Below are 60401 nucleotides of genomic sequence, written 5' to 3'. Positions count from 1 at the left end.
AGTTCAGATTTATGAAATAGGTCTATTGCATGTCGTTGGAATGCAGTCATTCCAACGACTGCAACTTCTGGCTGAAGTCTCTGTATGAATACAATATGAATGAAATCTTTCAGGTTTGATCTTCTTGGACTCATGTTTTTAGATATTCTAAAGGAAGTTTGGAGGTTGGAGAATTTTTAACAACTTGTAAAGGAACATATAATACTGAATTAAGTGAAGAGACAAAAAGTCACACAACATGTAGAAACGGAAGCTGATGAGACAACTGATCCCAAATTTCCCCCGCTTGGATCTGAGCACATGGAGCTGCAGCACCATCTAGCGGACAAAACGAGTCAGTGCAGACTTGTAGTTTTCTTTTGCATCCTCGGCGTGCCTGCTATTGGCTGATGTTTCCAAAGTTTCTTCCCATGAACAGCACATTTTAATACAATTAAAGAAAACTGCATGCTGTGTTAAATGCAACCAATAAAGATTTAGAGTAAAACAAGTATTTTCTTACTTCAAATCAACTATGTCGACTGAAGAACTTTACACTTCTGATTATACAAAACCATAGACAATGGGATTAATTCGGTGGATAAGGAGCACAATACAGAAATAAAACATGGAATAAAATAATATAATGATAGAGCTCACTGACATATTGTACATCAGTATTACTAGTCAGGGTGATAATGTTCTTCCCTGTGCTTTGTATTAACTCAGAATACATTCACGGCTGGTTTGTTGTCGGTTGAATGGATGGAATGAAATGAAAAAGTGTGACAACAAGTTAGCAGCAGCACACTGTGGGTGTAGAGTACCAGCAGCAGAACAGAATGAGTAAGAAGTGAGCAGACAATTCAAATACATATAAATCTATAAACTAAAATCACTTTAGAGGAGCTGCAAACACGTCCTTGATCATTTTCTGTTGCCATAAAGAAGCTGCAAGCACAGGAAAACCTCCGGTACACACACACACACACACACACCAGATACTCATCTTGCACTCGGCGGTAGCTCGGCACAAACAGCTAAAACACGTAAAACCACAAACACATCTTCAGCAAAAAGACACAGGATATGCAAAACACACACACTCTCCCTCTGCATGCATTGCTCTGAGCATCCTGACAAACAGCGAGCTGCAGAGGTGATAATGACCGCAGTGTGACATATTATCCTCTGGAACAGATCATTTATTTCAATGCAAACTGTTTAAAATGTACATTTCTTTGCATTAAAAGCAGATACTTTGATGAATACAATGCAAAGGCTTTGGTATTGCTGTTCAATAGATACATATGAAAACACGATATGGTTCCTTGTATGTTTTCTGCATATAAACACATGAATAAATTACATTTATTCACATTGTGATTAGGTTAACTTGACTGTCCTTTCATGAGCCAAACCTGCAGTTTCCAAAAATAAAGCATCAAAGATTTCATAGTTTGTCAGGTGAAACAAAATGTGACCTGTCTCTGGTAATAAATTCTTCCTTTTAGTCACTAATTCACACAAATACAAAGAAAAAGAGACAACAAAGGGCTGCATACAAATGTACATAAAAGAGTTTGTGTAAAATCATTGAAAGGCTGCAGTGAAAATACGTGGCTCTTACAATAGAAACCTTTCAGATGACATTCTTCTACGCAGTCTGTAGGAAGGAGAATAACGGTTTATGTGAGATGCTGAATAAATAAACGAAAAGTAAAGTAAAGAAAACATCTAAAATGAAGAAAAATAAGAAAAGCAGGTGAACCCAGAACTCCAACACTCACATGGTGTCACACTCTTTGTGCTTTGGCAGCTTTCTTTATTATCTTCCTGGGCTGAGGAAGAGGAGGTGGCTGATCTTCATCGATGTTACCAGGTGGTCTGGGGGCCTGAGGGGGGGGGGGGGGGAAAGGGAGAAGGAGTAGAGCGTCAGAACGGACGCCACACTGACGTTTTCAGGCACGAGCTCCTCACTGGGGGCCTTCCTCCTACCTGTGCGGGTCTTCGGGGGCTGGGCTGAGGGTGGGCGCTGGGCTGGTCGGGGTTTCTGGGATGCTGCTGTCTGGAGCGCTGCTGGCGGGGGCCGGTGTGGCCGGCCGGCTGCTGGTGGGGATGATGGTGGTGATGGGGATGTTGGTCTTGAGGATCATTGTGCTGATGGTGTTTATGCTGGTCGTTGGTCCACGCCAACCGAAGCTCTCCTTCTTCTGTCGGGTGAGAAAATAAACACCGATGATGCACATTTATCTTCACTATTTAAACTAAGTTCTTCAATCAAAAGTCATTTAATGTATATTTGTATGTCTACACATAACATCAATAATGCATATTCATCACCACAAATACACGAGGCCATTTTTTTTAAACGTGAATTATGACAACAACATAATTCTAAATAAGAATAAATAAAACCTCACCCTTCAGTTGCATGCGTTTCCTCCGCTTGGTGTGGACGCAGCAAACAATAACGACGACAATCAGCAACAGAACAACGCCTGATGAGGATGAACAGACGTCACGCACAATTCATTTAAAAAAATAAAAAAAAAGGTACGGTGAGGAACTTTGAAGTGGTTATGAAACAGTCTCAGTTCCATCAAGCAGACGTACCTCCTCCGCCGCCCACAAAAATCCACGTGTCAAGTCCGAGTAGCGTATCGGGGAAAAAGGACGCTACTGAGGGAGAGGAGAGGTGAAGAAACACATTGAATAAGTATCCATTCTGCCTGTTTCACTGGTTGTGTTTGATGGATGACTGGGCTGAAAGCGACACATAACCTGCAACACATCCGGTCATTTATTATGTCGAATACTCACCTTTATTCACAATGCAGTTTTGTACAACAGGTTTACTGGTCATGACGCTGACGCTGTTGGAAACTCTGCAGCTGAAGGAATCTGTTTTCACCTGATCGGCCTGTCTTGTCAGAGTATCACCTTTCTCCTTTTCAAACTCCTTGTTGTTGTTCCGTAGCCACGCAAAGGTGTGATTGGTCTGCTGGGGGGGAAAAAGCGTCACCAACAGATGGATTGGAAGGTTTTCATGAGAATATGTAACGGAGTAGAACCTCGACAAACTCTGCGTCTCATGGTAATAAATCAGACATCTTTAAGGTGTGCTCATGCTCGGTTACAGAGGGGAGAGTAGGCCACAGACCATCTCTACAGGCTCTACAAACACTTCCTCAGCAACTTCTGTTCTCACCGTTGTGTGAACCTTGCAGGTGAACTGGGCCTCTGAGACGGACGTCTTTTTTCTGCATGTAGGGGTCACCACAGGCTTCGGGACAGGGTCTGAGTGGAGCAGATCGGGCTTAGAGGTGTGCTCATTGTGCATTGTAGAAACACAAGTATCATCGCTATGACGACTGATGCATCACAACACACTTGAAGACAACAATACAAAGTAAGTTACTGATATTTCATGTGCACTAATATTTAGTTGTGACCTACCCATTACACATAACATTTTGACTTTAAAAGTCCCCTTCTTCTGTCCATCTTTATTAAGAACTTCAGGGATGTAACTTCCAGCGTTGCTCTTGATCACATTTGTCAGCTTCAGGGATCCGTCTTCAGAAATGAGCTCCTTCTTCCCTTCGACAAATTTGCCATCTTTTCGATCCAAGATAACTTTGTCGTTGTGCTTCCATCTCAGTCTGTCTGACTTGTCTATTGCGAAGCCCATCGGCACCGTAAAGTTCGCGCCTGTTGCAGCGAAATAGTCGCACTTTTCCGCAGCATCTTTGGAACAGAAAGAAAGGAGAATAAACAGAGAATCACATGGTTGAATTGAGCAAGTTCATGACAACTGATACTGTGATATTAGTTCAGTTGTTCCCATAACCAACACAAGACTGTTCTTTTCAGATGAACCCACATCCTGAGTGCCACCGCCAACCGCCAATATCCCACCACCTCGTGCTTCTTTTGGTTGTTCGAGAACAAAAGAGGCAGCTCTGACATCCAGGCCACTTGGTAGGAGTTGAGATATTTTACCGGGTACACACTGGGTGTGATTCATCCTCTGGGGCACACGCATGTGTGTACAAAAGCTCATAGCAGTCCATAAAATAGTTGTCGAGATATCAATGTTTTTGTGTGGCCAGCTACGCCAACTACTTTTTACATCACAAAAAGGAACAAAACTTGTTTTCACGGAGGCTCTATGAGGAGAATACAGGAAGGAAACGGCACTAGAAACTCTCAAGTTTACCAAATACTTGATTTGATATTAGATTTAACCTTAACTGGGAGACGATTTAGTTCCATTTCATCCACCTCACCTCGACATATATGCCTGTGACAATTACAATAACAGCATATTTAATGTCAAAAATACAAAGTTGATGGACTTACAGTATGTCGAAACAACCGTTTGTCACGAGTGTGAATTGTCATTTCTTGACAATCAGCCGACGTTTCAAGTCAATTAGAATAAAGTTCTTCATGTATGTTAGATGCTGATTATTGCTCCTTTGGATTGACACTTATCTATTTGTTTTTCAGTCATGTATTGAGGACTAATTCCATATTTCACAGGTGTCAAAACAATTGGCCACATCACACTCGTGTGTGTGCGCACCCTCCACGCTGTGCGTACGGGAAATCTGACACCGAGCAAAGCATATGAAATGAAACTCTGCAGCGATCGCTTCGCCTCGTCACAAAGTCTGCAGAGTGCGCTGAAGATGGACGATGTGTGTGTGTGTGTGTGTGTGTGTTGTGTCCTGTTGCCCTAAAAAGTCCCGCACAGGAAAAGACGCCCCCATATGTGTCTCATTAGTGTCCTAACTTCATTTCTATGTGTTAAAGATGAAGCTCAGACGAGAGTTTGGCTGCAATTCTGAAGAATTTCTATTAAGGTCATACGACAGGAAATGAGTCACCATGTGATGAGGAAACATGTCAATATGTGCATATGACTATTTGGATCACGCATTTGAGTCACCAGTCAAGAATGTCTTCATTTCAGCGGCAGTTAAACTGGATTGTGTGATGATAATAACATCAGCTGAGGTGGGATTCTTTGAAACACTGTAAAACATGATGGACTCCTCTCATCCCGCAGCTACTTTGCTCTTTCCATCAAACTCAGAGGAGTCCAATGATGCAATTCACGACATCCCAAAAAGTTGGAGCGACTTCATATCTCAAAGGGCAAAATCCACCTTCAGACATTTCTCTTCTGCCTCCTCTGAAAGAGAACAGCCTGATGATTAGACATCACAAACTGCTGTAATGTAACACCACATTAAAGCCTTATCATCCCGGGATGATGGGGTTCTGCACCTCTTAGTCACTTTCTTGGACTCATTCCTCTCAGTTTTGAACCATCAGGGTCAGTATTTATCATCTGGAGATGAAAATATAAAAATGATTAAAATGATTTTAAAGTGTCATTGATCAACTACAGCTCATCCAGCAGCTCTTAATTACTGAACGTAACAACGTCGCTTTCCATCGTAACTCTCTCAAACGTGGCTGTTTTGTGCTTCATTCGAGTCATTCTGTTTTCTGAGACATATTCACGTTTATGTTGGAGTCACTTGTCTGTAATTGCGTGACTGCTGCGTCTGCAGATCACTTCTTTGCTTTGCGTCGCTTCCTGTTCATCCCCTGTAACCTCATGGCACACCGATGTTACCACAGCTGCTCGATGATTTATTTTTCTCTGACTTTTCACGTTGTAGATGTTACAGACCCTCAGCAGGAGTCCAACCCTGGACCCGGCCCATATCAGCGACTCTCGTGCCGCGGCGATAAACTTCTTAATTTACTGATTTAGAAAACAAGTCTTTAATATGGAACTAATATATTTCGTTTTCAAGCATTTCTGTTGATATAATCGTCAAATTTAAAGGATTAGTCCAGTGTTACCGGATGTTTCAGCCCATTTATTGTATATTTTGCATCAACGGAAATCAGTTTCTTATCATTTTTAATCTTTTACAATCTTGTGTTTAGTTGAACATATACTAAATGCTTTTTTATTGAAATGCGATGATAAAAAAAAAAGTAATTGTTAGAGTTTACATTACAACAGCTTTACAGTTTCAGCATTTTAGACAATACAGATCATTCAGCAACTCTCAACGTGATTTAAATACTGTACTGATGTAAATACAAATGTTTCAAATCAATATAAATGTTTGGTTTGGTAAAGAATTGGCATTCATACATTTTTGTTTGTTGAAAACATGTTAACAGATTCTGGTGAAAGATTAGAAAAGTTGGCCTGAGAGTTCAAACATGATTTATTTTCTTTGAAAAAAAGGTTTTGCTTTTAAAAATCTTGTGAAAATAAATGTTAAGAATCAGAACGGTTACAGGAAGTGCGCTTGAACTCTTATACGAAAGGAGATCTTGTGAAATGTTTCCTGCTTTAATATTCAAAGTCAGATTGAAATCCTTAAGATGTTCACATTATAGTGTGTGTGTGTGTGTGTGTGTGTGTGTGGTTTCATTGTGCCGTACCTGTGGAGGAGATGGCGGAGCAGCAGAGCAGGAGCAGAGAGATGGTGGAGACAGCAGCCATCTTCATCACCATCCTCATCGAACAGAAAAGAAAGAACAGCCGCTTTCCATTATCACGGTTATTTCCTGTCACAGCAGCTACATCACCTCCTTTTGTGTGTGTGTCGGCGTATGTGTGTGTGTGTGTGTGTTTATGGTTTCTAAAGGAAGTGATCCAAGGGGCCTGATCTACTTTCATTGTCTTCGAACAAAGTGAGCAAAATGTCATATTTAGAGAGCTTTACTACGTCAGAGACTAAAAATACAACCGTGCCCTCCAGTTAAAGATCATCACCTGATCTCGACACAAACACCAAACTATTACATTGTTAAGGTGCCAAAAAAAGCATAAATTGGCATCAGTTGGAAACCACTTCCTGCTTGTATTGTCAAAGTTTGGGGTTAGAAGTTAAAGTGAATGCATTTGTTTTCTCACCACTTTCCGTCCTTCCATTTCTTGTCGTTTCTGAAAGATTTAGGGGGAAAAAAAAGTTTGGTCATTCAGAATTAAAACTTCTTTGACGAGTCCATCTGACAAGTTAGGTCAGTGTTAATCTCAGGACACATTTTTGCTGTTTATTTTGGCTTGAAATAAAAGTTGCAGCATCATCATCAACGGCAACCCTCGGTGAATCGTCCCGAAATGAGCTTATACAAGTTTTAAATGCCTTTGAGTCGTTAACGACAAAACTGTTGCACATGCACAGAGCAATGTAACGCCAATCAATCTGTACTTACGGCTGAAAAAAAACCCAGATTTGTACTTGCGTTTTGGAAGTGAGAAAGGCCTGACTGGTGAAATAAAAGACGAACTGGGAAGTGATTTACTGCTGTAGCTTCAGTTCACACACGCAGAAACAAATAAACTCACTGAGGCTCCGATCGTTGCTCAGAGAAGAGTCATTCCTCAGGTCTCACTTCCTCCTGCAGCTTTATTCTTCTAATTATCGAATTATTTTGTGACACTCGAGATGTGCATATTGAACCAGATTAGAACCCTTCAGCCTTTATAACCGCAACATTTCCTCTGCTATTTAAAGGAACTGCCTTGAAAAAAAGGGGCTTTCTGTGCTATCAATGCTTAAAATAGTGTTTTATTGGCGCTGCCTAATTGATTTTTTTGCCTCTAAGGAGCATATCTATAAACACAACAGAGTTATTATCACCTCATGGTGGATGTGTTGGTGACAGTGTAGCGCAGCAGAGAAGGACCGGACTTGCAGAATGCAGAAGCATTTTGAGTCCAGACTCTAGTCTGACTCTCTGTCTGTGTTCCTGCTCTGCTGCACTTTTCTCAATTAAACAAACTCTTTTTGGCCACAGGGTGGCGCCACCATGCTACACCAGCATGTGGTTGACAATGACACAACTCAACCCCGTGGATGTAATGTTGCATGAAATGTCAGTTTAAATGACCAAAAACAATCGGCTTCCACATGAGTTGGGAATAAAGCAGAGGCATGAAGGTTTAGACGGAAGCAGCTTCTGGTTTCCTTTGGTCCGAGCTCAGTTTGTGGCATTGCTCCATCTGAAAAGGGGGACTCAGGTAGTCCTGAGTCCAGATCAGATGTTGTGGTGGAGTGAGTCAGGCGGTCTGCAGATGACCCTCTTCTGTTAAATGGGCCTTTATAAATAGAGTCGTTATTTTTCCACTGCTCTCATCCAACTCGCCTGTGTATCAAAGATGCCTCAGCTTCCAATCACAGTCCTCCGCGTTAACCTCGACGACCAATCGGACGACTTCCTCATCACATCAGAATGCCCTCGTTAACTTAAGCCGATCAGATATTTGAAGCAGACTTCGTCCAAACAAAGTGAGCTTTCAAATATAGTTACGATACAGTTTTTATCAAGTAAATAACTACGTTTAGGATGAGAGGAAAGAGACACTTTCACTGTCTGCTCTCTTCAGCCTTTCTGTCTTATAGGCTAACATTAAAGTACTAAAAAACTCTCCGTATAAATGAATTCAATCTGATTTCGTGGCTGTTGATGACCTTCTGCCTGCTGTACTCTCCTTTGTGAATCTGTGTATAGCCTCGATGTGACAACACAATACTGATGACACAATGGAAAGAACATTTAGTTATGCATTTAGTATCCACGACGTACCGCCTGTCAAGCCTCTCTGGAACAATGTCCCTGTCACTCACACGCTGTTGCAGATTATTGTTTGTCCAGGACGGTTATCTAAAGTCATTTGCATGATTACAAATGTCAAACTTTGAGGTTTTTCTTTACTTTTAGGAAGCTAGTAGTCAGAGTTTTCAGTGTTTGTTAAAGGACAACAAACATGGCCTCAACAGAATCCTGATGCAGTATTTTGTACGAAAATTGACACACAGTTTCTGTGATCTAGGCCCCGGTAGATTTGAGTTTCTATTTTCAGAGGAATGAAAAGTGTGTCCAAAAATCCATGTGCACTGGATTTATGTTATTTTTAGACTCCGAGTGTCCAGAGGCATTCCGTATCGGAGCGATTGTCGCCGGGTATCTCTGGGGAACGCTGTCGTTTGGAGGCGCTCGAGGTTTTATTTCGAGGAGGCCCGGCTGCATTTCGTTTTATGTGTCTTTATTGAAGGCGTATGAATACACATGCCTGGATTAGAGTTTACAACAGGAGCCCGCTGTGGTTACCTTCAGCTATTGTGGTCCATAAGTAGGAGGGGGGGGTTAGCAGTCAGGAGATTCAGCATCACGGGGAGGCAAGCTATTGTGGATTTGTTGCGGTTCATATTTGGCGGGTTGGGTGCGTTTGATTTATGTCAGCTGGACAGATGAGGCGTGCTGGCTTTGTGGATTATTTCAGGAGATGTTAAAGATGGATGCCTCAGTGCTCCATGTCTCGATATGAGATCAGAATGACTGGTTTAAAGGAGGTTCTGTGGGTGGACTTGGATCTGTGCTATTTTATATTGGGAGCACATGGCAGCAGACTTCCTTTCGGTTTTTTTGTGACTTTTGCTTTTGCTCCCTGAGGAGGAAACTCTTTATCACCTCCTGAGCAGCTTCCCAGCAGCATGTCATGCTCGAGGACACCTCGGCAGGCCGGGTGCAGAGAGTTATGGGATTAAGTCTGAATGAATGAATCAAATCATCCAGAACTCGTAGAATCTAAAACCGATTTCAGATCAATACTTTTGGCTGCAAAACAGGTTTTAGAGTCACCATGAGGACCCACATGTAAGGCCAACCCCATCATTGTGCAAAACCTCTTCATCACAACAAAAATAAGCTCTTCTTCATGCGAATACTTCACTATGAATGTCATTCGTAACACCTTTGTGTAACCACATAACTCACCCATAGAAACCATTAAAACCAGATTAAGGTGTCTGTGGGCTGTGTTTCAACAACATGTTCAGTGCATTAGTGTGTCCCAACTCTTAATTTTAACGAAGCTAAACCAGAGCTCGGTGTGTCATTTAGAGATTTTGAGGTATAAACTGTACATCATACTGTGTTTTTTTCTCATATTTAGCCCCCTGGGACTGGAAAGGCTCTACACAGCGTTTAATAAAACCAGTCCTACGCTGCCCTAAGGAACCTTTAACCCACCCGAGTCTCTAAATTAGATTTCTCTCAATTGAATCTTTGTGAAATTCTATTCGCAGACACTTTAACGCCGTTAGAGGGAGTTTCGGAGGAGGATTGTTTTTGGGGTTGTGCTTCAAAGAGCCCATACCAGATAAACCCTGCTCTTAGCCCGAGGCCTCTGGGGAGAAGCTAGTTCAGGGCTTCTCCACATAGCTGGCTATATCTGGAGAACAGAGAGAGAGAGAGAGAGGGAAAGGGAAGGAGAGAATGTGCGTGAAGCTGCCAACAGCAGCAGTGAGTCCTCCAGAGTAAACACAGCTGATGGGGTAAACCCCTCCTCACCCCTGAAGTGCCCTTTCTCTCCCTCGCTCTCTCTCTCATCGTCTATCCACGAGCTACAGGCAACATGCGACGATTGCATCAACAAAAACGACAAAGAGGGATTTAAAAGCATCATGAACGGCGGTGTCATCGGCTCTCATGCGGCCCAATTAGAATGTAACACCAGTTTCAGTTGGAGGATGAAAGGAGAGGAGGGTAGCGTAGGACCTTCGTCAGTGAATATATCCTCAACACTTCCGTCTGTCGAGTCACAGCCGACACGTAGAGCCAAACATTCCCAGTGTGTTGACAATATACAGCGGAGTAATGTGTGGCCAACTGTCTGGGACCCGAGGCGGCATTGTTTAGCTCCTTACGTGCACACTTTGTGCGTCCTCGGCGTGAAAATACACAGGCCCCTCGTTCACTTGAAGGAGGCCACTGCGTCGACGCGCCGTCACACTTTTGTTCGTCAACTTGGGTTTTCTGAATCAGATTTTTCTGCTCAAGCGGTACCTGAAGCAACTGAATCCCCAATTGTAACGTCTGTGGTTTGATTTTCACTGTTAGATTTGAACTTATCTTGAGTTTGGCCTGTGAGCAGTACAGTGATGGAGAATGATCCTCTGGTGTGTGAACATGAGAACGTGATCAGGGGCAAGTCGCAGGTTTGTTGGGGGGGTTTTCACGCTCGTGTTCTTTACCTCTTTGTTCAGGAGAGAACAAATCTCCCTCTCTTGTGACAGCAGACACGCTTCTCTCCGGTCCCGCCGTGGTTGTGTTGTTTCTCTCTCTCTCGCTCTCTCGCTCTCTCTCTCTCACCATGTAAGGCTGCAGAGCTGAACTGCTCCTGGGACAAAAGAAAAAAGAAAACATTGTGGAACATTTCTGTCAATAATTCAGCTGGAAATAAGAAGCGGTGTGTTTGTGTGGATAAAACTGGAACATTGAGACGCCTAAAAGTCCAGATATACTATACATGCTACCACGCTTGCAGGCAAAGATTACCAAAGATGACCGATCTTCTTGTTAATCAAGGCCAACGTTCGGTCTGTAACCACACTTAAAGAAGACGTTATGCTGCCGTAACATGAAACACGCCCACTGGCTCCACAGGGATCAGCTGAGAAAGAAGAACTTTTTAAAGGTACTGATACAGAACTCGTAAACACTGTAACGACCTCTGGAGGGATGAATCCTGAGGCAATGTCACAACAGCAGACTTTTTGTTTCTGGCAGTGTATTTTTAGCGTTGCACATGGAACATACTTCGGTAGATTTGACCTCTCGTCTCACCCCCCCCTGCTAATAACTCATAATATTATTCTTCATTGCCACTTGAAATGTTGATGAAGCGCTGGTCTGCTTTCTTGAACACCCTCGTGTGTCCTTTCCTTCCCAGAGGGCCGAATCATCTGTTTCCTCTTATCTTAATAAGAAACACAGTTGTCATGAAGGAGGGTGACGGACATATCTGCTCGTCGTCTATCTGTGTGTATCCGGCGGTGGAGAAGCAGCCTGCCCGGTACATGACACACAGCCTGTTTACACGCACGCTCTCCTTTTAAGGCAGATGCAAGGCTTTCTGGGCCGCGGCAGAAGAGCTTCTTTTTCCAGACTATTATTTTCATTTTTTAAGGGCTTGTCTCTTTTGATTCCTCCCAAGTGGAGGACGCTGTCCAGGACTTCACGCACAAACTCTGCCAAAGACCCAGACTTAGTTGTTTATGAAACCCAAAATATTGGTTACATTGGTGAATTAATACCTTTAGAAAACAAGGCTATTGTTTTATCCCCGCTTCAACGATAGCAGGGTCCCAAAGGATCAACCCCCAGACTCGTGGCCTGCCGGGTCAAGGCCAAGCTGTATATTTAGAGTCGCCATCAGCTGCTCGGTGCGTCCTTCAGCTGCCCGTCAGGATGGAGACAATGGGGGTCGTCCAGCCACCATGTTTGATCGGAGGCCAAACTGCGAGCTCGCTCTGGAATGCCAACGCGCTGAAGCCGACGTCCATCACGTCGAGGAGACAGGAAGTGCAGAGAGCGGGACGAGCATGCTGCCTGCTGAAAATGAACATTTTAAATGAACAATACGAGACCTTTTTTGAGTTGAGCAATGCTTAGTGAGTTCGTTTCTGCGAAGAAGGCTCTAATCCTACGGGCTTGATTGATGATCGATGCCAAAAAAGAATTTAATACAGACGTACGCTATCTGATATTATTTGTGACTGAAATGTCAACAGATTCAAATTTTTAATTGTGCTCAACTTGAGATAATTTCACATTATTTCAAGTGCATTTAGACCTTTTATCGGTCACGGGAACCTGGTTCAACAACGTTTAGATTTTAGGATTTGAAGTGAAGAGTGGCGCAGCACGTATAACCCAGACATGGTGTCCCCACTCTCCTCAAATCGTTTCTAGGATGTCCTGCCTCCTTCTCTCTCTCTCTCTGTCTGCCTCTCTCTCTCTCTCTCTCTCTCTGTCTGCCTCTCTCTCTCTCTGTCTGCCTCTCTCTCTCTCTCTCTCTCTCTCTGTATTTACAGCCTTGCAGAGCGCTGCATATCTCACATTTCTCTCTCAAACTCCAGCCTGTCCTCATCTGAAAGGTAAGATCCAGCATCCTCCACAGAAACGGCTGCTCTGCATTTTCATTTCATTTCAACAGTAGATGTGGAGATACCGATGACAACAACGCATTATAAAGAATTAAGTGTTGTTATGTCTAGTGGATTAAATGACCACGACACTGTTTCTCATGGATCCCTGAAGGCTTCCTGACGTTTCATTGTTAATCAGCTGAGTGACAGAGGAGAGACCTCATTGGTCTCACTGTGAGGGTAACAGTAGGCTGCTTTGTGTTACGATACGCAGGGAAACTGTATGAATCCTGTCTTCTTATAAAAAAGTCATTGTTCACATACAGAGGGAGGGGGGGGGGGACTGAACCTCACAGAGGGGTAAACACTCATCTCCACTTTGAACATTCCCATCCAAAGCACGGGATGTGATTTTAGAGATGTCGTAGTTTTAACTTTACAGTTTAACGAGCGGTATTAACCTCACAAAATCATAATCATAAAATCATTTATAATAATACTCCTCTCCTTAATCTTCTGTCCATGGGGACATAGTCGCAAAAAAAATATCTTATCATATTTGAAGTTGTGAGCAGATGCGTGACCATGCCTCACTTATGATAATAGGTCAGCATGTATCTGTCTCACCTACATTTTACTCCTTGATCATTTTCTAAGATGATGAGCCACAAGTTGCCAAAGATACTGCAGCTATTTTGTGAACAGAAAAGTGTTGATCTCGAGGAATTAGAGCAAGAGATGACAAAACAAAGAGAGGAGAGAGACGTTCTCGGTGGATTGTGGAGATGCCCGGGTGTATTTCCTGTCAACGTTGAACTTCTCTTTTGTGGAAATGAGGATTACTTGCACGGTAAAAGATCGACAAGCCCGTCTTCTGGCATGAAAGTGACTGACAGTCGGCACTCGGCACAGAATACTTTGGTTGCAAGAAAACAGGGATTTGATGGGGAATTTGGTGTAATAAGCACTTTAATCTCGAGAAGACAAACCTTCAGCAGCTGTCTTTCCTGAAGCTTCATTCCTATTAAAATGTACGTAATTATTATTTTTTCTTCCACCTGGACCACGAATGTGTCGGCTTTATATGTCAATTCAAACTAAGCGTCTAAATGCAGGTCATTTACGGTGACACTCTCGTACATGCACCGGAGGCTGTTTAAGTCTTCAGGGCTCCTGCTGTCAGACACTTCAGTCGGGTCAGAAGGTCTCAAAGCAGACTGACGCTCTTATGGAGGTATCTCATGGGGTATGAGGGTGTGTGTGTGTGTGTGTGTGTGTGTGTGTGTGTGTGTTAGGTGTTAACATGTCAAGTGATAAGTGGTGCCTCAGAGGAAGATTACGGGTGGAAGAAACAAAAGTGAAATGATAAAAATAGAAGTGATGATTTGTCGGGCTAACGTGACTCCTGTTATCTGTTACACTGAAAGTGCTTCTGATGTTACAGTGAAAGACGGAATAGCAATCCAAAATGGCCACTTTGTTTCAGGACAAACCTCAGCACACAGGACATATATCTACAACAACAGACGTCGCTCATAACAAGGCTCCATGACCTCGATATTGCTGTACAAGTTAGTCAGCAAATAACACTTTAATGCTTTAACTTTGATTGTTGATGTTCTAGTCGTGAATATTTTGTGTTTGGATTTTTATTCTTTCACCTTTTTCTTACTTTCTTGTGTTCCAGCAGCAGGGAGAAGACCAGAGAAGAGGCCTCTGTCTGTGTTGTGTCACCAGGACTGAACCGCTTCAGGCCAGGCTGCACAAAAACACCTGACCTGAGCTCGTCTCCAGGCCACCAGCTCCCTGAACCTCACCTTCCTCCAAAAAAACCAGCGCTGACCAGCTCCGTCCCGGCTCCACTCGGCCCCGAACAGGCCCCGGCAGCCTGACCCGGCAGCCTGACCCTCCCTCTCTCGTTTAACCAGCCGATCACAATCTAGCCGGCCCGCTGTCTCCATGGAGCGCGTTCAGCACATGACCAAGTCGGCCATCCGCCGAGCCTCCATGATCGAGGTGAACCCGCAGGCCAAGAGGAACCTGCAGGAGCTGTTCGTCAACTTCAGCCTCATCCTCATCTGCCTGCTGCTCATCTACATCATCGTCCTGCTGAGCAGCTGAGAGCAGCAGAGCCGGAGGGACTCGGGTTCGGCTGAGATCAGCCGAACCCTGTCTGACAGCTGAAAACAACAATGGTCAAACTCTCTCAAATTGTTTCCATCACAGCTGATCAGGGATCAGCTGTCTCTCTCTCTCTCTCTCTCTCTCTCTCTCTCTCTCTCTCTCTCTATGATCTAAAGTGACCCGCCTTCAACATGTTTGAACTTCACGTATATATCTGCTCTGATCGTCTCCCGCTTCACTAACAATAGGTGCAATGTGCAAAATACCGAGCTATATCAATGCATCGCTGCTGTTTCATTTACATTTGCCATGAGCACAGTTGCTTGCTGCGGCCCACCAGCAGGAAGATAAAGATGCGGAGAGCATCTTCAACCTTTAGGCAGCTTACCTGCAGGTGTCTCCGATGGGCTACATGCACATATAATGCACTATATGTATATGCAATATTTGATTTGGGCTTCAGAGATTAATGTACATAAGTATGCAAAGAGCTGACCTGGCAGTTTATCAGCAGTGAGGGACACTTTGCATGGTGTGATTTAACTTAATGACGTTTTCACTTCAAGCTGTTTTTGGTTAATTACAGCACGTGCCCACATTTTTTGACAAGTTACCACATTTACATGTAATTTATCTTCACTATATTAGCCATGGCTGAAAATGTAAAAAAATTTAACTGTGGTTTTGTTTGTGTCTGTTTGGAAGATTGTACCACCTGACTTTAAAACTATGGAACAAATAAATTGCATGTCAATGAAATGAAAGTGGTTCTCCTGCTGCAAGTGTGGAAACGAGTTGTATTATTTTGCAATGTGCATTTAGATATATAGAAAATACAGGTCCCTGAAAGCAGCTTCAGCTTTAAATGACCAGTTTATATTTACATTTTATGAAACTAAAAATATACGGTTTACGTTCTAGCTTCATGAATTAATATTGACTCACCAAGCTGCCTTGATTGGAGACGAGATGATACAAAAACTCCACAAAAGGCTCTCCAAAACATCTCCAGCGGGCTAAATGTCTTCTTCTTTTTGAAGTATTCTTCACGAATTCAATATTAAAATGACAGTTCATCCATAAAACACGGTGTTGCCTAAAAGTTTACAACAATACCACCGTGTTTCTAGAAAGTAGCAGTTCGTCAGTTAACAGAAATGGCACTCTTTTCTTTAAGTGGTGCGTGATTGGTTAATCTGTCGGTAAAAGGAGCGCCAATCAGAGCTCCCTGCCATGTTTTTCTATCCTACCTAGCAACTAGCCTTACCTTGGATTCTGATTGGTTATTTCTTTTCTTGCCTGTGCTCGAGTTTTGCAAAATATACCCATGAAATAAATCCTGAAATTAATAAATAAAGCAAAAATGATTACTATTATTATAAATAATTATATTATAAATAAGAGTATAAAATGTCAGGGAATTTTATTTTATTCTGCCACATCTATTTATTTCGGGGACTTTTATTTCATAATGCCCCTTTTAGAAAAATAATTTGGCATGATGAAATAAAAGTCCCTTAAAGTAAATAAATCTCTATTTATGTTTATATTTATTTATTAATGTCCTTATCTATTTATTTATTTTATTCACACGTATTTATATTTATACATAGATTTATTTATTTCACAGACACATGCATTCATTTTAAAGGCATGTTTATTTATTAATTTATTATTGGTCACAGTATGGAATGCCAAATCTTGACATTTTAGATTTTGTGGGAAATATTTTTGTTCTAATACATATAAAATACCAGGTAATACTCTGGTATTACAAATATAATTTAAAACAGCATTTAAATGATTTAACTAGCTTATAATATTATATAAAAGCTTGATATATTACACGTTGTCGCACAACTTTGCCTCAAAAATGTCCTCACACACACACACACACACACACACAAAACCCAAAAGGAGCACAAGAGAAGGCTTTATCTCACAATCATAATTTTACTGTTCCATAACATACAACAGAAATGATATAAATATAAATAAATATCCTTGTTGTTATAATTGGTATATATTTTTACTTCAAAAATGGCAAGACAGACATCATTAAATAATAAGTCATATCACTTTCACATAAAAAAACAAACAAACCGACAATTAATGTTTGAATAAGTTGCAGTTTCAGTGGTTCATTGATGGTCAGCTGATGCCAATGTTAAAAGACTGATTCCATAAGAAAAGTTACAACATTTCAAAAAGACTTTCGTGAACCTCGGGGTAACGCCTGTCAAAGGTCATGTGATAGCAATGCCTGCAGTTCTGCTAATGACCACATGAAATGGCTTCAACTAAAACAACAGATGGATTACAAATGCTTCAAATCAACCAATAGGCTCTGAGGAAATACATCAATTAAGAACCAAACAGTACAGACATGTGAATGGGAACAATTACGTAAAAAAACAGGTAAATAAATAAATATCTTTCATTTTTTTGCTGTTTCGTTACAGTGTTTCACATGTTTATTCCTTCGTAATACACAATCTCACCAGAAAGTCTATTTAGGAGCTGTGCTGGAGCTCTTATGAACACATCGGACAAAGATCACGTGATTAGAAAGCTCCAGAACAGCTACTAAAACGGACCTTGTGGTGATAGTTTTCTCAACTGCCGTTACAAAAAATCACGAATGAACCAACGTGGACGGGAAGTCCTTAAAGTGCGAAGAGGAAGTGGCACTGTGTTGACAGTGAATGTGTTTTACATTATTGCAAGCTGAGACTTTTAAAGTGACTTGAGTTTGCCAATCCATCAGAGTAAACACCTTGTCTGCAGTGGAGAGGCGTTGTTCAGTTGGATATGTTCGTCTAGTCTTCTGCTTGACTCATTGATCCTTTATCGGTTACAATCTATGGCTGTGACCATTTCTCTGTGCTGTGCGTTGATGCATCCATGGCGCTGTCCGTGGTGCTGAAGTAGCAGATGGATTTGTAACTGCCCTTCTGTCGGGTTTCCCTTTGGATCTATAATATTCTCTTAATTATCGGGTGTAAACGAACTAAATTCATCCCCCTCGTTAAAAATAATCACCAATATTCACAGTAAAGCATCGTCTATCAGACATGGAAGAATGTGCGTCTTGGTTTCGTTCTTAACGTAGAAGACAAGTATGTGAAATCATCAGCAGGGGAAATAAAACGAGTGGAAGTCAAATGTGATGTGAGAAAAATGCAAGAAGAAACTAAAGACTTCCGCATTGACTGATGCACATGTCGAAGCGTAAATGTCAATATATTACCATCGTTGTTTGGAGAAACATAATCTTCACAGTGTGCATGGAGGAATGAACCAACCGTGGTTCAGCGTCGGGACTACGATTCCCAGAGAGGACACCGTCGTCTGTATTTATTACAGGTCAATATTTACATCTCGACCACTTGAATATGCCGTGTCAGCGATGATGACATTCAGCGTAACTGGAGCTTCTTTGTCATTATGCTGCGTTCATGTCATGAAGGTGTCATAACTTTCCCATATGACACAAACATGTCTGCTTGAGTTCATGTCTCAAACCGGTTTCAGGAAGTGTTTTCATTGTTTCACTTGGACTGTTCATTTGGAGGAATATGATCTTCAGACAGTCGGACCAGAATGTGGCTCTGGGTAAGATATAAATACATATAAACATATATATGTTCGTGTTTTTGGAGAATGTATTCAATTCTTTGTGGTTGGATTGTTTCATTAAGTTGCATCTGACATATTGAGTGATTCACGAACTCAAACAATGAAAGAACAAACACTTCCTGAACCATAACCAGTTGAGTGATATGGAAGACGATCATCGATTGATGCCATCGTGACGCTTGATCCGTTTGTGTTGTTGTTGTTGTTGTTGTTGAACGCACCCCGGTGGCGTCAGAGTGAGAGGAAGACCTCGCGTCCCGCTCTTCGAGAAGTAATAAACACAGCCTCTTTCAGGCTGATGATGACCATGCAGTTTGGAAACTGTACATCGTTACCGAATGGACTTCACGGACCTTCAGGTCGTGAAAATTACGCTGTACGAGAACTGTGTAAACTTTCAAGTCAAGTAAAAAAAGAACGACAGACTGTACACCAAAAAAAACCGGAGATGTGCGGATTTCAAGTGAGTGACAGCAGCGTTATGGCGGTGGTTCTGTTTTCACATGCTCTATGGCCTGCCCCACAGGCAGAGACACACGGCAACAGACTTCAGTCACCGACACGAGCTCCGCGACCAAACACTCCTCTGCATTTAAAAAAAAATGGTTCTCCATGTCGCTGACAGAACTCTCTCTCTCTCTCTGCGTGTCTCTCGTCCACTGGCATCACAAACAGACCGTAGAAAAACAGTAGCTTGTTACATTATAAGTACTGTAATAATAAAAACACCAGGGGCGCTTGATTCACCTCCTCTTGATGTTTCCCCTCCTGGGCCTGTTGACGTGTCTGGGAATGCAAATCAAGCGCCCCTTTAGCTAGTTCAGAGGTTTGAAAAGGACTTTCAAACTGTATGTACACGGTCACCGCACTGGGACAGCAAGCTAAAGTTACTCTTTTTTTCCTTTTTTGCTGGTGTCGTCATTGTGGGATACTGTAGTTCATCGTACGGTAGAGGCCAAAAAAAAAACCAACCAGAATCAACAGCTGGGTCTGTCCTTTTCTTCCTCAAGGACATGAATGCGTGTATATATTTACTCATGGAGACAACATGAGCGACTGAAGGCGAGTATCAAGGCAGAAATCACTCTGTCCTCCTGGCTAAACATTCAAAGCACTTCCAGTCAGATTACAGCTTTGTAAGACACATGTTGCTGTATTAAAAAGCAAAAACTCATCTTATATGGAGCTGAAAACATTTCCTCCTCATATACAGTTACTTGTGTCACACTTTACTCTCTGCAACACTGTTGGCGACGCCTTTGTATGAGCTTAAGAAGCCGGAGAGGAGCAGGGAAATCATTGTTATTATGTTTCTTAAAGGATAATTCAAACCAATTACACTTTTCTATCAGTTATGAATAAACAGCTCAGCCAATTAACCACTTTATTTGTAGGTTTCCATTTTTCACTGCTCTCTCTACTGGAAATTTCATCAAATAATAATGGTAATAATTTCACTGTTCGACTTTGTTTTCTCTTCCAAATAAGTTCAACTAGCCTGGAGTTTGTTTTCAAGCCGTCTGATCGTTTGACTGCTTGTGTTTCTTTCCCGGTCAAACTTTCAACAATCACCTTCGTGAGAACACGAGAAAGATGATCAAAACTAGACAAATACTCCAACACCCAAGTTGTAATATATATATCGTAATTATCCTTTCATACTCTCTATTGTTCAGACTAATAACACAGCCTTCATCTTTACATCTTGAAGCTAATATTTCCTCTTACGTTTGGGGAAGAAATGAGTAAATCTAAGCAATTACTGGAGCCGCACATTGATTTCTTTCCACTTTCTGAATATGCGCTCTAATCTCTGTGTGGAAACCACACATTTAAACTTCAGAGTGGAATTCAAATGCGTCTCAGTACCTCCACACTTCTATTCTACATTTTTAAGTTAAACTTTTGGGTCTAAGGTTACCAAAATAAAAAAATGCACAGGTGATGAAGTCATTTAAACATGCATCTCTCGGCACATTACAGCTCATACAAATGTCCCGTTTTGCACAAATGCACGTGGTATAAAAGCGTTTATATTCTGCTACCATGCACACTTTCATGGTGACGCACCGACAAGCAGCGCTTCTCGTCACGCTCACCATGTATGGAAGCCCTAAGGTTGCAGTCACGCTGGAATCTCACTGCTGCACATGATGGATGGGAGCGCTGTGAATGGCAGTTATGTCGCCCAAATTACTCAAAATCGACAGTGTGATTGCAGTCCAACTTTAGCTCTCTGTCCCATTCCCTCATTCTGTTTGACAGATTTTTCTTTTTTGTTGTTGTTGCCGGTCAGAAAGTGAAGTACTGGGCGTACAGGTCCTCTTCTTTCACGACGTGTTCTTTGCTTTTCCCCGCCTCCGCCGCTCTCAGGTCGGATGGCGTCGTGGCGTTGGCCTCAGGAAGGCTGAGGGAGGAGGAACAGGCGTGTGGAAATGAGGCGAAGGACGAGACAGAGAGAAACTGAACATACAGATACGATTCACGTTTTAGCACGGTAGCTTGCTCATCCACCCTTTCTCTAAACCCGGATTACTTTCGGCTCTGCTTCCGAGATTGAAGACTTATGGAAAGATACGGAACAACTTTTCCTCCTCTCAATTCAAAATAACACAAAAAACATCGAAAAAACGAACAAACGAGTAAAGTATTCCTCCCTTTTCGTTACGTTTCGGTACAGTAGAAAACTATAAATGCCAGAGAAATGTACTTGATTTTAAAATATATTTATTCATTACAACTAACATCATGAAGTTATTCTTTGACTTTGACATTTGCAACTTGCACTTCTAAGTGCTTTAAAATCACTCATTCTCTCGCTGCGTCAGGGATTTGTCCTTTTTATATGAGAGTCTATTTCAAAGAAGACTGTCTACGACGTGTGTGCGTGTGTGTGATAGTTCAATGATACAAAAAGGGGGGAAATGAGATGATAAAGCATTGTGGATCAAAAAGAGATTATATCTTCATTATACGTCTCTGTTGACCCTGAGCTGATGGAGAAAGACTGCAGCGTTCTGGGGAGGGTGACTAAGGAGCGAGGTGAGCTACGCAGACAGTCGGGGCATCAAACATCTGGTGATTCCCGCCCTGACTCCCGGTGAAGTAAAGGTGAACGGAGGGCAGCAGTGGCAGCAAGACAGATTGGTTCTCACCTCCTAAAGCTCTGCAGGCCCTGATGCTGCACCAGGGCTTCCTGAGGATGAGGAGCATGAGGAAGAGCAAGGCTTGGCATGGGATGATGTGGAGGATGAGGAGAAGAAGGAAGAGGAGGAGGAAGAGGATGCTGAGGAGAAAGAGGAAGAGGGCTGAACAGCGGAGGGGCTTTCCCGAGTCTGGGGAGGGACCTCCACCTCCCGTCCCTCCTCTTCCTCTCCTTCATGACTCATGGTGGGAGGAGGCTGACGAATCAGAGAGCTGACTGGCTAGAGTACTGGTAAAGTAGCATCCTGTAACCCCGCATTATAAGCTAACGACACAGATAAACAGAGTGTCATCCAGTTCTTACACTTTGGGAAAGGCGAAAGAGAAAAGAGAAACTCGCTCTCACTACAGCTTCAACATGGAGGGAAATCCAAAGCTGGACACACCGGACCTGTGACCTATTTTTGTTGCCGAAGTCAGAAATGTTCGAATCCTGCACGTGGGATGCGAACGTTACCGGATGTCGTGAGCAACAACAGCATGAGGAGAAGGAAAGGACAGAAGGAGAGGACCGATGTTGTCATGAGGCTGAAATCAAGCATCATTGTTTCTGAGCGATAAAACAGAAGGTATGAAGACTGCGTGCACAGAGGTCAGTCTCTAAGACGAACCTGACGTGAGGCTGTGTGGAATGGGGTGATTTTGTGCTTTGGCGACGCATAGTGCTCAAAAAAAACAGGAGACATTTAAGGTAAGGATCAAATATATCGACAATAACGAATAAAATCAAGCACAAGGACGCTCTCTTCTTGCAGTGTGCAAGGTGCAACAACTAAACAGCCCTTGTCCCTCACTGCGGATCAATTTCAATACGAGGATAGATGTACAATGTCGATAAATAATCATGCCAGCGACCTTTATTACCTCGAATAATGATCAATATTATTTGGCAACTGTATACAGAAGGTGGATGACTGCCAAACTGCATGCAGTGGCTGCCTTGGTGCTCTTAGGCCCTGTGTGGGTGTACTTTTTGAATTTTTGTCATGTGGTGATTGATTAAGTTTCTAAGATCGCTCACCTTGATCAGAGGGTTGATCACACCGACGTTGGCACTGGAATTGAAGACCTTGCTGAAGCCCGTCTCTCTGTTGACCAACTCCAGCTGGTAGAACTTCTTGTCGTCCTGTGAAAAAGGCGACCCAAGATATTCACAAGACTTTAAAAAGGTACTTGTACTGAGTTCATTGATATGCAACAAACACAAAGTCAAAATCCGCGTCCACGAGAGATGAGAAGGAGTTTTACGCCCCGGACGCCACCGGGTCTACTCACCACCAGCTTCTTCACCAGAGCTTCTCTCTCGGTGACCATCTCTCTGAGCTCTGCGATAACATACAGGTCTTCTGGTCGGCTTTCCCTGTTTCGGAGCTTGTCCTCCGTCCCCTGCAGCCTGAACGCACAAACACCACGTACAGAAGCAGGTTCGATGACGTCACGGCGAGGAGAACGCAATGAGTTCTACCAGCAGAGACACAGAAACACAGTGGACGCCCCAAAAGGAGCAACACGACAGACTCAACGACTTACAGTATTTGTAGCGCAGTGATCTTGTCTTTGAGGACCTCCTGGGCCTTGCTGAAGTCAGCCAGCATGATCTGTGTTTCTCTGTGGTGGAGTATGCTCATCTCCCCCAGATCCCTCTCATGTCTCTTTGAAAGGTCTTGCTCATGGGCCCTACGGCAGAGACCGACAAAACTCACAAACTCAGCTTGGGTCAGATGGTGTTGAGTCACAGTTTGGTTCCGCCCCCTTTGATAACTTATCATTTGGAGGATTAAGCGAGTCTGTAAATGATTGTGAAATCGATGTCTGGCTGTTTTGTACCTTATCTGATGGTTAGCTTCACTGCGAACCCGCAGCACCTCTTTGCCCTTTATCTCCAGCTCTCTGGTCAGAGTGTCGATGGTCTCGTTCAGAGAGTGGATCTCATGGTCCAGGTCGGTGATGCGATTGCTTCGGGAGCACAGCTCCGCTTGCAGGTCTGAGAGACGAGCGAGGAGATCCTGCTCCTAGAAGAAACACATGAAATCCAGAGAGCCACGAAGATGTCAACCAGCTCACGTGCAGGACGAACAAAACAGAGAGGGAAAACAGACAGCTACCTGCTGGTGGCTGTGATCCATCGCGCTCTCTAGATCTCGTTTGACGCAAGTGTTGTCTTTATGGTGGAGCTGCTTTAGATGCTCTATGGACGCAGCATGGAGGTGGTTCAGCTCTGCACGAAGAGATGCTGCCGGACAGAGAGGAGAAACATCAAGCAACATCTCAGGATCATGGGAAGGAACCGTGACATCACTGTGAGAAGAGATATTAAAGAAACAACAGTGGATCTTGCAATGCAATCTGCTGTTTTAATCCCATTAAAGTTTCTCAATGAGTCTCTTACTAACAGAGGTTTGCGTCACGTCTTTGATCAAGGCTGGTTGTGCTTCCTTCTAGTTCTTTAAAGATCACTACGGGAATAAGCATCAACGCAGCAGGTAGACACATAATCACCGCAGGTAGAAACATCTTTGCTGAAGGCAGAAGAGTCGTCCGTGTTGTCTTTAAACTACAGCAATTTGGTTTGTGTGTATAATCATGTACCCAGCTTGGCTTTCCCCTCGTCCTCCAGCTCAAATCGCAGCGTCTGCAGCTCCTGGTCTGACTGCTGTCTCAGGATGTCAAAGGTCCTCCTGTGGGCCTCCTTCAGAGCATGGACCTCCTCCCTCTGCTCCTGCTTCAGACGCTCCTCCAGGGCCTGGCAGAGGGCAGGAAAGCATCGATATAACCGATCAAAAGTACATTTGTTTTCCTCATGTGGCGACATTTGTAATTATAATATTTGAGGAGGAAAGAAATCGTTGCATTTATGAAGACGCGTCGTCGGGAAATTTAACCCAGCAGACAAACAATAAGCACTGTAGCTGTGTCCCAATTCTGCACAAATTCTCATCAGTGAAAATGAATGAATGACAAGCAATTACAGTCAAAACAGTCCGTATTCAGACTTAATCCGCTTCTATTCTGAGCATTCTGCTGGACACTAGTGGTCCCACGATGCACTGGATAAAGGAAACATTACAGTAAATAGCTGACTTTGGTTCAGCTCCACTAAGGCAGTAATACAACTCAGAATTAAGCATCAAATCATTGGAACAATATTGTGTGTTGGAAAAATCAGCATGAAGAATGTAATCGTGAAACATTTGTTCCATTTGGAGGAGAAAGCTCATGAGTTAATAAACGATAGATGCTAAACCCACTAAGCAGCCTTAATGTGCCACATAATCAGTGGTGTGAGAAGTATTATCAATAAAGAAATGTGAAAAAGACTTGTTTCGTTTAGCGGTCGTGAAATCACACCAGCTGAACTGCCTCATTGCCATTAAGGTGCATTATGTGACCCATGACGCCGTTAACATTAAAAAAGGAACCTGACACGTCACCTCGGTGCCATAATCATTTTGTTCAATGAGGCAGTAAGAAATGTGTGCAATGTGATTAAATATCTGCGCTTCAACCATAAAGTCAACCATCAGCTATTACCACGACGACTGACTTTCAACGTCACTTCGCGAGGGAATGGGAGGAATTAAAGTAGATGAAGCTAATGAATGAAAGAATAATTCAATTAAAACTAATGATATTAGAAAAACTAGAACACCTTTCCCCCCCCCCCCCCCCCCCATATACTTAGACTGTTTGTGTTGGTAGTTTTGCAGACCATCACTCACAGACTCACAAGTAATACGGCCAAAGAATGCACACACACGCTTCACGTGTACCCGATCATACCCTGATCTGGTGCTGCCTGGCCTCCTCCATGGCGCTCAGGGCGCAGCAGTGAGCCTCCTGTAATCGATGCTCTCGCCTCTGATGTTCTCTCTGCATCTCTGCAAACAAACACGAGACAGACGACGCGTTTCATGAAAACCTCCACGGTCAGATTGCATGCTGCTGACCTCGGAGGAGAGGCCCGCTTACCTTTCAGCTGTTGGCTCAGCAGCTCCCTCTCCTGGTTGAACTGAGACTGCAGCTGCTGGAGGGCTGACTGCGACTGAGACAGCTGCAGCTCCAGAGACTGCTTCAAGAGAGAGATCTGGACAGAGAAAAGAGGCAAAAACACAAAGAGAAGCAGATATAGTTGCTGGTGTTCATACCGAAAAGCAAAACAGTCATCTGAGTATGTAAAGAAATGGAGAGACGGATAAAAAAAGAAGAATATATGGATCGGTCAATGTGCCAAAACATAGAAGCATCAGGAGGGGGTGTCGACACATGGATACGAGCCAAATACTGAGAGCTGTCGCCGGAGATTTCGCCGCTCCTGTCAATGCGCCGACAGCTCGTCAGACAGCGAGCGACAGCACACAGAACCGAGTAACATCACATCACACAAAACAGTTCTGTTTTGAGGAGATATTGAGACTATTATATGTATATACGTGTATGAGGAGAGATATGGGCTTTGGGGGGGGGGAAAGAAACGAATTAAAAAACAGAAGCCGTGTTTCTTTTTTCATTCTTGCATCGATGAACAGAGAAACTGGGCAAAAATGCCACAGGAAGAGAAGTTAAATCCTTCCGTGTTTTCAGGCCGATTCAACGTTGTGAGAATAACGTGAATCGTAAAGCAGGTGAAGGGGTTTGTTCAGTCGGAGGACGCAAAAGCCTGTGCGAGTGTGTCCGAGACTTCTTTTTGCTAGATGAAGGCCGCTATTATCACCGCAAACACACACACACACACACAAAGAACAACTGCATGCATGTGCACGAAACAAGACGGCGCACCTGCACCTTGCCAGGTGTGTGTGAACAATCTAAATCGGTGGTCGCAGCGCGGCGGTTGGTGTGGTGCGTACCTTGTGTTGTGTCTTTAAGCAGTACGAGTACATGTGTTTCACCTGTTCCAGCAGGTCTTCCACCTTCCTCTGCCAGCCCTCTCTTGCCGCCATCATCTCCAGTTCTTTCTGCTGGGAGAGCTGAGTCAGCGCCGCCTGCTTGTCCGCCTCGTACTCCTCGGCCAGCTCGTCCTTCAGCAGACGCACCTCCTCCCTGCGGGGGGGGGGGGGGGGGGGGGGGTGTAATGAGATTTATTCGATTGGTTCTGCTTTGTTTTTTCTCCTGCTGAAGGATATCTGCAAACAGCCTCTCGCTTCCTGATTGTGTTCACTTCCATTCTTCTTCTTATTAATGTCCATGAGTCGACTTGTTGTGGTAACAACACGCGTGTGTGGGCGAGAGACGACAGAGATGATCGAGAGAACAAATGGGCCGAGCAAAACAGGAGAAAGTGAGACCGACAGGCCGACAGCGAGTGTAACACGTATGAGGACTGTTGTTTTTGTTTTTTTTACCGCAGTGCATCTCTCCATTTCTGGTCCAAGTCATCCGCCATCTTGTCCATCTTCTGTTTCTCTTCTGTTCTGATGGACATCACTCTGGCGTCATGCTGCTGTCTCTGGGTCTCGATCTCCTCCTGCAAACACAAACAGGCGCACACATTTTATTTAAATACTCTGCTTTTCGGATCGTCAACAGATAAAAGTCGTCCCGAAACACGCTTTTTATTGAATTTATTCTGTTGCCCCACAAATAGTCAGGTTTTCTAATATATTTTTAGTTTTATAGCTTCTATCTTTTCTTAAGACAACAAATGAAAGTGTCATTGTCTCAGGATAAACTTCCTTCATTTGTATTTCAAGTCAAATTCATTGGATACTATTTTTTAGACACTTTTGAACTGTATGTACTGAAATAATTATAATCCCTGGTCCAATAAAGAGTTTGACACTCGGTGACAGAGTGCAGAGTCGTCAACAATAACAACGCGAAGCTACTGAAAGTAAGCAAATCTCAAATTGCCGTCTCTGACCCGATGCAGCATTTGAGCAGCTGCGCGTCGGATGACTCATAATGCCCACCTCCACATCTATTTATAATGCCACCGCTACAGGGCATTTATAATGTGCTGGTTCCCAGGCAGAAACCAACTTCACCGGGTCAGCCGTTTCCTGCTGCCCAAGAGGGCTTATCTGCTAAAGACTTCATTAAAAGACCGAAAAGCTCCGTTCGGCTTCGATGTGTGAATTTCCACCAGCTGTGAACTTTTTGACGAAATATTCTCACTTCATCTTTGTGCACGTTTGTGTTTGTCGACTTTGTTACGTTCAATTCATTTCAATTTCCCCAACAGCTGCCAACTTCTAATAATATTGCGAATAATAATAATGTGAACAAACAACGACCGGTCTCTCTCGAACACTCACTCGCATAATCTTCCCGTCTCTCCCGTCTCTCTTTTCAAACACAGGACCACTCAACTGAAAATAGCCTCATCATCATTATCTCACAGCTGGCCTTCAGTGCTGCACTTATGTCTCAGTTCAATCCCATTTCCTGCGTTCAAAAATGTTCTTCCTCTCTCCCATCTTCTTTCTTTCTCGCTCCCTCGTCGGAACTTTGGAGCATCGAGTGACACTTTAATTCCCTGCTGAACCCGTCAGCAAACGCCATGAATTTAGGTTTGTTTTTGGCTGGCCGGCTGACATATTTGATAGACTTACTGTCACTGTTTCTGACTTAAGATGGAATTGTATTCACTACTCATTATAAGTAAAGTCGAGCTCAATTGTTACGCTTCCAATGAATTAATTCCAGAGAATTATTATTAAAAAGTGAAATTTGTCAACAGGCAATCTTACAGTTTAACTTCTATGGAGACTAGTTTCCAATAATTAACAAATGATGGACGAATCTTTCCTTGGGGTAGAAGAACACGCACACGTCCCTCACCTGTAGGTCAGTTAGCAGGTTGCTGGTCTCTCGGACGCGAGCTCGAGTGGCGTCAAGCTCAATCTTGAGTTTCTCCTGCGTTTCCCTCAGACAGCTGATCTGCGTCTGAGCTGAACCCATGTTCTGCTCGCCTTCCCTCACCAGCTCCTGGAGGTGGGACACCTGAAGAGATCAACAGAGAGGTTCATGCATCATCGTCATCATCATCAGAAGAAGATTGGTTACGTTTTAGGACTCAAAGAAGAGTTGACTTAAAGGGATAGTTTGGATGTTTCGAAGTATGAGGTACTTTCCGCCTCTATTGGTTCATTAGTTTGTGTTATCGTGTGACTTAGATGAATCTAAAGTAACTCTTTAAATCACCAAAGTCCCGGTAGACCAGCAACTCCGCTCTGCCGACAAAGTAGAGCGGTGGAGATATTCTAAATACACCGACTGTGGAGCGGTACCTCATTCAACCGCACTATAGAACATCCGAAACACTGCGTCACTGTTTTCCGCACCTCCTGATTGGCCATATTGAGCTTGGCCGAGAGCTCCTCTTTCAAGTTGTCGAGTTGCTGCTGGAGGCGGTCTCGCTGCTCCTCCAATGACAGACGCTTGATCTCGAACTCCTGACTCATTTTCTGGAGAGGAGAAGGAAAAGAAAGAGGAAAAGATGGATGAGGAGAAGAGGAAACGAACCAATGGTTACTATGAAGGCCTTGCCGCTCTTTCCTTTCATAATAATTTCAGTTGTATCAAATGTTTCCCTTTATACGCTGAAGAAATGCTAATTTAGCGAATGCACAACTAATCTGAACTCTGATGATCACGCAGCCGTAGATCAATGCTAGTAGATGGGCTAAATTTGCGTCACTGTACACACAGAGACCCGCAGAGTCCAGACTAACGGCTAAAGACAAGACCGTCATAGTTACCTCCGTCTGCTCACAAACCCGTCAGATGATTTAATTAATGAACATACACGCGCAGAAGAACGATCGGCAGCAGGGAGATGAGAGAGATGTGACCGCAAAGCCTCGATTCTGCTGCCGTCTCAAATTGCTTGAAGTAGATTGTGGTGAATTATGAATTGATACGGAACAAGCAATTTGGAGAATTCGTCATTGTATTGCCTCGGTTTTAGAAACTCGTTGATATCTCGCTGACAGATGAAAAAGATGAAGATTAAATTGTAAAAAACGACACTTTCGTCTTCTCTTTCCTCTCCGTCTTCCTGCGTCCTCTCTAATTTGTCTTTTGTATGAAAACAGACATTCATTCAAAGATGACGAGGCGCAGCATCGCTCCGGCTTACATAATATTTCCTTTTTCATCAAACTGTGTACCGGTAATCATATCAGAGGCGGAAAATAATCTGTGATGTTGAAGGGATGGTCTTTTTGAGACACAATGCTGGGAGCTGCTCTGTGCTCGTGATGTATCATGCTGCCTTCGTGCCTCTGAGCAATTCACTTCCACTGGACGTCAACACGCTCCAGTATGAATGGGATTCTTAATGGCCGCTGAACGCAGGTGGAGCCATGCGAGCGTGAATAAACCGGGTGTAATGTGCTGTAAAGGGCTGCACGCGGGAGGAAAAAACGAGCGCTCTAATGTCAGCGTGCGACTGGACGGTCATTTGATCTGTGTTTCTTCGCAAAGGAGGTCATTGGTATTGGAGAGCGAATGAGGAGTGAAAGAAGGGAGAAGACGGGATGGAAGCCGCAGAGGGAAACACGTGGAGAGAGAGCGATGTTGTTTCCACGTCTTAGTCTTAATGTTAACCAAATTAAATGTGTGCAGTCAGCTGAGCGAGCGGCTGGTTTCTCGGGGATACATATTTCTTAATAGACTGAGGCCAATTGCACTGAGGAGGAAATGTAATCGCTCATGATGCTGCACTGACAAGAGACATACGAAACCCTGAGAGCGGCACTCGGGAGTTGGATGTAATTGCTGTTTTTTTCAATAAAAACGTGGCCTTTTCAGTGTTTTACCACCGTGGGGTCTACGTAGAAGCTCAACCGAGATGTCTGCTTTCGTAAAAGGGAAAACGATGAATAAATAGTTCAGGCAAACAAGCTCTGAAACTGTTTCCCTCGGTCTGTGTGTCCACAGGAAGATTCAAACAGGAAAAAAGAAATTCAACATTATTCTTGCCATATATTTTAGACTAAGAAAGATACAATAACAATCACAATGATCTCCGCTGGAGAAAACGGTAAAAGTGTGAAAAAAGTTTTAAATTTGGATGTTTTCGTTCGAACATTGGACAAACCGTCATGAGGACCGACGTCTCGTCCTCTTTCTCCTGCTGGGCCTCCTCCCTCATGGCCTGGTGTTTCCCCTCCAACTCCTCCAGCGCTCTGACCTGCGCCTCCTTGAAGCGATGCATCTCCTCCTCGTAGTGCGCTCTCAGCCTGCAGAGCTCCTTCTCATAGCCCTGGTGCTCCTCACGCAGAGACTGAGGGGGAAGCAAAGGAGGATGAGAAACGTTGGAACGATTTAACGACCCGTTTCTCCTCCTCGGGCTGGACTGGGACTAAGGGAGGGTTCATAGCACCTGTTCTAGTTTCAGCACTTGTTGTTTGTGCTGTTCGTTGGAGGCCTGGCTCTGGTTGAGCAGAGCCTCCATCTCCTCGTCCAGCCGGCTGAGCTTGTCCTTCAGCCGGCTCTGCTCCTGGTCCAGGCTCCTGATGGTCGCCTCATGGGACATCTGGGTGGCCTGCAAGGAGCCAATCTGACCTGTGAACAGCCAATTTAAAGTGTTTTGGAAGGGGAACATGTTGAGCGTTATAATCCGACGTGGGGCCACGTGTATAAACGATGCATATGCACCGTATCCAATGTGTGAATGCGTTGTTTTTTACAGAGAATGTGGATTTCAAGAGTGACCCGTGTGAGATATGATCAGGTGCAAGAATAAAATGAGAGACAGCGTCTAATAATAAAGAAGAACTACTTGTCTGGCCCTGATAAACAATTGCCCGGTTTCTCAGTTTACCTAAAATATCGGCAAAACATCTGTGCACACTGTAACGCCAGAGGAGCATCTTACTGGCTTTATGGAGGATTTCAGTAGCCTGCTGTTGAACTCGTTCCCTGCTGCCGTCGAGTTCATACTCGGTGTCCTTCAGCTGCATCACCCAGATCTCTCCGTCCTGGATGGCCTCTTCCAGCTGCTTGTGCAGGTTCTGCAGCGCACACACACAGAAACGCGCAGATGTTCCCACAATTACAACCACAGCAATCCAACACTCAGCGGTTTCGTGACATCTCTCCCACTGCAGCCTGAGAGTCACATGAAGCGTGAAAGCTGTTCAAGACTCTGCACATTTGCCTGCAGGACCGCCAGAGCACACCACACGAGGTTCTTGAAAAGCGTCTTCGCCCAGAGGCTTTCACTTTGGTCTTTGTTTTCTGCAACTGTTTTCATCCAATTCAGCCCACTTCCCAACCCGCAGACTTTAACACTGGAAATACAAGAAGTTTGTCTGAGCAGCAAAAGCATGTCTGAGCGCTACTTTCACGAAGAACAATCCAGTGAGTCCATCGACGCACACACACACACACACCTTGATGGTTCCCTCTGCGTTGGCCAGCGACGTCTGCAGTCTGTTGGCCTTGTCTCGGTTCTCCCTGGCCTCCTCGTGCGCTTTCTGGAGCTCACTCCTCAGCTTGGACAGCGAGCGCTGCAGCGCTGCCTCATGAGCCTGGAACTCCTTACGAAGCTCCACCTTCACAGGAGCAGAGAATGACACATCGATTCACCCTGAGACATGAGCACAAATCCTGCAGCAAGCAGCAGATGGAGCTTCGGGGAGAGAAAAAGATTGGACTTGCCCTTTGCCGACCCAAATAAATGCCACTAAACTTGCATCTGCTGGATTAATGCCGCCTTTTATTTGTCTGTGTGTCATATTTTTACCGATATGTTGTTGTTTTACCTCGGTCCTCTTCCAGGCCAGCAGGTTCTCCGTGGTGAGCTGGTGTGTTCTCCTCATGGCCTCCAGCTCCCTCTCGTAGTACTCATGAGCTTTGCCCAGCTTGGCCTCGTACTCCTCCACCAGATGGACCTTATCCCTCGTTATCTCCTCCACCCTCTCCATCAGTGCCTCCACCTGCGCAGAGAGACGGGTAAATGAGGATGTCGACTCAGAGCCGGAAGCTTCGGAATGAGAACCGCACAATATATTTTGAGCACATTTACCATATCTGTTATTTTTAAACGTAAATCTGTGATATTGGATATTTAACAGTTGAGAGGAAAGGAAAAATGGGAATAAAACAAGGGGATGACATGCAACAACGGCCCGTGGCCAGACTATAACCACATCAGGTTTATATTATATTCATAAACCAACTGCACCAACAAAACAAGCCGATTTTTTCCATTTTTAAAGCCAAAAACACTTAATAAGCCTCCAAAACAGCAATTACTCCATCAAGTAACTTGCTGTGTAAACTCTCCACAAAGGAGAACATGCTTCAATCATCTGTCTTCCTCCCTCTCTCGCTCGCAGCCCACCTCTTGTCTATGGAGCTCGGCCAGTTTCTCCTGGTCTTCGGTGGAGGTGGCGCTCTGGTTCTGCTGGTTGTTGAGGAGTTCCTCCACCTCGTGGCGGTGGACGGCCCTCAGCTCCTCCAGCGCTCGCCGCTTATCCGCCTCAAACTGGGCCTGAGTCTGGCTGAACGCCCGCAGCTTCTCCTCAAAATCCCGACGCATCTCCTCCACCTATTGAAACCACGAAACATAAACTATTCCACACTGCAGGTTCATTCATGCCCACTGCCTTCAGATGCTACAAAAGCAGGCGGAGCTGATATGTGATATGAGGCATGAGATATGTAGTCATGTAGGATTGATATTTTACTTTTTTTGTAATTTATATAATTCCTGCTTTATGCTTGTTGGATATATTGCAAAGGGGGGGGGACGTGAGGATGACGCGCCCATTGCTTTTGGCGCTCTAGTCTTGTATGTGTGTGTGTGTGTGTGTGTGTGTGTGTGTGTGTGAAGCCTTACCTCTCTGCTCATAGAAACCACTCTCTGTGTGTGCTGGGCCTCGGTGCAGAGCTGTGAATCCTCCATTCTCTGTCTGTACATCTCAAACTCTGCCAAGGCCTGACAGCAACAGAACACGACCGCGTTACATGACTTCACACGACACGACACAGTACACAACTGCTAATTCATGCAACCAAAGTCAGCACAACCGAACGTGTTGCCCGGCAGCAGAGAACGACCTGTCTCTTCATGTGTTCGTGGAGTTCGACAGACTCTTCCAGGCTGGCCAGCCGCCGCCTCAGGTCCGCCTCGTCCACCATCTTACTCTTGTACTGCATGATCTTGTCTCTGGTTTCGGTCACAATGTGTTGGACCTGAGCAGCGGCAGGAGAAAAAACAAACAAACAACAGCTGTTAACATACCGGAAAGCTGCAGAAAGAACTCAATATGATGGCGCTCCGTTGTGCTCGTACCTCGTCCTCGTGGGCATCTTTCAGGGACTCTATTTCCTCCTCGTGCTCGTCGTTCTTGGTGTTGAGCGCATAAATGACCTGCAGACAGGAAGGGAAACAAACTAGAATCTCAAATTCTTAAAGATGAGGTGAGAAGCTACGTACGGTGTGTGATGCACACGTGCATGGTAGTTATCCTCCATAAGGCGCGATGACACATGTAATTAGTGCTCTCTAGTATTTCCCAGTATTCTTCACGCGAGCGAGTTTGCGAAAGTGTGTCCACGTGATTGATTTGTTGCTCATTTTGTGCTCGTTGTTATTTACCTCAGTGGAATAATTCACAGATGTTGGCCTTCTGATTCTCAGCAGTAAGTCGGCCACGGAAGCGCTCCCTCAATTACACATGATAATTGAAATGGCTTTCGTCTCTCTCTCCTCTCCCTGTTGCTTTCATCCTTTCATCTCTCCCCCTCGTTGTTCCGTATCTCCCTCGGTCTCTCTCTCTAAGGGAACTTCATGTTACTTATTTGTCTAAAGCTCGCTTCCCACAAATAAATGCAATTGTTGTTTTTTTTCCCTCAGTGTCTTTAAGTGACTCTGTTGCAAAAGAGCAAACACCCTCTGATCCAGTGAGTTCTATAAAAACGAGTAAGTGCATTTCGGAAACCAGACAAAGTACATTGCACACAACAGGAATCTGGGTTCAACTGTCCAACTCTGACATCAGGAGTTTCAATATTATATGACACATGTTTCGTGCCATCTTTGTGGCTCCGCGCCAACTCTCCAGACATGATGTAATGGTATGAAAGACAAAATCCCGGATGTGTTGTTTCTTGTTCTTTGCAGCTACAGAGTCTCAATCAGAGCTGTGACAATAACAGTCCTGATCCTGGACCGCGGGTTTCGTCTCCTCAATCAGGTCTCTTTGTTGCTTGCAGGCGGGAGAGAAACAAAAGCTCAGTGTGGATATCAGACAGCCAGGCGCTCCGACGACGCTCGTGTGTTCTACAACTCTGTCCTACTTTCTGCCTGCAAGAGCTCAAAGCGCTGCTGCATGACGATGATTGGAGGAAGCAATGCAGCACCTGCAGTCACACACACACACACACACACGTCACTGCAAACACGGAGTTAGAGCCACCGGCAGTACACTGAAAGAGAACAAGGCTGTAGTTCATGCAAGAATTACCAACCCCAAGGTAGAACACGTGAAACACACGAGCAGCATCTGAAAATGTTTCCACAGAAGAGCAACACCAGTCAGCAGATAGTTCGCCTGCAGGTACCCCCACACAAGCAAAAAACACATCAATCTGCCATGACACCTTCAATTTTTAAACAGGAAACACCAGTTAGTCTGTGCAGTGAAAGATTGACAGCAGGCCCCAAGTACCCTGGACAGGTTGTCAGGTATCGAAGCTGCATTTCTCTGGTTTGAGGAGCAGGAAATCAATGTAAACACAGAAGAGCGCTGTCGTGTCAAAACACATTCTCCGAGTGTTAAATCTGTCATTTGCGGCCAATCTCTCCACCACTACAAACTGTTTTAATAAACCGCGGCCTGATAATCCTCCTGGATAGCCACAATTCCAATCTATCTGTTGTGTGTATTCGCTCAGCTCATCCGACTGTACACAGTGTCTGATTCTGTGATCGTATCGCCGTGCCGGTTATGTAAAATCTTCTGTCCTCTCTGCTTTTGTCTCCCCCTATAGAAGCGCTGTCATATAATCTGTGTTATCTACATTTTATCCACCAAGTCAAAAAGCCCGTCGACGCTGTAAACCGTCTCTGCCACCTTCCATCTTCCACTACGGCGCGACACGGTCGTCCCCCGTTTCCTACACTGGCTTCAGGTGGAGGACAAAGAAGCAGCCAGACCTCTGCATCCCTCCAAGATTACATAACTTCCCCGGCCCCTTGAGCAGCAATGGACGCCCCGTGATGGCAGGGAGCATGCACGGGTTAAACAGTAGAGGAGGTACAAGGGTAGAGCGTACAATTACGGCAAAACATCTGGGGGAAACTCTCAGCTGTATCAGTGTAATCCCTCATGCAATACAGTCTGTTTTCTGCAGGCAGAGTAAAAGCAGAGTACAGAATACTAGCAGCCTGCACACTGTAGTAAATAATCACAGGAAAACTCTTTCTACGCATGCATCACATTCACTTCCTCGAAAGCATCATAACACCTATTAGAAAACAAACCTTGCATCGGTATTTTAATGGTGACCTATGAACCCTGCAGGGATGCAGTGAAATATCCTCAAACCTGCTCCAAAATACAAAAACATCACACCTGCTGACCTGCACCAAACATGTAAAAAGCATAAAATAGCACCACATTCTTCCCCATCTGCATGTTTACAAATGACATCTCATGCACGAGCCTCCACCGTACTACTCCATCCGCATCCCAGGCTGCTCTGCGTGACTTTTGGGCACCACGTCCCGCATCGTGCACATCACAGCTACAGACCTTGGTCAGCTGCGCGATCTTCTTGCTCATCTTCAGGTGCAGGTCCTGGGTGTATTCCAGCGTCAAGCTCCCGTCGTAGAACATGCCGGACGCTGGAGACGGCGTAATGTTGTATTTGGTGCTGCACGGAGGCTGCCAGCCTGCACCCGTCGCCATTTTCACGGTGGGGGAAATAAACCCCAAACGCGTACGGTTTGACTCGAAGTGCAACGGAGCAGCGGCCGCTACGCGTTAAATCCTCCCATTGTTGGGGGTTGTGGTTAATCTTCCGTGTTTTTCCGCGACGGAGGAAGATGCGGAGCGGGGACAGCGCGCATCCGCAAGCGGGAGCGAGCGATCGGAGTGATGAGAGAGGCGGAGACGCGCGCCAGATGCTCAGCCAATGAATGGCAGGTTCAATTGACCGTAATGCAGCTTTCTGTGGCTTCTTCTTCTGTGGTGATACGTATCAATGAAGACACACAAGGCTGTCGGGAATATGGTCGTTTTAATTGGCAATCCCATTGTTGTCTATTGTATGAATTGATAAATAGTAGTGTTAATGTTGTGGGTTATTGTGACAACAATTAATAATGTCATTAATGCTAGCTCCCTGTTTCATTTATTTATTATTCTATTATTATTTTTGTTTTATATTCAATTGTCTGATTTAATTTGCCCCATTGCAGTCCTGAAATGTTTGAATTTAGCGAATAAGATTTATTATTTTTGATTATTATTGTTATTAGAAAAGGAAGAAGATAAAGTTTGAACTGGGGAAAAAAGTAAAACATATTTTGTGAAAGTATACAGTATCAAAAGACAATATGTAAAGACTAGTCACAGTAAAATGAACAACACTTTTCTCTTCATTGAGACTTCATTGCGTCACTGTAAAGATGCTGAATCTGTGACTAATCCTGCACTGACATCTGCTGGTCTGCAAAAGCTTTTTATCAATACTATTTTTGTGAATGATCGACAATCCATGAGTAAATCTGGAATCTGTAAACATAAACATCTAATTAATTATACATTTTAAAATAAATGAAAAGCATTCCTCACATTTACATGTGCATTTGTGAAGTTTGTTTGACATTTGTGAATCGATGAAGGCATTTGCGAATCTCAATTCTACGCTTGTGGGTTTGTTTTGGCTGGAGGTGTCAGAGTCAGTCAAAGGAATATCATTTTAGATGATTGGTCCATAACATTAAATGTCTCTTCACTTGAGCTTCATGCCCTGTAGATGGCACTATCCTCTCTCTAATACTCCTCAATGTTTCTATTCCATGTGTCAGTGAATAGAACCAATTTACAACAAGCTACACAAGCTTCAGAACTGCTTTGCAGGGACGCTTTGAGATTAGATCAAATGAGATATGCTTGATTGTCCCCATGGGGAAACTTATGGGCTGCAGCTTCACCGCATCATTTGTCTCCAGCAGCATCCTTGCAATCATTTATATTCAGATGTGCTATTACAAATGGTACAGGTTTTCTATTTACAGGGGTGAGGGAAATAAATACATTAAGGAACAAACAAATAGTTACATTATAAACCTACGCAAGACATCTATTGATTGGTGGGGGTGCATCATCTTTATTTAAGTCCATCCATTCAACCATCCATCATCCATCCATCCTTTAATTCATCAATGCATTCATCCATCCATCCATCCATCCATCCATCCATGCATTCATTCATTCATCCATTAATCCATCCATGCATGCATGCATTCATCCATCCATCCATGCATTCATCCATCCTTCTCCAGTCTTACTGCCAGAGGGCTGTTCCAAAAAAAGCACATGTGAATTCCTCCCATGAAGAATGTTCATGACATGTGAAATATTCACATTCAAAAAATACCCAAAATAAAGACAGTATAACATCTTCGTTTAAAACAGGCATTCATCCCAACATCTATAGATGAGCGGTAAAGAGAGAGAGAGAGAGAGAGAGAGAGAGAGAGAGAGAGAGAGAGAGAGAGAGAGAGAGAGAGAGTGAGAGAGAGAGAGAGGTGGGTGCACATTGGAAATAGAAAAAAGAAAAGAGAGAGAAATGTGTATATGTAAGCGAGGAAGAGAGAAAGCGAGAGGGGAGGGGAGGAGAAGAGGGGAATTGCCTTGCAGTACACCCGTGCGTAAATGTGACCATCCTCGCCGTCGCCCCTCCATCCCTCCGTCCTCTCCCCTCCAGCCTCCAGCGGCTCCTCTCTCCTCCTCTTAGCCGGGATCACCTGCGAGGTGGTCTGTGGTCAGTTTTGGACCGTGGAGTCCCGGGTGTCTCGGCTCGGCGCCCTCCTCCAGGGGTTAGGAGGAGCGCCGGGGACCTCGCCCAGGTTCCTGCCGGGCTTTGTGACCCCCTCCGCCGAGAGCCAAGGCTCCGAGCGGCGGGAGAGACGCGGCTCGACCCGCTCTCGGATGCCGGTGATGAGGGGTCTGATCGCGCCCCAAAACACCTTCTTGGATACCATCGCCACTCGTTTCGACGGGACACGTGAGTACATCGGAGTTATCTCTAATCCCTTCATTTCATGGTGCGCAACGGATCTTCCAAGCAGTTTGTTTAATCGGAATTGTCCTCTCACTCTGAAAAGATGAAGTCCTCCAAAGACCTGCAAAGTGCTGAAAGAGGATTGCGGCCACTTGAAGACATAAGCATGCTGATACTGAATGAATCATGATGAATGAAGCAGCACAGACCGATGTTGAGATATCAAGAATTCATGAAACGGCTTCACGCCTAGCTTGTTCAATGAATTAACCATGAAGTCCTTTCATAGGATAGACATATGACATACTTTGTCTTTTCATTGAGCCTTTGCCAAAATATTTGAACGTGCCTCAATGCCAGTAAACTATGCAAAGGCTGCATTGTGTTCATCAATGCTGTGACTCAGTGCAACAATTCAATTCAAATGCACTGGTTTGAGTTGCAAGTGAGAACTGTCAGTCAGTCAATTTAAGATTTGAAACTGTCATTTGAATGATAACTACTCTGATTGCCCATCACGTGGCTGGTGATGGAAATTATGTGATATTTAAATCTGTCTCCATATGAATGACCGATTTCAAACGAAAGAAAAAACAGATCCAGTCGTAAAGTAAAAGTAGCACCTGAATTACTTGAAAGACTCTCTGACGTTCATTTTCTTCACTAAAATCATCACAATAACATAATCCTGCATAGCTGTCTGTGACAGGTGGACAGAATTATATCCAACCTATTATTTACCAACGTTCACACACAATTCATTCAACCAACACATTAAACCCTGTCAATCAACATGCAAACTGCTGCTATTATAGCTTAACACTGTTGCATAACACGGTCCCAAAGGCGCAAACTAACAGCACTCAGCAACAGCCAGAATGTGTGGTTGGGGCTGGTATACAAGGAATCACAGCGGGATCTGTCTATTTCCTGAAACAGAAAAGTGTTTTTTTATGGAGATTAAAATTGGCTCTCCTGCTGCAAGGTGCTCCATGTTTCGCTGTGATGATATTCTTTGGCATCTGCAGGTATTTGATGTGTCCTGCATGTACCCTGAAGGCAACGTTTCATGATATACAGTCGCATTGATTCAATTAGAATTTTTCATTTGGTGTCAACGGTGATGAGCTCTACTCTGATCTGATAGTGCAATGTGCAGTGAATGTAGTGAAGGCATGGATGCATTACTGAACGGGCATCATGGGTACAGGCTGGCGGGGCCTTTTACATGCACGGGGGCTCATTGTCTTATAATACTGGTGACGTCTGGAAAGATGCTCATGTTGAGTTCCTCATTCATGATCACATTCTTGGTCCTAACCTCTGGCAGGCCCGCGGTAAAAACAACAACAAAAACACACAGCGGAGGGATTTTAATGAGGAGCTTCTCTCAAACCAAGTAACTCTAAAACTGTGCATAGCTGCCAAGAAAGGGTGTGCACGTCGAGAGGTAGACACATTGTTTTTCCCCGACTGGCAGTAGAAAGCCTCGGCTGGAGGCAGATTTTAACCCTGAGATATCTCAATACACTGCATGCAGGACAAAAGTCAGTGATTTTAATGAATCACTCAGGGATGACAATGTTGGAGGGTCAACATTGTCCAGACTGAACTTCTGTTGGAAGGATTGAAGACGATGAAGCCTCGCTATGGCTGCAACTCAGGTTTATTCATCCTCAGAATAATTGATAGCCTTTTTAATAATTTATTGCTCAGCCTGTAAAATGTCAAATGAAAATAACATTACAAATGCATCTCCTGTGTTGGTCATGCAGTATGATTGGGCTTGGACACATCTTCATGCTCTGGTGAGAAATAGTTTACCAAAGTGAGCCATTCACTGTGACAGATTTTGTTGTTTATTTTGTTCCGGCACAAAGCTGTGGGCTGTAAAGTTTTGCAGAGAGAAACACATCGTCTCACCATCAGTGTTCAGCTCCGATTTGTTTTCCAGATTTATTGTCTTTGGACTCTCACTTTAAAATGTCACGTTTGTTTCTCAAGCACCGACTATTCAAGTGATATTATATACGGATCATAGATGACTAGCATTGAATAAATACGTTATTATTATTGCAAGTATGTCCCATTGATAATATAATTTATTTGATTGTAAAGGGAAATATCAACATGCAAACTGTAGCAAAATGGGCTTGCAGTGTCCTCAAAAAGTGCCATAAACGTGTTGCATGTGTGCGTGCGTGTGTGTGTGTGTGTGTGTGTGTGTGTGTGTGTGTGTGTGTGTGTGTGTGTTTGGTCTTCATTGTGCACAGTGGTGAATGTCTTGTGGCGGGCTATCGCTGTCAGTGTTATTAGCAACCGGGGTTTATCGGGGTTCCCTAAGCGCTCAGGGGCTGAGTCTGAGTAGTTTGGTAGTTTCAGCTCGCACGTTATTACACCTGGATCACAGTGTGGATGTGACAGGCCCCTATACTGCCTGGGGAATGTGCAGAAAATGAGTACTGCAAAGGATAAAAAGAACACGGCTTAGAGGAGCAGAAGGACAACGATGGAGCACAGGAACTGCTTCTGTAAAAAACAGATCACGTCTCCTGTAAGTGTGGGGCTGAACACTGTAACCGTGCATGCAGTGTGGTAGCAGAGAGCATCACACATCCAGGTGCAAGGATATGGGGCTGCATCCTTCATATGTTCATGATATTCAAAGTGCAGGATGTAATCCTGTGCTGCCTTCAAATGAACATTCTCAGTTTTGTAAAAGCGTGAATAATATCAAGAGAAACATGTCCACTAAACCGGCGACAATCAACTTTATAAATCAGAATATTATTTCAATCCGCAGCTCCTGAAAATGACAAACAGGTGAGTCACTGACTGCTGACTGGTCAAGACAAAAGAAAATCAGCGAACATGGAACACAATGTCAGGCAGAACAATGACGTGAAACAAAAGCTGTTTCAACGTGACGACGCCCCAGACGCACAGAGCCATGAAGAGATGGAGAGAGAGAGAGACCTGAGCTCAACCCATCAAGCCAGGTTCTAAAATGTTTTGGAAAGCATTCACAGAAGAGTTAAGGCGGCATATTCTAACATCCAACAATAAAATATGAGCTTCCTTTCTTTAAAAAAAACATTCCTCCAAAAGCGTCAGTGTTAGAAGGCCAGTAAAACTTCCCCTTAATGAAAGAACTACTCTTGCTTTTGCAAAATGTGCTCACTGCTGTCAAAGATTCATATATTCCTCTGTTCTACCAGTTAATCATCTCAATTTTACCAATTTCTTGTTTCTGTGAGAAGTGATTCATGCAATCCTATTATATTCTGTCACACTCTTCAAAATCTCAAGTCCCACAGTGGCTTTTAAAGCTCGATATATCGTGTTTTTAATCGGTACAATAACCAAAGTGTATCGACAAGTTGGTCTGGAAACAATGACTTCCTCGAGTCGTAAAACACAACTTGTCATTTTTACTTTGTCTGATTCTATAAAAACAAGGCTAGCTGTCTTTGTGCTAAGCTAAGCTAGCTGTCTCCTTGCTGTAGTTTCATGTAACGTACAGACATGAGAGTAGCATCAATATTGTTGTCTAATTCAGCAAGTATTTTTCCAAAATATAACTGCAATTTGCAGGCTCACTTCAAATTGTCCATTAAGCTCCTTTTATTAGTTGTATTATTGTGATTCATAACTTGTTGGGAAATGCGTGACTTCCCATGAGCCTCCTGCACTGACGGGCAGTTTGTACTTGTGCATTTACACTGGACATGCTTTATGAATGCATGCATTATTGAATTCATTGTCCCCTGGTTCATCTTCATGCGATCACTTTCTCTGTGCCGCAGTTAATTCATTCCTCTCTCAGTCGATGCCTCACTGAATCACTTCTCTCGTCCTATATTGCTCACATTCTTCAAAGCGCTCTAGTCTTGCAGATTATTTTGTGCGTGGACTTTGATGATCTCACTGGAATGAATACCGTGGCTGTGTTAGTCCCCTTTCATACCGAATTCAGTTTCATAATGAATTGTTCAAGATTGTCCCCATAACTCAGGCTGTCAAACCATTTGTCAGAGCTCACACGCACGCTTTAACTTCAGCTGCACAGAACAACAGCGCCGCGGGAACTATTTAACATCATCTTAAAGTGGAGAAATAAAGTTGAAATTGATTGTGATAGGCAAGATTCCAACATGTGGACATTACTTTCATGATCTAAATGTGGCATGTTGTTAAGCTCTACAGCCAAAATGAAGTTGAGTTTATTTGCGTGGCCCATAATCGCAGAAGATGGTAATATTATAGATGGTTTCGAGGCAGAGACGTGGGGACGAACAAAGACAAAGAAAAGATGATTAGAAGGGAACAATAGGGGGAGCTGAAGAAGAAAAGATGAAGTTAAATCAATGAAAAGCAGAACGCATTTTAAATTCTGCCTGAAGTGAAGCTCTTCAAAGACTAGAATAACTCTGAAGCCGTTCAGAGTGCAGAAACGAAGATAAAGTGAAAATGAACACCGTGGAAAAAAAGAGAGCATGAAATTTTAATGATGTTTTCTTTGAATTAGGATGACATCTTTGTGAAATTGTAGGGTAATGACCCCATGGTTGAGTAAAGAATGTAGCGTGAAAGTGAAGTGCTACAAAACTGTTTGATGATTATGACAAGACTGAGGAATGGCCATACTGGTCTTAACACCTCTTAAACACGAGCCCTATTTGTAGGCCTCTGCTCGAAAATAGCATACCCATACTCAGGAGACCACAGTTCTGTAACTACAAGGTCTATTTTAATCATTTTTGAGGCTATAATCAGATCACAATACTGGGGAGAATATTCATAATATTATGTATATGTTGTTGGTTAATATAGTAAATGAAGACATTACACAGCTCAAATTGAAAATATTCAGGTTCGCCTGAAAGAAAAGCACTTTTATTGATATTGTGTTTTTGAAATAATGCAGCAGCTCCCTAAAAACTCTCCCAAATCATTGCACAACTGATCAGTAGTTGCTGAATACAGGTTAAAGTGGGATAAAGTGAAGAATAAGAGGCTTTAGTACAGAGAGGTCACGCGAGGTCATCATTTTCGAACCAGCTGTTGCAGCTCTGACATTGTACTTTTATAGACTATATAACGATATATTTCACTTTTTTATCACTCATATTATTCAATACATCCAAATACAGCTGTTAGGAATCATTTTGAGATTCCTAACATCATCAGAGCATGTTTCTGGCTGTCATCCATAGGATTTTCTCAGTTCATGTGTGTCTATGGGGCTCCAGGTCAGCCTATGATTGGTCAATTTCATTCATTGAGCCCGCATTCGACGCGTCAGAGTCTCAGGAAGCCGGGTATAGAAGCGGTTGTTGATTGACAGAAGTTTCAGCGAATAACGTTGCAAGAAGTGCCGCATATCCCTGAGCGTAAAATTCTATTGGCCGAAAGTCTGACCCCTGGCCCGAGGTGGGTTTACCCCCCTTCCACAGGAAACAGCTCAGAAGTAAACAGGAAGCACTTGGCGTCCATGACGGTACCGCTAAAACGGATAATTTTCGATGTTTTTGGACCAATATTTCATAAAACGTCACAACAAAAAACAAGGATTTTTTCGGCTGAATACCAGCGCCATGGTACCCTTGTCCACTCACAGCTTTATAATGGTTCAACGGAGAGAAAAAACGAAGGTAGTTATGATTTCTGTGTCGCATGCTAATGCTAATCGATGTAGCTAATCGATCTAGCTGCGAGCTAAGTGGTGCAAATATGGATTTAAAGCACACATAACGCAGATTTCTGGCCAGGATTTCGTCCTTTTATCACATTTTCTAGATGCTTATATGAGTAGTATATAGTTGTGTTTGGAGTGTGTAAAAAGTGACTTATATGATCGTGTTGCCCATACGTTGCCCATACGTCCGGTAAATGAAATATACACATGTACACTTCTGGCTATCAAAATGAGCAATTTCTGGACGCTACTTATGAGCCCCCCTCTCCCCCCGAGAGCCCCCAAATTCGGGGGCGTCGTGCTTAAGAGGCAGTTCCCTCTATGTTATTGGGAAGCATAATAATGGAAAGTGTGAATTTTGTGAAGAAGAAGAAACTGTGGACCATAGAAGGTATGAAAAAAGGTCTCTTGCTGTGAACTTAAGGTTTCTCTGAAGGACAGTAGGAGGACATTTTTCACAGATATTTTACTGGGTAAATCAACCTGAAACTCTAAAAGTGAGAAAAAATAATGTTTTGAAAGTAACAGGTCCAAATTATGCCTTTTTAAACCAACATTTGGAGATTTAAGTTGTTGATATGAACTACTTTATAGTGGCATAGCACTATAAGAGCTGCTATCAAAACACATTATTTTCTACCTGATTTGATATTGATGAAGTTAAACAGTTATGTGTACATGCTTCTGGAGACTCTGAACCACCATCAAGCATCTCAAGTTCTCACTTTTGATACAAGTGAGGGATACTATTTTAATTCTTAATGATGCTTTATTCTGTTTCTCTGTTTCCCGTCCCTATTACTTTCCTCCTACCAGACAGTAACTTTGTCCTGGGGAACGCTCAGGTCCAGTCCGTCTTTCCCATCGTCTACTGCTCCGATGGCTTCTGTGAGCTGACCGGCTTCGCCCGTGGCGAGCTGATGCAGAAGAGCTGCATGTGTCACTTCCTGTGCGGCGGCGAGACCAGCGATCGCCTCACCTCGCAGATGCAGAAGGCCCTGGATGAACGTCGGGAGTTTAAGACTGAGATCATTCTGTACAAGAAGGGTGGTGAGACTGGAAGGCCGGGAGATTTTGTGACGTTTAATCATGTTTAATAATGTCAGTCAAATTGATCTTTTTCTCAAACCTGATCTATTTTCTTTGCGCAGGCTCCAAGTTCTGGTGTCTGCTGGACATCGTGCCCATAAAGAACGAGAAGAGCGAGGTGGTTCTGTTCCTGGTGTCACATAAGGACATCACAGAAAACAAGGACCTGGACCATGGCAATGGATCTGACACTGGTGAGAGAGAGAGCGTGGAGAGGAAAGTGAGGCATTTTCCAATTCCACTATAATTCACATGAAATGATCCAATAGAGGCTCTGCAGCCGGGGCACGAATGCATCAGCAGACACGACTGGTGATATTATGGAGCGGGTTTGGGAGCCAAGTTAAATAACAGATTCTACTTTTCAATCAAAACTCTACATCAGTTCTGTTGTCTAACAGTAAATAATTAATACAATTTACAGATAGCCACAGATTCGTACAATGGCAGTTTCTGCCGGCATGTATCTCTAGTTTTGTGTCCTTGTTTTTACAGATGAGGAAACCGGCCTGGAGATCCACCAGATCAGCCGCCCTCCAGGCCTCAACATGGAGCACCGCCGCAGTCGCGCCGTCCTCTACCAGCTGTCTGGACACCTCCAGAAACAGGAGAAGACCAAGAGCAAGCTGAAGATCAACAACGTGAGACCTTCTGTTCCCGTTAGGAGTTGACCTCCTGTATGTTTTTAAGGCATAATACCGATAGTGGTGTTTTGATTATAATGACCCTGTGAATAAGAAAGATTATTCGGCGTCAGCAGATTCATTTTACAGACTTTCATTGCTGAAAGGGGCAATTTGCCAGTCCATCTGCAACAACTTGAGTCAATAAGACTACAACTTGTTAATTCAAGCAACTGGGATGAGACTAAATGTGCCGTAGCAGTGTGATCGTAATAACCCAGGACCTTGGAGTGAAGAAATGAGCATAAAATCTCTCATTAGTCATTTTAACTCATTGTGGAGCCGACTGATCAGGTATCACGGTTAAAAGGTTTCATCGTCTTGCATCAGCTCATCTTAACTTGATGCGTGAGACATATTTTTTATCCTGTCATTACTTTGCACATGCGCAACTTGACTGATATTTATACTTTCCCTCTGAATTATGTCGAATTCAAACCATGCCACAGTACACATCTCAGCTGAAACCTTGAATAGTATTACTCTACCACCAGTAGCAGTGCTGCTGATGATAATAAAATATTCATGCTGGCTGGTGGAGATACTCTCAAGCTATAGGGACAATCAATTGTTGATACATTTATACAAATAACATACCATTTCCACACATCCAGAGTGTTCTTGGAGCCAATGCGAACCCGGTCCCCGAGTACAAGGTGGCGGACGTCCAGAAGTCCCGTCTCATCCTCCTTCACTACGGTGCGTTCAAGGCCGGCTGGGATTGGCTGATCTTGTTGGCCACGTTCTACGTCGCCATCACCGTTCCCTACAACGTCTGCTTCACCGCGGTGGAGATTCGAGAGGACGGCCCCTCGGCGGCACGTCACCCTCCAAGTGTCAGCGATATCTTGGTGGAGATACTTTTCATCATCGGTGAGGCTTCAGCTGCACAGGCAACACTCGGTAGTGAAATAAAGTCATGAAGGTTTTGGTGTTTTCATGGAATTTATCGACAATAAGAAAGAATATCACCAGACAGCTTTAAGTCACGCCTCTTGGGTCCTTTCCATTTATATTTTTTAAACTTTCTTCTATTATCAGTTTAAGGGGAAACTCCTTTCTGGTTTAAATGAATCCAATCAAGCAGCTCTTAAACTCCTTTTCTCTTAATTGGCTGCACCAAAGTCCGCGCTGCCTCCAACTCCTCCAGACGCACAAGAGCCGTATGCTAATTTAACCTCCTTAACAATCTCCTCTTCTTCTCTACTTTATTTCAACCGGCCCTCTCTGCTCTGACAACCACGTCCACTAATCCCCCCCGAGGAAGGCTTGTTAAAGGAACTTGGATCACCGTTTCCTGTGACAAAACCTCAGCTAGTAATGCAGATCATTTAGTTTATACCTCAAATATTTGTGTCCCTGTGTGCCAGACATCGTGCTGAACTTCCGCACCACCTTCGTGAGCACATCTGGCCAGGTGGTGTACGACGCCCGCTGCATCTGCATTCACTACGTCACATCCTGGCTGTTTGTGGATCTGATCGCCGCCTTGCCCTTTGACCTGCTCTACGCCTTCAATATCAGTGTGGTGGGTCTCTCTCACACACACACACACACACACACATACAGCTATACAGTTTTGCTTCCTTCCATACTTTCTTGAAAGCGTGCTCTCAGTATTTGCTGTTGCGGCTTCAAGGGAAGAAGACTGAGAGTCTGAGCGTCAACAAGAAACCCATTGCTAGGTAACGAGCTGATTAACGAGTACGCTGAGGACAAATTCCAGATGGAAGCAAATCTATGAGCCAGATGATGCAGAGTGCAGAGCGGTGAAACATACGGTGTGAAAGATGCTGGATCGCTGAATCTGAAGGAACTCTCGATTATTAGATCGTAATACGAACAACCAAAGTGTGAATCGTGTCACTGTTTGGGCTTCAGGCAGAGCTTGATGTTGTTGTCAAGGGTTTAACTGACTACTCAATTTAATTCCCTGATTGGATCCATATCCAGATATCTCACGAATTAAATCCTATCTGAGGAGGGGTGTAATTCATCTTGATGAAACCAGAGCGGTTTCAATTAACAGACCACTTATTGGCCATGGAAACAAGCAGGGAATTGCAAGTGTAGTGAATACAGAGGTGATGGAGGGAATCAATAAAGGGATGATGTTTGATGAGGCAATTTTATTTACCTCAGGCGGACCACGGGGATCTTTTCAGTCCAGGAGGATAATGCCAGTGATTTCCTCTCAATGGCGTCGTGGTAAAAGCTGCAAATGAAACACCAACTCGGTGTTCTGAAGTATTTTTAATACCGTGAAAGCGATCGTGCCCCCCCCCCAGTGACACCAGCATTCATACCTTTGAACCCATGACTCTCTCTCGCAGAACTTCGGGGTCCACCTGCTGAAGACGGTGCGCCTCCTCCGCCTCCTGCGCCTCCTACAGAAGCTGGATCGGTACTCCCAGTACAGCGCCGTGGTCCTCACCCTGCTCATGTCCACATTCGCCCTGCTCGGCCACTGGATGGCCTGCGTCTGGTACTACATCGGACGCAGCGAGATCGAAAGTAATAGCCCCGCCTCCTGGGATATAGGTTTGTCTCTGTGTGTTGTGCCTGTACACACCGCGTGTGCACTTTTACTGAGTTCATTACAGTTCACAAATGAAAAAGTAAATGAATTAATATTCCTGTTTCCTGTACTTCCTGTTTTGGTCTGGCTGCCATGCTGGTCTTGTCATGCCCTACTCCTTCATCTGGCTAATTAAATGTCAAAACCTGACATGTATTGATTCCTTACGGTCTACTTAATCAATCACTTGTACAAAGTCAGGTTTAAAACAGCCAATACACACGTGATGTCCATCACAGTGGGCACTGAGTCACGTTTAAATATAGAATATATAAACAGTTAAAGAAAATAGTTGCAAAAACACAGACAAGCAGACAAATCTGCACCGTGTGTAAATGCAAAGAAAAGCTGACATTCTCTGAAGTGATTGCTCTGCCCTTCCAGCGTTGTTCCTACTGCCAGTGAAGCCTTTTCGTGAAAGTAATCTAACAAGGCATCTCATTAAACTGACAAACTCTTATGGACCCTCTTCCCACCAGGCTGGCTCCATGAACTGGCCAAACGCCTGGGAACGCCATACTTCCTGGCGCCGCTGACCTCCCTGTTGGGAGTCTCCGATTCGCCTCAAGGCGCCGTGACGGCAGCGCTCACCAATCACAGCCAGTGGAACGGCTCCGGGTTGGAGCCGCTAAACGGGGCAGCTTTGCTGGGCTCGGCCCAATGGAACGGCAGCAGGACCAGAGCGAGGACGCCCGGCGGCTCGGGGACGACGCTGAGCGGCGGCCCGTCTGTCAGGAGCTCCTATGTGACGTCGCTGTACTTCGCTCTGAGCAGTCTGACCAGTGTGGGCTTCGGCAACGTTTCAGCCAACACAGACTCTGAGAAGATCTTCTCCATCTGCACCATGCTGATTGGAGGTGGGGTGAACACCAAAGATAAAAAGAATCCACAATGTTATGTCATTGTCAGGGTTTTGTATTCAGTCATTTATCTCTTTGTCTGCAGCGTTAATGCATGCTGTGGTGTTTGGAAATGTCACCGCCATCATCCAGAGGATGTACTCACGCCGCTCCCTCTACCACACCCGCACCAAGGACCTGAAGGACTTCATCCGGGTGCACCGGCTGCCCAAAGCCCTTGAGCAACGCATGATGGAGTGTTTCCAGACGACCTGGTCTGTCAACAACGGCATCGATGTCAGCGAGGTAGGAGGGGCGGCTCAAGATACCTTCAGTGATGGAATGTCTTTGCCGTAAGAGAATGTGAACGCATGATGTTGGATGAATGACCTCATTGACACTAAACTGGCCCTTGATGTGTTTTACCATGGCTTTAAATGGAGATAATCCTTTTTAAAGAGATGACATGATGGGGGACAGCCGCTAATACTTTAAGGTAATAACCCAAAAGTTTCCCTCGCAAAGAGGTTCGCTTTGCTCCTCCGTTGCACATGAAGTGGGAACGCTCGAGTAAGACAAGAGTATAGTGTTGCATCAGCTGTAATGAATGACGTTTCAGTGTTCAAGATGAAAACAAAACTTCCAGAAATGGACATGCACGTATTAGTAAGTTGTGACTGTGGGAAAAGTAAAAGTTTTCTTTCCCTCCACCTCCCCACACGGTCACATTCAAATGATGATGCACAAAGGGAAGACTCTGAGAGGGATTCATCCACAGCGTTCAGTCATAGAAATCAGCTTTGTGTGTCGTTGTTTCACTGCAGAGGGGGAACTCTGTCCTTCTCTTTCCCTGCACAGCTACTGAAGGACTTCCCAGACGAGCTGAGGGCTGACATCGCCATGCATCTGAACAATGAGCTGCTGCAGCTGTCGCTGTTTGAGTCGGCCAGTAGGGGGTGTCTGCGCTCCCTCTCCCTCATCATCAAGACCTCCTTCTGCGCTCCCGGGGAGTTCCTCATACGCCAGGGCGACGCCCTCCAGGCCATCTACTTCGTGTGCTCGGGCTCCATGGAAGTACTGAAGGACAACACGGTGCTGGCCATTCTCGGTAAATAAACAATCACATGTTGTGTTAAAATGCGTTTTCATTTATTGTTGTCCTCATTTTAATCAAGGCTGCTTTAGTATAACCAATATCACTGCCAATACCAGCCAGCCAACACCAGGTTCAGCACCACGGACAGCACCCTTTTGAGAGACCTGCTCAGATCCAGGTTAAATAAGTGTGTAAGTACATCAGTGGTTTTTGGGCCAAGCCTCCTGTTGGACCTGCAGTCTGAGGGAGTCATTTTGCTACCTGAATCATGAAGGGCTTCTCTGTCTTGGACTCCAAACCGTAGAAGCCCTCCTAGATTCCGGCAGTAAAGTGATTCAGACTCCGCCGTCTGCTTCCAAGAAGAAGAAGAAGATGGTGGTGTCCAAGCTAACCTGCCAAAGTAAGTAATAGAGGTCAGCAAGCTTCAGAAAATATCCCGTTAAGTGGGAATGAAATGATTATTTTACTGGAAAAGGTTCATGGTTCATATCTAATGATGAAAGAGATGTCAGAGACTCGGGGGATAGATTGGTTGAGAGATTATAAAAAGCTGCAGCATATTGTGGTTTGTAGTTAATGAAAAAAATATGCTGGAGCAAGACCCTGAAGTGTTTTGAAGAATGCTATTTTTGGAGTATGTTTGCAGCATTATGAGCAGAAGAGAAGGGGCTTATACTCCTGAGGAAGTTATTAGACATCCAGCATTAAATAGTCTGCCAGACTAATGAAGGAGAGCAGCCTACAATACGATAAAAACTGCATTAATGCAATGCAATGGGTGAGCCAGTTGAGCAGCTAGAACCAGAATAAGATACAAAACACAGAGCCTTGTCGTACAACACGTACGCCGACACGCCTTCCGTTCTGCATCGATGAAACCGAATACACAAACAGCTCTGGAATCTATTCAACTCAATAGAAAGCACTGGGAGCAAATAGGCAACACCGTTTGTCCCCATTAGTAGCTGGTGTAAATAATGAAGTTACTGCTGCCTGTAGAAGAAACTCATTAGCATGTTGTGTGTGTGCGCACACATTTCCCTCACAGACTCTCTCTTTCTCTTCTCTTGTGCCTCGTTTTTTCCCCCCTCCCTCCGGCTCCCTGTTTCTCTCACACACACAAATTGTTTCGGCGTTGCCACATTGGATTGACAGCTGTGGAGAAAGAAGAAGGTAGAGAGAGGCAGCGGGAAGACAGAATAATACCGGAGACTGTGTGTAAAATAGTCTTAACCATACATTCAGCCTCTCTGCTCTAGAGTGTGCCGTTCTCAATACCTGCATGGGGTTGAGGGTGTTGTTCCTCTCCAGTATATTTTGTGGTCTTATATTTGGACCGTTAAGGACATGACATTATGCACCTCTGCTTTCCAGGTCGAGGCGATCTGATTGGCTCCGACTGTCTGACCCAGGAGGAAGTGATTAAGACGAATGCCTGTGTGAAGGCCCTGACCTACTGTGATCTCCAGTACATCAGCCTCAAAGGCCTCCGCGAGGTGCTCTGTCTCTACCCAGACTACGCCCAGAAGTTCGTCACTGAGATCCAGCACGACCTGACGTACAACCTCCGGGAGGGACACAAGACTAAGGTACGAGGTACAAGTGCACACTCACAAGGTGTCAGAAAGGATTTGCGTTGTCCGTGCAGCCGTCCATTTCCCGCCACTTATCTGGCTCTGGGTGGAGGTGGCAGCAGGCTCCTCCTGGGGGATACGAAGATGTTCCCAGATGTGACATGTAGACCCTCCAGCATGTTCTGGAGTGGAACATGCTCTGAGGCATCCCTCAGAGCCTCCTTATCCCCGTCCCTGCCTGGAAATGCAACCCCTCCCTCTGACCATCATCGCGAAGAAGTCCACAAAATACCAAGGAAAGAAAATTCTGGGTGAGTCCTGCTTTTTTAGATTAGACTCAGCTGTGACCTCTTCCACCCATTTTACGCAACGCCCGAGTGATGCACTTGAAGGGGGATTAGCCATCTGGACTGTGAGTGAGGAAGAAGACGACGCAGCTTCAGCCAACAGATAGAGACATGAGCTCAACAAGGACGACTCGGATGCCAGGGATTTCCAGATGGATCTCCGCTGTGGCGTACACATGAATAACCAGCGGATACTGGAAATAACTCAGATTTTCACTGTGAGTAAGCTTGCTAATTAGAGCAGCGGTCCAAGAGAAATACCAGGGGAGGAGACTGTATAGAAGCATGAAAGATATTTAAATAACACTTAATTGATTCCTGCTTGATTGTGAAGAAAGTCCACCCTGATTGGCTGTGAATACACTTAGTTATAGTTTGATGATGAACAGATAATCTATAAAAACGAGCAGATGCAGGTAAATACAAGGACGCAGCTCATTTATGGGAAACATAATGCTGCTATTGTTTGAGCACGACTGTCAAGCCTCACTTGACATTTTTTTGTGTTTCCACGCAGGTAAAGCAAAGATTAAAAACCACAGAAGTACTATGTCAATTGGTCTTGCATATTGATCCTGTGTGGGGCCCTCTGGCGTTCATTAATTTAACCACCTCCTCCTAAAAGTTCAGTCCTCCAAAGTAGTTCGAAGAGCCTGTAGTAAAAAAAACAAAGTACCGTGCTAGTATCATAAAGATACAATCCCGTCTACTCTCTGCAAAGTTATAAAAAGAATCGATGAAAACGATGGAGGGGCTTATCATGGTGCCGTGTTTTATTTCTGCTGAACAGCAGTTCCATTTCTGTTGTCTACTGTACAACTTCCTTAGAAATTTTGGGGAATACGCTTCTTTACCTTTTTGCCAAGAATAGGTTTATGTCTGTTATGTGTGCAGCTGGAGCCAGAAGAAAACTCAAATGTACCCTTGATATGCACATACAACTTACACACACACATATATTTATATGCACGCACAGCGACAGCAGTAGTGCATCCTCCACTGAGGGACTAAAAATAGCGCTGTCAGAGGGGGGGGGGGGTCATCCCTGACTGGATAAATATAGAACAAGCCGATGGAGACGAGACCAGAAAACATCAGGATGAACGGAAGCTGGAGGGGGAAAGGAAGCTGGAGGGGGAACCTCAGCGACATTTGCATTCACGTGCCGACACACACACCACACACACAGCAACACACCATAACGCAGCACATTTGTCCTGATTCAGAATGACACACACACATATTTTATGCCTATTTTATGCCTCGGTGTGCAGTGACCATATTTCAACATCTCTCACATGCAACTCAAGACACACGCATCATTGGGTGATGCTGTTATAGTGCCACGTGCAGCTCACACACACACACGCGCTGAAATAAAATTTAAAAAACGCTTCTCCGCTCGGTACCCTTCAGGCAAACCACTGCTAAAATGAAACCCCTGCGATCTAAAAATACCAGTTGGGCACGTGAGCCAAAGACAAGATGGGGGAGACAACAAACTGAGGGGAGAGACGGGGAAGGGTTGTGTTGGGCTGGGGGACGGGGGGGGGGGGGGAAATGGGATTTGTTTGCCAGTTTTTTAATCATCTTTAAATTACAGAGAAGATGCAGTAAATATAATGCCAATAACCTTCCACCAGCCACCGACAAACAATCTGACTGCAGGGATTTTACTTTGAAAGGACCATCTGTTCAGGTATTACTTGTCACGAGTCATGAAGATCCACAAATTTAATCTCTCAGCAGAGATTATACGAAACCTTCAGAGGAGCTGAATGCCGTTGCTTTTGAATGAGAGCTGACCAACTGAATGGACACCAGCAGCAGCTGATGTGAATGGCGACTGAGTGATCCTTTCCGTGGCTCAGCAGCTCCCCCCTCTGGTCACAGCGTAACCGCAACAAGCAGGTTTTAAGTATGTAGTGTGTTCCCACTGGAAAGGCTACAAACTTATGTTGAAAACTGCTCTCTTTTCCCCTCCTCAGGCAGACTGCGAGAGCAACGGGGGGATCCTTAAGAAGCTTCCATCCATCAAGGAGGTGGAGGAGGGATCGGGGTCCGAGGGGGCGCACTCCCCCCTCCCCAAGATGCCTCGCCTGGGCAGGCTGAGCCGAGGCCTGCGCTCCCCCATGTGCTCCCCTCTCCGCTCGCCGCTGCTGCCGCTGCGAGCCTTCAGGGCGGCGAGCGATCACGCCCGGCCCGCCAGCCTGCAGATCCCCGTGGTGACCTTCAGCTGCCTGCAGCCGGACCTCAGCCCCCGGTGAGGAAGCGTTCATTGATTCACCGGCATGGGTAAAGTCGTTGACTTGTTCATTCAGGGGCAGTGAGCCGCTCTTTATGACTCATGACATTATTCGTAAACGCAAACATGCATGGAGTTCCTGGAGAGGTGGCACCAGACGCTGGTGTGCGACGAAAGCTTCTGTCAGGAAACATCAAAATTGCAATATTTCATCAAAAACACTTTATTTTTCTTGTTGTCCAGTGTGAAATACATCGACTCACTCCTCCTGTTCGTCCTCAGGTTTTTGGACGGGATCGAGACTGAAAACCAAAGTGGTTCAGCACAGAAGTTAGATTTTTCTCCCAGTTCAACTCCCAGTTTCCTCCCCAGCCCTGATTCAGCTGCCTCAGGTTAACACACACACGTGTGAATGACTCACTAATCTACTCTCTATCCAGTCCGTACTTGCATGTGTATTAAATGTCTTTCTGTGTCCGTCCACAGGGGCCCTTGATGAGGATGACACGATGCAGACTATCGCTAAGCTAAAACACGAGGTAATGCTCATCATACTGCGGTGGCACAGAGAACATCTGCAATATTGTATATTTGTGAGTTAACTTGCAAGTTGCAGTCGTTAAACTGTTAGAGTTTGACCCTAGCAGTCCCCCCCCCCCCCCCCCCCCCCACTCTTTCAAGAAGTAAATCCACATTTGAAGCTTCTAAAACCAGCTTTCCTGACTCTCGTCTCTCCAGATGAGCGTCCTCTCCCGTCAGGTGACCGCCGTCAGTCAGGAGCTGCAGGAAATGACGAGTCTTCTCAAGCCCCTCTTCCACAACCCCTCGGTGCTGCTGATACCCGGCGCCGTGACTCCGCCTCCCAGCGTGTCATCGCACAGCTGCTCCCCGGCCCCGCCCCTTCTCACCCAACGTGCCCCTGTGGAATGTTCGGCCGATCGATGCGTCCTGGCGCCTGAACCGGAGGCGTCGCGGGGAGAGTTTCCTCCACTACGGCGTCCATCCTCCCGCACCATCATCTCCCATCATCTTCCAGTTCCTCATCACACCAGCACCGCTCCCCCAGTCTGTCATCGCTCAGCTCCCCCGTCACTCAACAGCTCTCCCCATGAGCACACAGTTGTGCCACATCCCTCCTCCTCCTCCATCCCCTCTCTTTCTTCATCAAGCCACCCGTCATCCATCACTCCCCCTTTGGTGGACTTATCAGGACCTGATCGTGAGCACCGTCAACCCCGTCTCCACTTCCTGTCCCAGCCTGAGTTCATACCCGGGTCTTGTCCCCTCCTCCAGCCCTCCAGCATGGCCTCACACCCCCGAGAACCCCTCCACCTGCAGGGGGTGGAGTGGGGGGAGCACACCGCCCAGCTCAGCTTCATCAACGAAGGGCAGCCCTCGGTGTGAGAAGAGAAGACCCGGACACACGGGGCCGACAAACCGGACCGAGCAGCATGCCGCACAACTTACTGCATGACAAACATTTGTCCAAAGGTTGGCATGCGAGTTAAAAATGTAAATACATCGATTTCAAACGATGATCGTGAGCACCAGCTGTATGCAGATCTGATAATAAAATAGTTTGTTTTACAGTTTAATTTGGATTTGATTGACAGGATAATAAACTCCTTTTATGGTTAATTATACAACCATCTACATAGAGCTGGATCTTGTGAGGATCAGCTGAGGCCTGGAGGAGGACGCAAAGAGGAAACCGAGAGAGAGAGGAGGAGGGTTTGGAGAGACGTGGTGCAGATATGGATGAGACAGTGACAGGGTAGGTTTAAACAAAACAAAATCTGTTTCAAGAAGTAGTTCAGTCAGGACGGGAAGGCTTACGAAGTGAATCGTCTTGCAGGAGCAGACTCTGTCGCTGAGGCCGATCCAGCTCTTGTAGTCGGGGTACTCTCCTCTGGTCAGGACGTACTGGTAGCCCACGTGGTTCGACCTCTCGTAGACCACCCAGGACCCGCTCTCCACCCGCGCCGAGTTACAGCGACTCAGGTAAGAGTGCAAGTCGGTGCAGTCGCTGCCGCACTCGTACCGGCGACCCCGGTCCCTCTTGTCCTCTAGAAGATGATCTGAAGGAAGGCACACGAGGGAATCGGATGTCAGGAAATGTTACATTGTTGAGAAAGAGGCTGTGGGGTTACGCTGCATAAAGGCCGCTGTAAACACACACAGAGGTGCACAAATACAAATAGTATGGACCTCTATTTCATTAATGTATAAATGTTAAACAAAAACAAATCTAGTTCCTCAAACGGCCACTAGATGTCGACGTTGTTTCCCATGTTATTTTCCCATTAACCCCCTCGCTTTAAACATAAATAACAAACAATATTCTGGTCCGAAATGAGGAATAACTGCAGAACTAAGTGTGTATTACTATGAGTGAACCTTTAAATAATAAAATACAAATAATTAAGGAACACAAATGATCATGTAACGGTCTATATTTTAGGCTTTAGATGTGAGGCCAGTACTTACCTGTCATTGCCATTGTCACCACAAGAGGGCATCATTTCACCAGTGAAAAGACAGCGAGCGCTCCTCGTCCTCAGAGGGGTTCTGCTGTTTTCTGCAGCCAGAAGAATAAAAGTGAATATTTCGGGGTTTTAGACTTGAAAAGAAGACATTTGATGACTGAAATAATAATTTCCTCTGCTTATATACAGCAGCGTCCGCCATAACGAACAGGTAATAAGAGCTGGATTGAGCCTTGTGAAAGCACTCTTTAATTGCATTCCATCACACACACACACACACACACACACACACACACACACTCTTCTTGCTCATGGTGAGCGACTTGTGGTGAGCTGTCAGAGATACTTACGATGATGTAGGACAGATGAGTGTTGGCATTTTGCACACACACACACATCACAGAGGAGGAGCGACAGGAAGGCAGACAGGCGGAGTAGTAATGATAGGTGACTATTCTTCCATCCAGAATAAATGAAGGAAAGCTGACCGGCAGCCCGGCTATTTGAACAAGCACACGGGTTTCAATGCAGCATTACAATCAGTCTGTGCAGTGACATTGCATCTGTGGTGTTTAGACTTTTAATCCCGTCTGAGGAAAAGTGAGATTTTCATCATTTGTCAAATACAATTCCTAAGTCTACCTGTCGTTTATGAAAGTAAAACCGCTTTAATGATGAAACATTTTACTTTCTTTAAGCGGGTTATATCCCAAAAACATAAATTGACAACGAGTTAGAGTTGCATGCGTGTTTTTGTCCCCTTTCAATCCGTTAACAATCTGCTCCACTCTGATCATTTATGACTGATTGTAAATGTGTGAATCTCTTCAGCGTGTCTCAGAATGGTGACGTTGTTTCACATGAATCTTTTCTCTCTCTCCTCCTGTTCGCTGCCATCACGACATCTGGGCAAATTAATTCTCTTTTCTAAATCGGTGATCACATTATTCATTTAGTGCAGGACTATAGAGTAAAGGTAGAGAGACATTAAAGGGTGTTTAACCACATGCTTCACAACTTCTATTGTGTCAGTCTCTCTTTGGGTTTCCCTCCCTCCCTCCCTCCCTTCCCTCCCTTCCTCCCTCCACATGTGTCACTTTACTGCTCTTTGCTCAGCAGGCAGCAGCAGTGTGCCCTCATCACTCCTCGTCTTCATATCTCCTCGCTGGTTCTGCCGGAGCAGCGTTTTTCTGACACAAAGCGGGGAAAAGCGTGAGGAAAGACACTCATCCTCTCAGGCTGGATTCTCTCCTTCTCACCAATGGATGGAGTTTATTCCCCAGCGGGCACAGTGACTTCCTGAAAAGTGAGTGAGAACTTGATTGACAGTACAGATGAAATAGTTCATGAAGAAGGAATATACCTTTTATGTGCACGCACATTGAAATGTAACAGTGGATTTCAACGATTTGGTTTTATTACAGGAACTTTAACTCTGACGTTGACCTTGAAAACTCATTATTTTAACAATAACAGATATTTATTAATACAGAAATGTCTTTTTATGGATATGAATAAATATCTTTTTGATATTTCAGTTAAAGATGAAGTACATAAGTAATTGCATGATTACATTTTTGGTTCGCACGAAAGCAATACTGTAATATTCTGTTTGTATTTGATCAAATGTGAGGTAAATAACCTAATAATCTTAAAGGAGTGACTCTCACAGTGTCTTCTATTGCTCTACAAAGAAGAATAACTTGACACACATTTAACTGAATATATGTAATATGATAAGATACATTTAAAAAGGTAAAAGGGAGATTTAAATACGACAATGTATTGAGTCATAAATAATGGACGGGTTATTATTTCATCGCTGTTGAAACAAGTTGTAAACGATCTGCAATCCATCCGTTTAATAAGGAATGTAACTAATATGATGTAGTATTATGGTATTAAATATTTAAGGGCATACTGTTGGTCTGTTGAAGCCAAACAAACTCTAAAAATCATGTTCTTCTTTTACTGGATACAGGCCGTAAACTCAAAAGTGAATTTATATTTTTATATATATACTGAACAAAACCTAAATTGAACCAGAATATTTAAACCCTAAATAACCACTGCTTTGTGCAGCTTCCTAAACAAACTAAACTTCTGTTTACATCCGGTGTTTCTTGTGTTCATCCCAAACTTGTAGGTGTCACCAGACCCCAAAATGATTTGAACTGAACTGTAATCCAGTTTAACTCGAGGAGCCCTTGAACTCTTTTAAGGGCTCCTGGGAGAACCCACAGTTCATTTAATATCTAAAATGCCGTTAAAGGCCCCTTGAAGCCCGTAGATTCGACCCTGATGACTCTACTGCAGGAGGCTTTTCTGTGATTTGTCAGTCGAGGCTACTGAGTGTGTGACTGTACATTTGGCCTCCATGTGTGCTCGTAAAGTCTGCGGTCTCCTGAAGCGCTCTCATGTGTGCGAACGAGTGAGTGAAAGACGCAACAAGGCCCCAGCCCTTCTTTTTGTTTTACTGCGTTAATGATGTAAAAGTACATGAGCCCACTAAAGTTATTTACACGAGAATGCACATATATGAAGTCATAATGAAGGAAAACAACGGAATGAGGAATAAAAGCCAATAATAAGGAGGAAATATGTGTTTGTTAAAAGCAGACGCACAAACTGCAGGAGAGAGGAAGCTTAT

The 60401-nt window shown here is 44.4% G+C and overlaps 5 protein-coding genes across 9 annotated transcripts in view; 3 read left to right on the top strand and 2 right to left on the bottom strand.

Annotated features, from left to right (window-relative positions):
* Positions 1 to 1199: 1199 nt before the first annotated feature.
* On the bottom strand, positions 1200 to 11420 carry cd2 (CD2 molecule). 4 transcript variants are annotated; one of them, XM_079296095.1, is made up of 12 exons: positions 11368 to 11420; positions 11064 to 11209; positions 6938 to 6967; positions 6463 to 6536; positions 3439 to 3729; positions 3191 to 3279; positions 2803 to 2983; positions 2596 to 2661; positions 2403 to 2480; positions 1978 to 2192; positions 1770 to 1874; positions 1200 to 1645 (listed from the first exon to the last, which is right to left on the bottom strand). In XM_079296095.1, the coding sequence occupies exons 4-11, from the start codon at positions 6533 to 6535 to the stop codon at positions 1776 to 1778; spliced, it is 1092 nt and encodes a 363-aa protein (XP_079152221.1). In that variant the 5' UTR covers position 6536; positions 6938 to 6967; positions 11064 to 11209; positions 11368 to 11420; the 3' UTR covers positions 1200 to 1645; positions 1770 to 1775. The 4 variants fall into 4 exon arrangements, with proteins under 4 accessions (XP_079152221.1, XP_079152220.1, XP_079152223.1 ...); XM_079296094.1 differs by having other exon boundaries at positions 1200 to 1874; XM_079296097.1 differs by having other exon boundaries at positions 1200 to 1874; positions 2596 to 2658.
* Positions 11421 to 12936: 1516 nt separating this feature from the next.
* On the top strand, positions 12937 to 15841 carry pln2 (phospholamban 2). 2 transcript variants are annotated; one of them, XM_079296792.1, is made up of 2 exons: positions 12937 to 12968; positions 14650 to 15841. In XM_079296792.1, the coding sequence occupies exon 2, from the start codon at positions 14919 to 14921 to the stop codon at positions 15078 to 15080; it is 162 nt and encodes a 53-aa protein (XP_079152918.1). In that variant the 5' UTR covers positions 12937 to 12968; positions 14650 to 14918; the 3' UTR covers positions 15081 to 15841. The 2 variants fall into 2 exon arrangements, with proteins under 2 accessions (XP_079152918.1, XP_079152919.1); XM_079296793.1 differs by having other exon boundaries at positions 12945 to 12968; positions 14647 to 15841.
* Positions 15842 to 20776: 4935 nt separating this feature from the next.
* Positions 20777 to 36793, bottom strand: fam184aa (family with sequence similarity 184 member Aa; the record flags this gene model as incomplete). The annotated part of the gene is made up of 24 exons (XM_079296262.1): positions 20777 to 21129; positions 21878 to 22008; positions 22948 to 23052; positions 23202 to 23319; positions 23457 to 23603; positions 23754 to 23938; positions 24032 to 24159; positions 24516 to 24669; positions 25707 to 25804; positions 25896 to 26010; positions 26816 to 26966; positions 27269 to 27390; positions 28707 to 28868; positions 29210 to 29332; positions 30970 to 31155; positions 31255 to 31436; positions 31750 to 31885; positions 32267 to 32428; positions 32639 to 32812; positions 33220 to 33426; positions 33718 to 33816; positions 33939 to 34073; positions 34174 to 34251; positions 36638 to 36793. The coding sequence occupies 24 exons, from the start codon at positions 36791 to 36793 to the stop codon at positions 21015 to 21017; spliced, it is 3369 nt and encodes a 1122-aa protein (XP_079152388.1). The 3' UTR covers positions 20777 to 21014.
* A 2221-nt stretch (positions 36794 to 39014) lies between these two features.
* LOC306797185 (voltage-gated delayed rectifier potassium channel KCNH8-like) lies at positions 39015 to 56669 on the top strand (the record flags this gene model as incomplete). Its single annotated transcript, XM_079296415.1, has 15 exons — positions 39015 to 39119; positions 45631 to 45864; positions 45966 to 46114; positions 46404 to 46544; positions 47201 to 47459; positions 47957 to 48114; positions 48920 to 49127; positions 49644 to 50021; positions 50110 to 50309; positions 50862 to 51111; positions 52474 to 52688; positions 55009 to 55283; positions 55548 to 55657; positions 55752 to 55804; positions 56004 to 56669. The coding sequence occupies exons 1-15, from the start codon at positions 39044 to 39046 to the stop codon at positions 56667 to 56669; spliced, it is 3372 nt and encodes a 1123-aa protein (XP_079152541.1). The 5' UTR covers positions 39015 to 39043.
* A 2288-nt stretch (positions 56670 to 58957) lies between these two features.
* Positions 58958 to 60401, top strand: part of LOC306797381 (DNA-binding protein SATB2-like) — a 14504-nt gene continuing 13060 nt past the window's right edge. Inside the window, exon 1 of the mRNA XM_079296721.1 lies at positions 58958 to 59057. The gene's annotated coding sequence lies outside the window, so the exon portion shown is untranslated. The remainder of the gene's footprint in view (positions 59058 to 60401) is intronic.

The sequence above is a fragment of the Melanostigma gelatinosum genome, assembly GCF_949748355.1.
Source record: "Melanostigma gelatinosum genome assembly, chromosome: 24".
Lineage (NCBI taxonomy): Eukaryota > Metazoa > Chordata > Actinopteri > Perciformes > Zoarcidae > Melanostigma > Melanostigma gelatinosum.
The sequence above is the reverse complement of the archived record's forward strand: the minus strand, read 5'-3'. Positions and strand labels throughout refer to the sequence as shown.

Coding starts and splice junctions, on each gene's coding strand:
- pln2 (XM_079296792.1), top strand. CDS start 14,919: ATGGAGCGCGTTCAGCACATGACCAAGTCGGCCATCCGCCGAGCCTCC.
- cd2 (XM_079296094.1), bottom strand. CDS start 6,535: ATGGTGATGAAGATGGCTGCTGTCTCCACCATCTCTCTGCTCCTGCTC. Junction 2,193..2,402: donor GAAACGCATGCAACTGAAGG/GTGAGGTTTTAT, acceptor CTCACCCGACAG/AAGAAGGAGAGCTTCGGTTG. Junction 1,875..1,977: donor GCCCCCGAAGACCCGCACAG/GTAGGAGGAAGG, acceptor CCCCCCCCTCAG/GCCCCCAGACCACCTGGTAA.